Raw genomic sequence first — 67,384 nt, 5'->3', positions numbered from 1 at the left:
ACAGATGATCCCTTATAATTTAGATTACTTTTATATAAAATTGAATAAACTGCTTTTATTTGAAAAAACATTGATTCTATATATTTCATTAATGTAAAAACATGGTTTGTAATTACAATAACACCAAACAATTTTTTCTGAAGTCATTATGATGATGTGTCTGTACTGTTCTTTACATTGTTGATAAGTAAAAACTTATCTGAAGAGGACAGAGTAGGGGGCTTTCCCGGTGGCTCAGTGGTAAAGGATCCACCTGCCAATGCTGAAGACACGAGTTTGATCCCTGGTCCGGGAGGATCCCACATGCCTTGGAGCAACTTCACTACCCTGCGCCACAACTGCTCATCCTGCGCTCTTGAGCCGGGAACTCATGAGCCCCCAGGCTGCAACTACTGAGGCCCGCTCACTCTGGAGCCCGTGCTCTGCCACAGGAGAAGCCACTGCAATGAGAATCTTGCTCACTGCAAGGAAGAGTAGCCTCTGCTTGCTGCAACTAGACAAAAGCCTGCACAGCAACGAAGACATGGCACAACCCAAAATAAATTTTAAAAAGACACAATAGAAAATAGACAAGTGTTCATAATTCATCCACATACTGCTAAAGTTAAATGCAACTGTTACAGTATGAAATAAAATGGTTTGCACGCGTACTAGTCCACAAACAAGAAAATGATCTCAACAAAACTAACATGGTATATTTGTGCCTTAACCCATGGAAACATTAGTACCAAGGACAACAGAAAGCAATCTGTTGGTCTAACAAACTGCTATCACTACTCATGAGCTCACGTAGCTACCACACTGGCCTAATGATGCAATCTCTTAAGTAAATTTTCCTTTAAAATTTTTACAGGAAGTGGATTTTTCCTACAAGTATACTATTACTTTTTTTTAAACTGCTTTCCAAAATTCAGTACCAGCTATTTACCACATATAGGAGAGATGGTATATAGGGTTAGAGTCTGGAGTTCAAACTCTGATGCATAATTAGCAGGGTGACCCTGACCAAAGTTCTTAATCTTTCTAAACCTGTCTTTTCTTCTCATTTAATCAGGGGTAGTATTTACCTCCAAGAGTTGTTGAAGGAATCAATGAGAGAACTCAAGCAAAATTCTTAGCCCTGGGCCTGGCACATGCTCAGTGCTGGTAAATGCTAGCTATTATCCTCACACAAGCATATAATTAAGCTCATTGCCCTATATTTGTAATACTGAGAAAATGGTTCATAATCGGCCCCAACTGGGACTGTTTGAGTTCTGCATCAAGATAGTATTATATGCAATTACATGAATATTTTAAAAAACTGCACTAACATTTCTTTTACCACCACTACGTGCCAGGCACAGTTCCAGGCAACAAAGGAAGCTAAAAGAAATAAGGCCCAGACCTGGAATAGCTTTAGAGTTAACTGAAAGGAGACAAACCACTACCAAGTAACTACTTTCAAAATAGTATGGCCATACTTCCTTGTTTGTCAGTGTACTTCTCGACCTGGCTTAAAAGTTATTTGTGCGCACTCTCATTCTCAAGATGTCCAGATTTGAATGCCAAGTATGTATAAATTGCTTGGGCTACAGAGAAGGAACCATAAGTTTCATGTAAAGCTGAAGAGGCTTTAGCTCCTTGAAATGAACATCCAACTTGGAGAAGTGGATCAAAGGAGGGAGAAAAGGCAGAGGGAAGATTTCATTTGTACTGTTCTGAGTCAAAACTACAAAGCGTTTCCATACTTGTTAACAGACTTAGGAAATCCCTTTGACCAATGTTCTATGACTTAGCTTGAGGATCTCGTATTTTTTTCCTGAAGATACATCATGGACACTCCACAACACGAACTACACAACTGGTATTCATTTATTTACACAACAAATATCTGTTGAGCATCTACTAAGTATATGTGATCTGTCTTTGGTGTGATAGAGGATACCAAAAAGATGTACAAGACAGAGTCAAGCAATGTAAAATCTAGTTGTCAACACCACATTCCTTAACTAATTCGTCAACAAGATAATGGGACACAGCACACAAAGTGTGGTTTGGGAAGACTGAGGAAAATCATGAAGCACCCGGAACTTACTGAGAAAGGAGAATATGCCTCAAAGGAGGACCACAGGTCATGGCCCTTCTGTGACTGGAGCAACCAGGTAGGAGAGGAACCTAAGTCAGACTCCCGCTTTACAGTCTTACCCAGAGTTGACCCTTGCTGCTCATCAAACCACAAATATCCTTTGAATGCCTGCTGTTTGCCAGGTAGCATACCAAATGCTGTGGGAAAACTTAGTATAAAGTGTGGTCTTTGTCCTCAATGAAATGTCACACAGCAACATTTGAATAATTAGATAGCATAGTAGCTGAGGGGATCGCTGAGGTCTGTATCGGTTTCTTAGAGGGAGAGGAATTTGATGTGGGTCTCTGAGAGGAAGAAAGTCCAGGTCTGTGTTTTCTAAACTGTGGTTGTACATCTTTTGGTGGTGTGGGAGATGACTTTAGGTAGCACACTTAAGAGGGGTGGGGGTGAGAAGAAGAGGGGAAGTAGCCTGGGATACATGCAGCTCACAGAGCTTCAATATGTAGCCTGTAATATAGTTTACATTGTAGCTCCTTAGCTTAAAACACAACAAAAACAAGCAGAAAGAGAGCTAGGAATTGTAACAGAAATGTCTTCTGGGGACAACCAGAGAGGAAGAATGGAACCTTTTGAGAATCACTCTGCTATGTCAGGTGAGAGACCTCAAGTAATGAAGAATTTCTTTTTTTGTTTCTCTTTTATAGTTAACTCCTATATATAGCAGGTAATTCAGATTTTCCACATGTGATAGCGATCAAAGTTTCTTCTATATGTTTGTTAAGGTTAAAAATATGAATCAGCTAAAAGAAATCTCTCAAGTCAACAACAGAGGCAATAAAGAGAAAGGGGATGTGGCACTTTAGGGAATACAAAGCTTGGCGAGCCAAGGTTCCGTAATTGGCATGTTAAAGGTGTGTTCCCAGGGAGAGCAGGAGCCATATTGAATCTTGAGCTGAGTACTGGCATACAAGCATGGGGAAAGCAAGAGTTCAAAATTCGGGTAACCTAGAGGGGGTGAAGTCTGCTACAGGCCAGGGGAGTGCTCCTTCTGCACCTGGAGGAAGCTCCTTGGCCCAGAGGAACTAGCAGAACTGGCCCCCAGAACCTGTTGGGAAGCCATTCAGCAGACACCAGGGGGACTCCCATCTCTGTGTTTTATCAGGGCTTCAGCAAAATGGGACATGGAGGCTCCACATACCTCAAAGTGCCTGCACACTCCTGCCCTTAAAACAGGCAGGACAGACATGTTACACCTCCCCCTAGCACAGAGAGCTACGTGTGTTTTCATAAAGAAAGGTGGTGATGAGTAAAATTTGGTGGTACAGTTGAAAGAAGTAGAAGGTGGCCAAGTCAGGAACTTTCACATCGCATCCTCCACGTCTCCTCCAGTGAGTGTTACTGCCTAATAGTGTTTCAGCTCTTGCTTCTGGCCCTGTGATTAGCTAAGCTAAGCAGCTGGGAGGACTCTCTGCTTGCTTTCTGTCATTACCTCTGTAGTAGGGTGCATGCACTGTATATCCCCGGCACTGTACTAGGCAGTTGGCTGAAAACACATCACCTGCTCCACCCTCAATATCCCATTCCCTAAATTTTGGAACCTGTAAGCAGATTGAGATATCATTCCCACAATTATGTTATGTCACACCTCATACTCAGTGATGTCTGACTCTCTGTGATCCACCCCATGGACTGCGTGGCCTTCCAGGTTCTTGTGTCCACGGAATTTTCCAGGCAAGAATACTAGAGTGGGTTGCCGTTTCCTTCTCCAGGGGATCTTCACAACCCAGGGATTAAACCTGTGTCTCTTGCATCTCCTGCATTGGCAGGCGGATTCCTTACCACTGCACCACCTGGGAGTTACCTCACAGTTGACCTTAAAGTAAGACCATCCGGGTGGGCCTGATCCCATATCCTGAGCCCTTAAAAGCAAAGAGTTTTCCATGGCTGGTTGCAGAAAAAGAAGCCAGAGAGATTCAAAGCATGAAACAGGTTCAATTTGCCATTGCTGGCATGAAGACAGGAATGTGGCACACGAAAAGGAATACTTTTCCTTTCCAGGCTTCTAGAAGCAGAGTGTGGCCCCTGACTGGTGGCCAGCAAGGAAACAGGGACCTCTGAGTCCTGTACCTATAAGAAAATGAATTCTGTCAACAACAAAAATGTGCTTTGAAACAGATTTCCTCCCCGGCTCAAGTCTCCGGATGAGAACTCCGACTGGCAGGCACCTTGACTTCAGCTGTGTGATACTGTGAGCAGAAAATTCAGCAACACCATACCATGCTGGACTTCTGACCTACAGATAATATGAGCTAATAAATGGGTGTTGTTTTAAGCCACCGATGGTAATTTGTTACACAGCAATAGAAAACTAACATAATGCCTGTCACTGAATTAACCCTTCTCTAGACAGGCTCCAGCCTCAAGACTGTAGGAACTGCCACTCGTTAATCCATAGACAAATGGATCAACTCTCAGGCATTAGTAAATAAGCCTGTGTCACTTATGAATATGCGAGGAGGGGAATTAAGGAAAAAGACTGGAATTCCTGATAACTTGGCTTGAGTGGATTGCCATTTCCTTCTTCAGGGGATCTTCCTGACCCAGGGATCAAACCTGTGTCTCCTGCATTGGCAGGTGGATTTTTTTCACCACTGGCCACCCTTTTCACAATGTCTTTTGCAATGTTTCTAGTTATTATGGCATAAACGCAATTAATGCCATCCTACAGAAATATAATGCATGCCACACTTGTACTTTAAAACTCTCTAGTAGTCACATGAAGAAAAAAGTAAAAATATGAAACTAATACCACATCTCAATTCAGTACAGCCATGTTTCAAGTGTTCAATAGCAACATGTAGCCAGTGGCTATAGTACTTGGACGGCTCAGTACTAGACCTCTAAATAAATATTTCAATTAGTTATCTTCTACTCTTTGGAATAATCTAAAATAAACATAAATAGGTGACTGATAGGTAATTACAGAGGTATGAGAACATATATGCACACACATTATACTCTGGCACATACCAAACCCAGATGATTTGGGTTTTCGTCATTGTTGTTTTACCATCAGTTCTTAGCTGCAGTGAGTCATATTTCAATCAGGGGAGTAGGGTATCAGTGGTACATGGGTTTCTAATTTTAAATTCCAAAACATACCACAAATCAGAGCTACATAGTCAAAGTAATACCGGGCAACCATGAGAGCTGGGTTAAAACAAAAACCTATCTCACATAAGAGAATACTTGTTGATTTTCAAAGTAACTCTAATAAAAGATTATATATTTATTTCCTTTGCTTTTTCTCTGAAGACAATGGTATAGACTTTTGGATTCTACAGAAGCTTTTTTTTTTTTTTTTTTTTGCCTTTCTAAGTCATTATCTCTGTTATGTGGGAATGAGGACTAAAGCAAATCAGAACTATAGAAAACAGCAGGCACTGCACAGCAACCACGGAAGGACTTGCAAAAAATCTGTGACACTTCTATGAGGATCTTCAAAGATGATCCAGACAGTGATCTTGCTCCTAGAGTAGATACACAGAAAAAAATAGGACATATCCAAACACATATAATACAAGGTATAACACGCAAAGAAAATGAGAGTTACCCAAAAAACACACAAGTACTGGTAAAAACAGAATCTTTCTCGGTGGGGATTAGGAAAAGTTTCCTAGCAAAGTATCCTTTGTGAGCGGTTTTAAAGAATGGTCTTTAAAGGATGGTTAATTCAACAGGGCTCAATTCAACAGATACTTGTTGCCAACCTACTGTGTGGCAGGCACCATTGTAGGCCGGGGGGATCTATTGATGCAAGTCTGCGTTTAAGCTGGATGGGAGTGAAGAATGGGGCAGGACAAGTCAAACCAGCAATACAGCACTGCTCTGGATTCCAATCACTTTCTCCATCTCACATTACCCCTGACGTCCCTCTGCCTCTGATGTCTTCCAAGGCTCTGCCTCTTGAACCTACAAACAACTTCTTATCTCGTCTCTGTTTCTGACCTTTCATCTAGAATAAGATGTGGGATTCCAGAAAAAGAGGTGTTTCATTCTCTGACCCCTCACCATGCAATCACACAGACTCTGCTCACCCCCAGCTCCGGCTCTAGCTCTAGTCAGGAAGCTACAGAATCAAGAAGCTGCCACCACAGCTTCCGGCTCCAGCATTACCCTGGTGTGAAGAGGAAGTTGGGCACACTTTGCTAAGTATTATCACAGACATAGTTCTAGTGGAGGACATTTGACTCAGCCTGTGATGATACGAAAACGATTCCAAAAAGAGCAGATGCTTGAGAAGAATTATCCACGAATGAAAGGAAGGATGAGTTTTTTTTTTTTTTTTGGCATAGAAAAACAACCTGATTGAAATCAGGGTGAGATGAGAGTATGATGCCCTTAGGGAACCAGAGAATGAGAGCAGTTCAGAGAAGGGTTACTGTGGGCACAGAGAGGAAATGATTCTGGACCTGTCGAAAGAGGCTAGAGCATGTGAAGGAGTTTGGATTTATTTAGAAGATGATAAAAAGTAGAGCAGAAAGACAAAATGTACCAAAGATGCTGCTTTAAAAGAATAAAGTTTACATATATGGACATATCATAAGTGTATCATATATAACCTTTGAACTTCAAAATATTCTTGTTTTGATAACTTACTTGACAAGCTGCATGTAGCATTTACTTATAAAGGGCAGTACATGAAAACCTGAAATGGAATTATAGTACCGACATGATTATTTCATGCATATCTGTTTTGCTTTTAAAAAAGCGTGTGAAGGTTGATTTCTTCCTAATTTCCCATTAATCTGAACAGTTTTTATTATTAACTAAAGTTTGTCTCCTTATGAACAATAATTGTACATACCTGAAATTCAGGGGTCAATGTCAATTCCATGAGTTACTTTGCTATTCATGTATTGTCTCCTAGACATATGTTTTTCTTTTTTCATTTTTCTCTTCTATCATGGTATAAATTGCATACTCTATTAAAAATAGGTTATATACAAATAGAAATAAAAAGAGACTCTCTGAAAAGAGAATGGTATCTTAGAAAGAAAATTAACTTATTTGCGGGATGATATTAACATCTTAGCCATTTGACAAATTCATGGGAATTTCCTCAATTGGGGAAAATGAAAGTTTGTTTTCTTTTTTTAAATAGTTATCTTTAATAAAAAGAATGGTTTCCATAGTGATTTCTTGGTTTAGAAAAGTGAAAGAGACTCAAAGATGTTAATTACATCTTCCTGCTCCAGGCAAGATCTGCCCAACATATTCTTTTGCTCATCAAAAATTACTCAGTTCTACTTTTATATTCCATTAACTGATACATTTTAAATCAATAAGAAAGAGATACACACACAAAAAAAGAAAGAGATACAAAATATTAAAAGTCACTGTTAAGAATTCTGATAAGCAGCTATGTTTATTCATTATTTTTTTCTTTGTTTTATGCATCCCTATATAGTCTTTAAAAGTGATGCTGGGAGGGATTGGAGGCAGGAGGAGAAGGGGACGACAGAGGATGAGATGGCTGGATGGCATCACTGACTCGATGGACGTGAGTCTGAGTGAACTCCGGGAGTTGGTGATGGACAGGGAGGCCTGGCGAGCTGCGGTTCATGGGGTCGCAAAGAGTCGGACACGACTGAGCGACTGATCTGATCTGATCTGTTATAGTCTTTAAAAGTGCATTTCTAAAATTAACAGAGCTTTTTTTTTTTTTTTTGTATTTTTAGGTCTACAGAAGCACTGACTGAAAAGTAGAGCGTTCCCATGTAGTTCTCATCCTCCACCCCAGCTTCCCCTGTTATTAACACCTTGCATTAGCGTGGTGTAATTGTTACGAATTATATTTTTCTCAACAAAGTTTTAAATTTTTCTTTAAGAGTTCTTGGATATCTTCTGTTAGTTTTACTCCTTAGGGCTTCCCTGGTGGCTCAACAGTAAAGAATCTGCCTGCAATGCAGATGAGGCTTTGATCCCTGGGGTCGGAAAGATCCCCTGGAGTAAGAAATGGCAATCCATGCCAGTATTCTTGCCTGGAAAATTTCAAGGACAGAGGAGCCTGGTGGGCAACATTCCATGGGGTAGCAAAGAGTCGGCCACGTGTGTGTGTGTGTGCGCGCGCGCGCGCACACACACACACACTTGATACTCTCTAATATTACTATTAGAAGTTTCTTTTCTTTATGTTTCTAGTTGTTTACTACTAGTAGTATATAGGAATGCAACTCATTTTTACATAAAACATCTTGTTAATTTTAGATTATTTTAGGTTGTCTACATAAACAATCATATCAACGGCATATCAACTGACCACTTAATTTCTTCCTTGCCAATTCTTATGCCTCCACACTGCTTAGGGCTACCAGTCTAAGGTTTAACAGAAAAAAACATTTTTTTTTACCTGTTTTTAAAGGGAATATTTCTAATATTTTTCCACTTGGACTGATGCTTGCTTTAGATCATCTATAGTACTCTTAATCAAGTTAAGGAAGATAAGAGAGTAGACCCAACATATATATAATTGGCATCCTCACAAATTAAAAACCCTTCCCCCACAAATGACCATCCTAAGTTTTTAAAGACATAAATCAAGAACACTTTTTCTCCAAATAAAAGGTATTTTGACTGTTATGGATCAAATAATATGAGACATATTCCTAGCAAAAAATTATTGAGAATCAAAGATAAAGAAAGAAAACCTTAGTTTGCCAGACAAAAGTTTAAGGTACAATAACAGTCTCAGATTTCTCCTGATTAAAGTCAGTAAAATAACGTCCTCAAGAACTCAAAGTCCTTATGGAAAGAAAGTGTGACTCAAGAATTTTATGCCCAGTAAATTGCTTTTCAGGTATAAAAGCAAGAGAAGTACAACTGCTTTTAAACTGCTTTTTTAGTTGGGACAGGAAGGAAAAAGGTAAAGACTCAAGTAATATGTTTAAGAAAATTCATCTGGCATTGGGAATTTTTAAAATGTGTCCAGGTGATTCTAATAGGCAGCTAGATTTAGGAACCACTATGAACTATGGGAATAATGATATTTACTCTCCTTTTCAAGCCTCAATTGTACATGGTAAGTACATCAAACACTATTGTTTCTACTGTCTCTGGGTGGTTGAACAAGGAGATACCAATGTGTAACAATCCATATATAAAATCTTGTATGAGAAAACCAAATGTTTTTTCCTCCTTTGTATGAGATATTATTTTAGTATACAATCTTGGCAAGAACAAGCTGTTCTTGATTATGAATCTGGACAATTTTATAGAAGTAAAATTGTAACCAATAAGAGTTACAATAAATAAATCCAATCAGTCCCATCACTTCATGGGAAATAGATGGGAAAACAGTGGAAACAGTGTCAGACTTTATTTTTGGGGGCTCCAAAATCACTGCAGATGGTGACTGCAGCCATGAAATTAAAAGACGTTTACTCCTTGGAAGAAAAGTTATGACCAACCTAGATAGCATATTGAAAAGCAGAGACATCACTTGGCCAACAAAGGTCCGTCTAGTCAAGGCTATGGTTTTTCCAGTGGTCATGTATGGATGTGAGAGCTGGACTGTGAAGAAAGCTGAGCACCGAAGAACTGATGCTTTTGAACTGTGGTATTGGAGAAGATTCTTGAGAGTCCCTTGGACTGCAAGGAGATCCAACCAACCAGTCCATTCTAAAAGAGATCAGTCCTGGGTATTCTTTGGAAGGAATGATGCTAAAGCTGAAACTCCAGTACTTTGGCCACCTCATGCAAAGAGTTGACTCATTGGAAAAGACTCTGATGCTGGGAGGGATTGGGGGCAGGAGGAGAAGGGGACTACAGAGGATGAGATGGCTGGATGGCATCACCGACTCGATGGACGTGAGTTTGAGTGAACTCTGGGAGTTGGTGATGGACAGGGAGGCCTGGCATGCTGTGATTCATGGGGTCACAAAGAGTCAGACACGACTGAGCGACTGAAGTGAACTGAACTGATGGCCTGTGTCTGGAACATCCATATCAATCATGGAGACTGATTAAAAAAAAAAAAAAAAAAACACAGTTAGCATAGATAGGACCAAAAATCAAATAAATTAGAAAACAAACAAAAACACAGAGGTAATCATCTGTAAGCTCTGGTATCCATCAAATTTCAAATTTAAGAATGTTTTTGAGGTCTCCTCTTGGAAGAAGAGGAGTTGTGGACTAACTTAATCCTTGTCCTTTCTTTCTTATTCCCATAATTTTCTTACTGTTTTGGGTCTTCCCATCAGCTTACTTGCTTGTCTGTGGATGTGCTCCACAGAAGCAACAAAATCCATTCCAGCTATCTGTATCAACCTATTCGGCTGGCTCAAGTTGGAGTCATCAATAGTCAATTTTTTTTCTTTCTTTCTCTCTTTTTTTGTGTATTACAGGAATAACTTTGATTGTCCCTTATGAAGTCATGGTATACTTCCTAGTGAACGGGGCCTGGACTTTTTATCATTAAGCAGTGTATCTCTATCTCTAGTAGTACTTTTTGTTTTAAAGCCTGATATTAAAGCTACATCAGCTTTCATTTGGTTAGTATTTGTATGATCTAACTTTTGCCATTCTTTTGCTTTCAACTTTAAGATCTCTGTTCAAAACAATGGGAGTTTATTGAATTCTAATTTAATAGCTATTGGGAACACTACATAAACTCTATCATTTCATTGTTTGCTGACTTCTGTTGTTCTTGGGATCTAACGGTGGCTCCTTTAAAGGCTAAACACTGCAGGTGTAAACTTGGGCAGCAGACAATTCAGAACAACTGTTCATAGATAAAAAAATGTATTTTCTTATGGGCTGAAGTTATAATAAGCCTGCTGAGCTAAACCAGAAAAACAAATATGGTAGAAATGACTAAGTTGTGAGGTCAGAATTGCTTACATAATTTGTGCAGCCTTCTGCAAAATGAAAATGCATGACTTTTTGTTAAAAAATTAAGAATATCAAGACAGTGACAGCAGAACATTAAACCAAGTTTAGCGTCCTTCCGAACACGGGGCCTATGTGACTGCACAGGATGCATACTCTGAGATTGGCCCTGAGTGAGATGGACGCTGCTTGCTGAGCTGATCTATTCCCTTTCTGTATAAACGGAGCTATTTGTTCCATTAGGAATTGAGTGAAATTCAAAGAAGAAAGCTGATACTAAAAAATGTGTCATAAAACTCTTTAGAAAGCAATTGATAACCTTCTTGTAAACATACATGGACTTCTCTAGAAAGAATACACAAATGAATTCTCAGCTACTGACTTCAGAAGACAACTTACCCTAATTACAATAAATAAGCAGAAATGTTAAAGAGGTGAAGAGATTAATTTACTACAACTATTATCACTTAGTAGAAGGTGGAAGCAAAAAATATCTTGGAATTCAATTCTGTTTTTTTAAACATCTTCCCATAGCTACTACCCATTCTTTGGATTTCACTATGGAAATAACTTAAATGAAAACAAGTATATATCAGTGAATTAATAATGCATGAGTGCTGCTGCTGCTGCTAAGTCGCTTCAGTCATGTCCAACTCTGTACAACCAAGTCGCTTTAATTGTGTCCAACTCTTTGCAACCCTGTGAACTACAGCCCGCCAGGTTCCTCTGGCTATGGGATTCTCCAGGCAAAAACACTGGAGTGGGTTGCCATTCCCTTCTCCATGAGTTAATAATCTTCTGTGTATTTAACAGAAGAATATCAAGCTAAATTGTAATTTGGAGATCTAATAAGATATCACACTTTCATTAAACTGAACAAATGAAGAGCAATATTATTCACTCATTCAACAATTATTTACTGAGTGACCATTACGTGTCAAGGGTGTGCTCAGTCACTTCAGTCATGTCTGACTCTGTGTGACCCTATGGACTGTAGCCCACCAGGCTCCTCTGTTCATGGAATTCTCCAGGCAAGAATACTGGAGTGGGTTACCATTTCCTTCTCCAGGGGATCTTCCTGACCCAGGGATCAAACTGGAATCTCTTATGTCTCCTGCATTGGCAGGTGGGTTCTTTACCACTAGTGCCACCTGGGAAGCCCATATGTCAAGTAGTCGACAGTAAAAAATAAGATTTTGTATATATATATATATATGTATACACACATATATGGGGGCGTCCTTGATGGCTCAGTGGTAAAGAATCCACCTGCCAATGCAAGAGACTTGAGTTTGATCCCTGGGTCAGGAAGGTCCCCTGGAGAAGGAAATGGCTATGCACTCCAGTATTCTTGCCTGGGAAATCCCATGGACAGAGGAGCCTGGTGGGCTACAGTCCATGTGGCCGCAAAAGAGTTGGACATGACTTAGCAACAACACAACCACCACCACCACACATATATGTAGGTATGTAAATGTATGTATCAGATATTAGTATGATAAGAAAAACAAGCAGTTAAAAGGAATAGGAAGCAAAGAAGGATTAAAGGGGTGATAGTCAATGTAGGTTTTACTGAGAAGATGACATTTGAGGAAATGCTTGAAGTAGATGTAGGTACTATGAGAATTTTGAGTACGTTTGTGGATATGAAGAGATTGAAAGAAAAGATAAATCATGAAAGATGGTCTGCGAGGGGGTAAGGGCGTGGAACAAGGGACATATAGATTATGGATCTGGCCCTGTAAAGAGAAAGACAATTCATTTTCTGAGATCAGAGAAACCGACCTAAAAATGAATTCAGAATTAAAAGGGGAATTGTAAATTATTGACTTTCATACAGAGTTAAGGTGATATTGGCAACCTTAATCCTATGTGACCTAAGACAAAGGCCAAGGAAAGAAGGATGATATTAGTAGAGAAAAGAAAATGCATTAGGTAATAATATAAGAATATATAATTTGAGAGCTGAAGTTAGAATAGATCAGATCAGATCAGTCGCTCAGTCGTGTCCGACTCTTTGTGACCCCATGAATCGCAGCACGCCAGGCCTCCCTGTCCATCACCAACTCCCGGAGTTCACTGAGACTCACGTCCATGGAGTCAGTGATGCCATTCAGCCATCTCATCCTCTGTCGTCCCCTTCTTCTCTTGCCCCCAATCCCTCCCAGCATCAGAGTCTTTTCCAATGAGTCAACTCTTCACATGAGGTGGCCAAAGTCAAAAATGACAGAATGATCTCTGTTCATTTCCAAGGCAAACCATTCAATATCACAGTAATCCAAGTCTATGCCCCAACCAGTAACGCTGAAGAAGCTGAAGTTGAACGGTTCTATGAAGAACTACAAGACCTTTTAGAACTAACACCCAAAAAAGATGTCCTTTTCATTATAGGGGACTGGAATGCAAAAGTAGGAAGTCAAGAAACACCTGGGGTAACAGGCAAATTTGGCCTTGGAATATGGAATGAAGAAGGGCAAAGACTAAGAGAGTTTTGCCAAGAAAATACACTGGTCATAACAAACACTCTCTTCCAACAACACAAGAGAAGACTCTATATATGGACATCACCAGATGGTCAACACCGAAATCAGATTGATTATATTCTTTGCAGCCAAAGATGGAGAAGCTCTATACAGTCAGCAAAAACAAGACTAGGAGCTGACTGTGGCTCAGACCATGAACTCCTTATTGCCAAATTCAGACTTAAATTGAAGAAAGTAGGGGAAACCACTAGACCATTCAGGTATGACCTAAATCAAATCCCTTATGATTATACAGTGGACGTGAGAAATAGATTTAAGGGCCTAGATCTGATAGATAGACTGCCTGATGAACTATGGACAGAGGTTCATGACATTGTACAGGAGACAGGGATCAAGACCATCCCTATGGAAAAGAAATGCAAAAAAGCAAAATGGCTGGGTAGGCCTTACAAATAGCTGTGAAAAGAAGAGAAGCAAAAAGCAAAGGAGAAAAGGAAAGATATCAACATCTGAATGCAGAGTTCTAAAGAATGGCAAGAAGAGATAAGAAAGCCTTCTTCATCGATCAATGCAAAGAAATAGAGGAAAACAACAGAATGGGAAAGAAGTTAGAATAAGGAAAGGAAAAAGGAAAAATGAGCTTATTTAGAATAATAAAGGCAAAGACAGTGTTTAATGAGTTATTAGTACCACAGTTTATAAAAGAAACATCATGTAAAATCAGACCATAATTTTATAATCTTAAGAAAAACATATGGGGGAGGAAAGGATTGGGAGTCTGGGATTAGCAGATGCAAATGAGTATACACAGGATGGATAAACAACAAGATCCTACTGTACAGCACAGGAAACTAAGATAAACCATAATGGGAAAGAATATGAAAAAGAGGATATATATATATATATAAAACTGAACCATTTTGCTATATATCAGAAATCAACACAACATTGTAAATCAACTGTTTTTCAATAAAATTAAGTCAAAAAAAGAAAAACATAAAATATATGAAGGAAATTCAGGGGGTAGAAATTATCTAGCATGCAACAGAAATTTATTTATTGTCAATAAACACTGGTGTGGATTCCATGGTCCCTGGCAGTGAAGGCAAAAATTACATACATTATGGCATATATTATTCATTTTATGCTATAAGAATATATATAATATGATTGATATAAGTACATATTTTGTTAGAATTAACTGTAGGACAAATCTACCATAAGCCTTTTATGTTAAACGAGAATTAGATAACATAATAGATAATATTTTTACCATAATTTAATTAAAATTAGGGAATCGGTATATAAAATTTTATAAACCAGAGGACACAACATCAGATTTCAGGTAAACAAGGATCTAAGTCACATGTTTTGTGATGATCACACAATACAGGAAGGTTTACTCTTAGAGAATCTTCCTAAATTCTGAATAAGATCTAGCCAGAGTTACCCCTCAGTATATAAATGCACTTTCCTGCTAGCTTTTACAAAGTCCTGAAAAAAACGGTCAGTAAAAAGTATACATGCAGTTTGAGAGGTAACTAGGCAAAAATAAACACACAAAGGAATGTTAACAGTAGAAAAACATAATTCTGCTGTGTTTATGAATGAAAGGATAAAATTAAAAAGTAGTTTATTAATAGATTCTGAGCTAAGACAGGACATAATAAAAATTCATAACATGAATTTTGAAATTCAGAAAAAATGTTGTATAAAACAGAGAAATGCTTAAAATCTGTAATTAAGCCTATAACACAGAGAGAGAAATTTACAGATGCCAGAAATTAAAGATAACTCACTTATAGAGTGGGAAGTGTATTAAGTGATACTAAGGCAGATTACGGGATAAAAATGCTGACTCTAGTAACCAGAGACGGAGGTTTACTAATCATAGGAGACTCTAACAGCAACAGACGCCTTCACCTTTTCCAAGCAGAACTGTGAAACTGTTGCTTCCTATAAAAAAGCAATGACCTGTAGAAGGATTTCCTCTCTGAGTAGAAACACCGTCATATCAGAGAAGAGTGAAGGTAGCTTACTCTTAGTAGGACTCTGGGATAAAGATCCCATTCCCCAACTGAGAAAACAAAACGAAGCTAAGCTTCTCTCTCAGATATGGAATCTGAATTTATTCTACACCTGTAGTGTGGAAACTCCCTGCTGAGACATTAACACAGGAGCTGGACCCCAGTGAAAACCACTGAGGGGACCTGGCAGTAACAAACCCCAAATCATTCTACAGGGATGCTTCTGCAACAATGGTCACATGAAATTTGCACTCAACGTTCACAATAAAAAATGACAAAACATATGCAATTAGATTACAGTTCACAAAAACATAACAAACAGGAACACAAGCAACCTTATGAACTTAGTTATAGAAAAATATTTTGCAAAATTATTACCTTTCAAAATGTTTTAAAAGATATATAAAATTAATTTGTAAAGAATAATGAATCTTTAGAGAAAAAACATGAACCAATATTATAGGATAATACATATGAAAGAGAATGGGTAATTTTGATTTAAAAAATATGATTTCTAGAAATTAAAAACAGTCATTTGAATTGAAAAATGCAATACATTTACTATTACTGTTGTTAATAAATTACAGATTACACACAGCTGAAACAAAATAGCCAAATGGATGATGGAGTAGGGGCAATTTTCAAAATATGTTATGGAGTGATAAAGGATGGAAAGTAAGAATGTGAGATTAAGAGACATGAAGAATATACTGAAAGCCCCAATACAGTCTGAAAAGTGTTTTAGAGAGACTAGAATAAATACAGGAGAGGCTGTCTATAAAAACATAGTGGATGAGATTTTCCAGAAATGATGAAATATATAAATTTCAAAATCAGAGAAGACTGATGAAGAATAAATAAAAGTAAATCCATATCTAGATACATAACAGTGATACTACAAAATAGATAAATGATTACTACAAAATTTCTCAGATAAAAAGAAGAAACTGAAAGGCAATGGAAGAACAATGTCATTGACAAATGATGTATCCGTGGCCACTACAAAAACCAGAGAGCAGAACATAATAAATACTTTCAAAGTCTTGAAGATAAATGACTGTCAGAATACAAGTCTCTATCAAGTAAGATTATTCTTCTCAAGTGAAAGAGAAATAATGGCATTTTAGACAGGTGGGTTAAGGGAGTTTGCCTCTCACAGAGGCTCACAGAAAGAACCTTGTTAACAAAAAAGAAAACTGAATTAAGGAAGAGTAAGCTGTGAGAAGTAACAGTTATCAAAGGCCTGGAAACAGTTGACCAAAGAAAACAACAGAAATGACTAATTTGGATGTTTAAAATAAGGTGATTCCCCCTCCCTTACAAAAAAACAGGTGCTATTTTTTTGAGAAGTAGACAAACCTATTTGAAAGTTTATATGGAAAATAAGCCCAAAGAGTTGGTAAAAATATGCAGTAGAAGAACAGTGTGGGAACTCACTCTACAAGACATTCAAATATTGTTATAGAGATAACAGAATAATGTGATACAGACAAGTCAGTGGAGCAGATTAGAAAGCGCAGAAACTGTTGTATCATATGTTGGATTTCAGTATATGGCAAAGGTAGCACTTTAAGTCTTGTGGAAAAGCGAGATTAAACAGTCAGTGTACTAGAATAACTGTGAGCTATCAGGGAAAAATAAATTTAATCTCTATCTACCTGAAACTCCACAGCAAAATAAAATTTATGTTGATTAAAGAGTTCCATGTAAAAAAAAAAAAAACTATAAAAGTACTGTAAGAGGGACTTACCTGCAGTCTAGTGGTTAAGACTTCACACTTCCACCACAGGCGGTACAGGTTCAACCCCTGGTCAGGGAACTAAGAGCCCACATGCCTTGCAGTGCGACCAAACTGTAAAAAAAATCTTCAAGAAAATATGAGAGAATACTTATTAAAAACTCTGAAGTGGAGAAGACATTTTTAACTGGTAAAAAAAAAAAAACCTCAGAAACTAAAAGAAACGGATTTAAACAATACATAAAGAGACAAGTGACAAACAGGAAAAAATATTTGCAATTCATATAAACGAAAGAAAACCCAACAATCCTATAGAAAAATGGGCAATGGCCACAAGGCGTGAACTGACAGTTTACAGAGAAGGAAGTTCCAATGGTTGTCAACATATGTAACCATACAAAAAACTTTTAAATTATTTATTTATTTGGCTGCATCTGATCTGAGTTGCAGCAGGCGGCATCTTGAGTTGCAGCTTGCAGGATCTAGTTCCCTGACAAGGGATGGAACCGAGGCGTCCTGCATTGGCAGTGTGGAGTCTTAACCACTCAACCAGGGAAGTTCCCCAAAAGACTTCTGACTTGAGTTATAATAAAAGAAATGCAACTTGAAACTTATATGATGGATTGTTTGCCTATTTAATTCGTAATCCAGTCCCATCACTTCATGGGGAAATAGATGGGGAAACAGTGGAAACAGTGTCAGACTTTATTTTTTTGGGCTCCAAAATCACTGCAGATGGTGAGTGCAGCCATGAAATTAAAAGACGCTTACTCCTTGGAAGGAAAGTTATGACCAACCTAGATAGCATATTCAAAAGCAGAGACATTACTTTGCCAACAAAGGTCCGTCTAGTCAAGGCTATGGTTTTTCCAGTGGTCATGTATGGATGTGAGAGTTGGACTGTGAAGAAGGCTGAGCGCCGAAGAATTGATGCTTTTGAACTGTGGTGTTGGAGAAGACTCTTGAGAGTCCCTTGGACTGCAAGGAGATCCAACCAGTCCATTCTGAAGGAGATCAGCCCTGGGATTTCTTTGGAAGGAATGATGCTAAAGCTGAAACTCCAGGACTTTGGCCACCTCATGCGAAGAGCTGACTCCTTGGACAAGACTCTGATGCTGGGAGGGATTGGGGGCAGGAGGAGGAGGGGACGACAGCGGATGAGATGGCTGGATGGCATCACTGACTCGATGGACGTGAGTCTGAGTGAACTCCGGGAGTTGGTGATGGACAGGGAGGCCTGGCGTGCTGCGATTCATGGGGTCACAAAGAGTCAGACACGACTGAGCAACTGAACTGAACTGAACTGAACTGAACACATTGTTAACAAGGGAATAGGTAAATCTTTTTAAAATTTTTATTCTTTCATTCCTTGATTTCTGCTTGATAAACCTGAAAGTGACTTGATGGGGAAATGTTAATTGCTGCTTCAGATAGAATCCATAATTTTATTTTCTTACAAGAGAAGTATACTTCTTATACATGAAATAGTCCAGTGCAGGATTTCCTAGTGAGGGGAGCAAGGGAGGTATAGGAATGGAGGTCTGATCATCCATGAAGTCACTCAGGGACCTAAGTTGATAGTAATTCTGTTTCTTCAAAAAGTGGCTTTCCAAATTGCCTGGAGTAGTGACACCCAGCCAGAGAAAGCAGAAAGAACATGGAGAAGACTGCATGGGAAATGTCTTAGCCAGCTTGGGCTGCTCTAACAAAATACTATATGTTGGGTGACTTCGGCATCAAAATTTTTCTTCTCATAGCTCCAGAAGCTGCGAAGTCTGAGATCAAGAAGATGCCCACATGGCTGGGTTTTGAAAAGACCCTCTTCTGGATTCCAAATGGCTCACTTCTGGTATGGCAGAAAAAGAGGGAGCTACTTCTTAGGGCTCTTATAAGGGCATTAATCCTGTTTATGAGTGCTCCATCCTCATGATCTAGTCCCCTCCCCAAACCCCATCTCAAATACCACTGCACTGAGATTAGGCTTTCAACTTAACAAATCTTGAGTGTTTGCAAACATTCAGTTCACAATAGGACATTTTAATGGGGCACTGATAGGAAGACAATGAAATGCTTTTGGAGAAGAATTTATTGAACTCAAAAAAACACATGCCTGTCGATGCATGCCCTTTGAGGAATTTATACTACAGAAATATCATAGAATTTATACTATATTTATACATGTGCAAAACAAAGTCTATACAAATACATTCACTACAAAATTGTTTTCAGTAGCAAAAAACATTAAACAACCTAAATATCCAAAGTAGGGTGATTGGTTCAATATATTATGATACATGTATCTAATGGCTATTATAAGAATTACAAAGCCATTATACTGTATTTATATAATTAGTATAAAAATATATTTTTATATTATAAATAATAATTATATAAATCACTACAAGGAATGAGGGATCTGTATATGTACTGATGTGAAATAATTTCAAAGAAATATTTTTAGATAAAAAACAACATGCAGAACAGTGTGGGTAATATGCCATCATTTACATCAGAAAGAAAAATGTATATTGTAAAGTAAAAAAAATAAAAATAAAAATGTGTACACACCTTATATGCTTATATATGCATATATTGCTTCTGGATAGATATACAAGAAACTGATACTAATAATTGCCTAGGGAGGGGTCCTAGAAGGCAAGGGGCAGAGATGAGAATAAACTTTTCACTGTACAGCTTTTTGTAGCTTTAAAAAAAAAATGTTTTGGGGCTGCCCTGGTGGTCCAGTGGTTAAGAAGCCACCTGCCAGTGCAGGGGACATGGGTTCCTTCCTGGTCCAGGATCACAGCCTATGTGCCACAACTACTGAGCCTTCCCAGGAGCTGTAGCTACTGAAGCCCATGTGTCCAAGAGCCCATGCTCCTTAACTAGAGAGTAGCCCCCTGCGCAGCACAACTAGAGAAAGCCTGCATGCAGCAACAGAAGACCCAGCACAGCCAAAAATCAATTAAAAAATTTTCATTATGTACAGCCTAGTCAAAACGAAATACTTAAAAATATACCAAAATACCAGACAATAATAACATGAAAGATGGTGGGAGTTAAGCAGAAATGCAGTTATGAGAAAGAACCAAGAAGAGAGTAGAGACCTTTTTAAACCTGAAATAATTTAAAGACATGTATGCAGGATAAAATTCTAAGGCAATTGCTAAGAACAGATATAAAATGTACAATTTTAAAGTAGAAAATGAGTGAAAAAAAGTTAATTACTTCAGCAGAAGGCAAAAAGGAAGAACCAAATAAAAGGGACAGAATAGGATTGGTAGTAATAAAGTCAAATATATCAGATATCAAAATGAGTGTGAGCTGATGGAAAGTCACAAGCAGAAGACAAGGTAACTTCAAATAGGCTCTTTTTGATTGAGCAGGCTGCCAATCACCAGAGATGTAAGAAAAGTCACATTAAGATCGTTCAATCCCAGTCAAATTAGCCAAGACCAGAACAGACCATCCAGCTAACCCACAAATCAGAACGATAATATATGGTAAGCCATTATGTTTTGCAGTAGAAGTTATAGAGTTCAGACTTTAAAAATTATAATAAAATACTTGTGACAGTTTTGTGCTTGTACGTTTTAAAAATCTATAAAAAAGACAATTTGGGGGAAAATGATTAATTCCAGCCAGAAACAGATTCAAAAAGAAAATGAAACTATAAACAAATATAGGCTATTAATCTAAAAATATATCTTCATTCAAAACACTAGGTTTAGAGTTTACATTAGATTTTTTAAAAATCAAATGTCAGTAACAGTTACTTCCCAGAGAATTAAAAAATAGGGAAAAGGCACAACCGGGTATAACTGGTGTAGCTTTGTTATAAATTTACACAAGAAGAATATGGAGAAAGAAAACTTAAAGGTCAATTCTGCTGATAAACATGGATGCAAAAGTCCTAAACAAAATATTAGCAAATAAAATCTAGCATACGCACACACACATATATACATAAAACATATATATGTGTATTGTTTAGTCATTCAGTCATATCTAACTCTTGTGACCCAGTGGACTGTAGCCCACGAGGCTCCTCTGTCCATGGGATTTTTCAGGCAATAATACTGGAGTGGGTTGCCATTTCCTTCTCTGGGGATTTTCCCAACCCAGGAACCGAACCCTTGATATATGTGTATATATGTTTATACATCTATCATGACAAAGTTGATATTATAGCAAGAATGGAAAGCAGATTCAACAATGACAAATCTTCAACATAATTCATTATTGTCCTCATTAAAAGATTAAAAAAAAAGTCATTTTATCTCATTAGGTGCAGGAAAAGAAAACTGTTAGAAGACTATAAATAAATAGAAACTTTCCTAATCTGAATAAGGACATTGTACAGCTTTTTTCACTTTTAGCTGTTAGCTTCATTTCTGCTTCTCTATATCACAGGAGAGCTGGAAGACTGACGACTGTTATTTCCCGTGCACACTTGCTGTGGTTTGGTTAGATTCTGCCATTGGAGACAATGGTGAGGATTTAAAAGGGGACAAAGCGAGAGAAGCTATTTGTTTCCTTCTCCTGCTTCTGGCTTTAGCAGCAGGAGCAGCTGGAACAGCTGGGGCCCAGCTGCCCAGAAGCACAGCATTCCTGGGCTCTGAGTTAACAGCACTTTCACCTTTTTGCTCTTTAACCTTTCCAAAAATTCTATAATTAGTTCCCTGTGTTAACTTCCCTCTGAACATCCCTAACTAGTTTCTGTTTTTCAAATTGACTAATAACTGACACAGGTGTCCACCAGACTCTGCAACAAGCACCATTAGTGATTAGGGGGAGCACAGGGGCTCTCTGGGAGACTGAGCTGACAGGATCAAGGCCCTGCCCCAATAACTTCATTCAACCTCAGTTACTTCCTCAGAGGCCCTAAGTACGCCACACCAGGGGTTAGGGCATTAGTATGAATTTGAGGGGGACACAATCATATGAAGGATATGTGCCCTGAAAAGGGGCAAGGAGCTAGGCTGTTTGTGTTTGCACTCTATAACTAAAGAGTCTTTTATTACCTTTAGAGGCCAGTGTCCTTTACTGAAGGGAGCAGAGACCCTGAATAACTCAGATAAAGGATGTAAGTCTCACAGAAACCAAAGACCAAAGCCAAAATTCCAATGGATCTCATGGGAACTAGAGAGCCACCAGAAACCAGGGCTGCTCTACGTTTACAATCTATGGGGCAGCTTCTTTATACGGTGCTGTAGGTTGGGCAGACAATACAAGACACGTCTAACACTGTTACTAACCATGAAGTCGGTTATGAACTTCTAACAAATATTCCACTTGCCCACAGTTACTATAATATTAGTAAAACAGTGGCTGCTATTGTTAATTCTAAAGTTTCCTTTTCCAAACGTCTTTTTTTGTTGTTGTTTCTGAAAACAAGTTTTATTTAAATAAGGGTTTAAATACATTACATAACATTAAAACTGAAGAGGGGGGATAAAACCAAAAAACCAGTTTACTTCACAAGGCATTGGGCAGCTGTTGCTAGTAAGTTGCAAGCTCTACAGCTACGTGACTGATAACATTGGTTTGAAATTTGTTCCCTTGTCAAAAGTTTAACTGATAGAAGGTTGGCCTCACATTCTAGTTTGGACATCAATTAGCTAGGACATGTCTGGTCATGAAGACCTTGGTGGCAAGCCAGATGTCCTGTCACCTTGCTGGAGGGTGGCTGCTCTAAGCTCTGCCCACCCAGTCACGTTGGAGACGTCACGGGACCCTTCCCTAACCACCGAAGCACCCTCTAGCAGCACGGCTGCCGCACCCATCCTCCGCTCTCCGCTTCCTTGGGGACTGTTCAGGTGGTGACACTTTCTCAGGGCAGGGAACTTTGCAGAGGGACTGCTAAGGAGCTTCTGGCCAGACATAGCCATCTGTGATCTTGGGGCTCTGGACTTGGCTGAAACATCCCAGGCGCCTACTGCTTGACCTCTGTTTAAATGAGGGACTTCAAGACTAGACAGCATGGCTCTTTTCAGTTTATTGCATGAAGGAGTTCCACTAGTCCAAGTTAAAAGCAGACCCCAAATGGTTACATTATACAAGCTGTGAGGTTTTTAAACTTGTGACAAGGGACAGAAGGGAAATTCTACTCGTTGCAAGGAAATCTTCACTTAAGCTTCAGTGAGTCAAAAGCACTTAAAACCCATGAACCTTCAGCTGGTTGTCCTTAGCCAGTCCAATCTCTACCAGGAACTGGCATATGTTCTTGCGCTGGTCACCTTGTAGCTGAATTACTTCTCCATATTCTGGATGCTCAATTACAGTATCATTGCAGGCAAATTTCTTCTTAAACGCCTTCACTAGTTTCTTTTTATCGTAATCATCAGCGATCCCTTGGACAGTAGTAAAGGTCTTCCTGCCGTTTCTCTGTTGAATTCTTATATGGATATAATCCTCAGGGCCAGCAGGAAGCAGATCATCGCCCTTACTTGCATCAGCAAAGGGGTCGAAAGAGTGGAGGTTCTGGATAGCGGACGTACAATAGGATTCCTTTTCCTCGGTGGAAACGGCCTGCTGAAGGCGGCAGCGGGAGAAGGCGGGCAGGGGTGACGGAGCGTCGGGAAGCGAGGGGGCTCAAGGGGGAGGCTGCTGAGTCCTCCGCGGTGGCTCAGTGACTGGGCTTCCAAACTTCTTTGTACTACCTTTAATTCCAGGATTCTAGAAACTGGTGAACTATACCATGTTCGAAAGACAAGATTTTAATAATTCAAATAAACAGAATTTTTCACTTTTATACTTGGTGAGAAAGGTTGCTAATGGAGACAAATACAAAAGTACAAAATAAAATTCTATAAATTAATGTTCAGTTTTAGTTTTTATAAAGCAATGTATTCAACCTGATGATGAGTCATTAACTACAAAATATAGAAGTTACATTTCATAACTATAAAGTCCTACTTCTTTATAAGACCACATCTTGTAAAAGGATCTTTTCTAAAAATACCATGGGTATTACTGATGGTAATGGTGCCCCTTCTGAACGGCCAGTTCCTGAGCTGACTGATATTCTAAATATATGTAGCCAGAATAATGTTAGCATTCCAAGTCAGCTTTCAGGTGGTCTGAGTAATTGTATAAGTTAGGGTTTGTTCAGACAAGCAAACCAGTAAGTATCTATTTGGTAAGTAGAGGTGAGTTTGTGGGGATTTCCATTTGGCCTTTCCTACTACAACAGTCTTTATTCCAAGAGTACAGCAACCAAAGTGGGGCTTCTGTTAGCTCCTGAGTATGTCTATTCCAACGGTGCATGTCAGAACTGAAGAAATAACCGTAGGGTGAATTTAAGAGCCTACTGAGCTTGCAGTGAAGTGGACTAGGGACCCAGTTCCAATAAACATCTGACCTTCATAAGCCCCTACTCTGACTGATGGACCACAGTGGTGCTTTGGTTCTCTAAGAACTAGTGCCAGTTCAGAGCCAGTGAAAGTTTGGTTATTTCACCTTCCTCAATGCACATCACCCTGGTAAATGACTGTGGGTCCCTTTGGGTAAGTTTAGGAGCAAGATTTACAGTACATATTTTGGCTGTGTATTAGGGTTGTTCCCAGGGGAACCTGGTCTTCCATTTATTTAAGGGCCTCTGGGTCTGTGAATTGGCTCAGGTCTGGGGATTGCTTCAGGAGCCAAGATTCTGTATTAGGTGACTTTGACTCATCAGACCTAGAGTTTCCTGCTTATCCAAATCATATTAAATACAAATGACAGTAACTTACTGAAGGAAGATTTCAGTACACTGCTTACCTAATTCTGACCTAAGGACACCATGAGCAATTAGCCAACACCAAAGATCTCTATGGGGCATCCCAAGTGGTGCTGGAGGTAAAGAACCCGCCTGCCAATGCAGGAGACTCAGGTTCAACCCCTGAGTTAGGAAGATTCCCTGGAGGAGACATGGCAACCCACTCCAGTATTCTTGCCTGGAGAATCCTACCGACAGAGGAGCCTGGAGGGCTACAGTCCATAGGGTCGTAAAGAGTCAGACACGACTGAAGTGATTTAGCACACATGCATACAAAGGTCTCTAGGGATCGTCTCATTCTGATTATTGCTTTGGGCTTTGCTGCCATTACATTAACCACGTCCACCTTTTATATTAACCCTGCCCACCCTGTCTTTGGCAATGAAGCATTGTCATTTCATCCTATCATCCTTTGGTTCCAGGTTTTAGTGAACCAACGAGTCACCTATTGGAAAGCCACTCTTAGTTTCTTAGCTTAACAAATCAGATCCAGAATGTCTCCTTTGTACACCCAAATCAATAAATTTGACCTGATCCTTCTTTACATTCTTTAAACCCTGATCTAACACTTAGAATCCCAAACATATTCTACATTTTTATCAGTTGAAATTGGCAAAATCTTGCTATTGTTTTGGTGTTTTTGGTTTTCATGTTATAACTGATCTCATTTTATAGGTTATTTTATAAGTGACCTCCTGAGGTTTGCCAGGATTAAAGTCTAGATCTAGTTTGAGAAACAATGAGGGATAGGTGGGGATAAGTCCTAAGGAGGCTCTGCATCCTGCAAAACCACTCTCTCAGGTTCCTTGGGCAAGGGGAGACTGACCTTCTTGTGCAGAAAGAAGGGCTATTTCTACTGGAATAGAAGGCATGGCAGAATTTAAAGGTCACGGACTAAGTTTCATTCAAACCTGCCCATAAAGTCTCTTTAGCAATTTTGAAAGTCCCTCTTCTTCCCAATCAGTGCTCCAACTTGAACAAAAAAAGACCCTATGAGAGTGGTTAGGTTCAATTTGCCTTCTAACTTAATCACCCACAGGATTAGCCTTTTGTTTTTCAGAAAAAGTTCAGAAGCTTTTGCTTCTGCATGAGATAGAGTTTCTTTTAGCACAGTCATAAACAAGTTTGTAATTCTGAACTTCCCTAGAATTCCCTGGCTTGTGGAAACAAAGTTACCTTAATATGAAAAACCAAATTCCCCTAGTTTGAAGGCTCTCACACACACAACTGTAAACCCCTGGGCCTCTGCGGAGGTTCTCTCTTACAGACTGTCTCTGGGGTTTTGCAGGTCGTCGCCGTGTCACAAGGCACGCTTGGCCACTGTGTGTGGCGCTGCTTTCAGTTGGCTCTGGGCCGCCACGCCACACGCCCCGCACGCTGTGTCTGGAGCTGGCACCGCAGCCCTCCTCTGGAAGGGCGCTCCGAGCTCCCCCTAAGCCACTGATGCCACAGGGGCCAGTACTTCACATAATGTCTTGTCATAGCTGCTTCACCCAGATACCCACTGCCTCTTCCTTGGGCTGCCGTTCACGCTGGTGCAGCCGCCCTTTCCATGCCCAGCTGTGCTGCTTCTGCGTGCTCTGCTGCTCTGTCCTACTCCACCGCCGGGCCTCCGGCTTTGGCTCCTGCTTCTGCTGTGCTCACCCTGTGCTTTGCAGCCAATCAACATCCTTCACTGTCATCACCAATCTGCCTTACGCTGCTGGTACCCACCTTTTATAAAATGGGTAGAAAAACAGTTTCCTCTTGCCTGTGTTCTGTCCTCTTACAGAATCCGGCCTCAGAGCTGCTTGGGGCCTGAGGTGTGAAACAGTTTAAGGAGTCTTCGGTGTTATCTGCACACGTCCCAGTCTTTGTACGGTGGCATGGACAGGGTAATCGTGCTGGTTATTAGGACACCAAGAGAACTTGTGGGGAGTCTGTGTCAGAGGCACTGTGCTACAGCCAGAAATCCTCCTGAAATCACAGGTCTTGTTACTGAGTTTAGTTTAGTTTGGTTGACTCACTTCTTACTGAGCATAGTTTATTGTGCTAGGCTTCTTTCCTTTAAGACTGTGCCAGATTTCTTAACAGGAGCTGCATAACCTACTTCTCTTTTACCCCATTTTCTACTCACTTTGAATTCCTGTCATGAACACAGTTCAAATGCTTGTCCTCGAAGATGCCAGTGTATACAAACAGACCCAGTGCTGTGCGAGGGCCTCACTCCACTCTAGAATACGGACAGTCACTTCTCTGTGGGATCTGAAACTCTCATTCAGCTTTATCAGAGGGAAGTGACTTTATTTTATATGTATGTGTGTGTATGTCTATCTGTGTGTATATCAACAACTATTTGTCAAATACATGGATGGTGACAGATGCTCCAAGTATATCTACAGCAAAACAAAGATCTTTGTTTGATCTTACTAGCTCTTTATGTAAAAAGAGCTTACATTTAGTGGGAAGACAGACAATAAATGACAAATACAATAAATAAGCCCTTCAATGAAAGGACTGATGCTGAAGCTGAAGCTCCAATACTTTGGCCACCTGATGGAAACAGCCGACTATTGGAAAAGACCCTGATGCTGGGAATGATTGAAGGCAAAAAGAGAAGAGGGTGGCAGAGGATGAGACTGGTTAGACAGCATCACCAACTCAGCGGACATGAACTTGGGCAAACTCCAGGAGATGGTGAGGAACAGGGAAGCCTGGCACACTGCAGTCCGTGGGGTCATAAAAGTTGGACACAACGGAGCGACTAAACAACAATAAATAAGTAGAGTATGTATTCGTAGCTGATGGATGCAGAAAAAAATGTTAACAGCAGAATAGGGTAGGGATAATCAGAGGTGTCAGTGTTGTGTGTACACGTGTATGAGTGTGTGCCTGCATGCACAGGCAGAGCTGTAGTAGTAAACCACCTGGTTAGGGCAAGTCTCACTGAGAGGATTCCCTCACTGAGGGAAGACAAGAAGGAAAAGAGAAAGTTAGTTAAGAAGACCATTTCCGGGAGAGGGCACGGCCGGAGCAGTCATTCCCCAAGAGTGTACGTGTGGAGTAACAGAGGGACAGCAAGAGAGCTGGTGAACAGGGGTGAAGCAGAGAGGAAGGCAGAGTAGAAGGAAATGTGGTCAGCGAGATAACAGGATGCCAGCTTTAGCTGGACCTTGAACCTGTTATCAAGGTTTTCACTTTTACTCTGACTAAAATGGGAAGTTTTAGAGGGCTTTGAGCAGGCAAATTATACAATCTGTCTTACATTTTTTAAAGCTCTGGCTTCTAACTACGAGGTTTACAGGTTATAGGAAGAGAGATAGTGAAGAAGTTATGAGATTAGTCCAAATGACAGAGGATCATGGCTCAGACCAAGGGAGTAACCAAAGAGCTGATGACTACTCAGATTCTGATAACATTTGAAGGGACAGTCACATAGGTTTTCCCAACAACCTGGACATAAGAGACAGGAGTCAAAGCTAACTCTAAGGTTTTTACCTGAGCAGATGGAAGGAAGGAGCCATCATGAACTTTCAAGTTTCCAAGACTGGGAACGCTGCAGGTAGGCCAAGTTTAAAGAGTAAAATCTGGAGTTCTGTTGGAGACCTGTAAAGTATGAGATGCCTCTTAGATATTCAGGCAGATGTTAAACAGGCAGTTGGATATTTAACTCAGGAGGGAGAACTGGGCTGAAGAGAGGGATCTGGGAGTTGTCAGATAAGAGGTGGCATTTACAGCCCAGAGAGCAGATGAGATCATGAAGGTAGTGAGCTTGGATAAAGAAGGGCCCAACAACTGAGCCTGGGGCACTCCAACACTACAAGATTAGAGAGAAGACATCAACTTGGGTAGAGACTGAGAAGAAATAGCCAGGAAGGTAGGAGGAACACTGAGACTGTGGTATTCTGGAGGCCAAAAGAAACTACTTCAAAGAGAAGAGAGTGATCAATGCCATAAAATGCTGCTGGTCAGGAAAGATGAGGACTGATAATTGACCACTGGAATGATCAATATGAGGTCACTTGATGGCCTTGAGAAGAACAATTTTGGTGGAGTAGTGTAGGCAGAAACTTCACAAGAGTTGGTTCAATACAGAGTGTAAAGGGGAAAATTAGAGGGAATCTACAAATGGCTATTGAGGAGTTTAACTGTAAAGAAATTGGGCAGGAATTGGACAGGTGGAAGGAAAAGTAGGTCAAAGGTTTTTTGTTCATTTTATTGAAGACAGTAAAAATATTAGCACCCTTGTAGGCTTATGGGAATGGCTTAGTGGAGAGTGAAAACGTGGTAACAGGGCCTTGGGAACAGAAACTATTAGCATGATATCTTTTATTGGGTGAGAGGGAATAAGACCTAGTGCATAAGCTGAGGGAATAGACTCAAACAGAGCATGAATAATTCATCTATGGTAATAAGTTACTGGGGAGGACATTTTTCTTTATGTGGAAAATTGTATTTTTAAAATATGGTTTATACTACTGGTCGTAAGAAAGCAGAGTGTTTGTCAGATCAACGGAAAGTCAGCTTTCCAAGTTGGCAGCTGTGCCCCTATACACCCTCCCCCAGCACTCACCCTGCACACACATGCCCAGTTCCAGGAGGGGAGGTCGAGGCCCCAGGCACACTTAGGGAAGGCCAAAGAGAGGGGTCTTTACGGTGGACACTGACATTCACTTCTGGTTTGAAGATGGTCCTGAGCTGATTAAAACATCAGGTGGAAATGAGGAAAGAAACACTTAAGTTTTACAGTCAACTGAGTTCCATTTAGGACTAGAAAGGAAGAAGAAAGAAACAATTTTCTATTTTAAGTAAATAGACAGGGTGATGATGAGTCAATAAATTAGCTAAGAAACACTGCTAGGAAGGAAAGAAAATAACCTGCTATTTTGAGAAAAGGGATGGGGCGACAATGACTTCATCACATTAGCTAAGAAACCAGTCAGCGCTTATTGTACCTTTCAGGGGGAGAGGCCTGAAGACTTGACTCTTGGACAAATCTAGAAGCTTGGTGGCAAGCAGAGTAAGAAGCCAAGGCTGGATAAGCAGTAGGATGAAAGTAAACAATGACACTGCAATCTGTATTTGTCTTTGTGAGGGAAACGCTGGGAACGGTACTGAGAAGCGAAGGGTGCTGCGCCCCACACTCACGTCCTCCCCTCTTTCATGCCGGTCACTGTCCCTCTGTTAAAGAAGCCTGATGAAGTACAAGATCTGGACAAGAAGCACACAGTATGTCATCTGACACCAAACGGGATCACAGGGTACTCATCTGCAACAGACAAAGAGTAGAAATGCAAATACAAGGGCAGTGATGTGTGAGTCTTCACCTGCATTCACTTTGTTTAAAATTTCATTTGGCAATAGCTCTGTTCTCTTTGATTAACTGTCATTATCAAATAATGCAAATAATAGCTAACATATTAAGAACAGCACCAGGCACTGCTCTAAGTAGTTAAAATGTATTTAATTAATTCCAAGTAGGACCATTATTCTCCTTTATAGATGAGGAAGCTGAGGAACAGAGAGGTTAGATAACCAGACACTGCACACAGAGCTACTGGGTAAGCTGGGAGTAGTCCATGCAGTCTAGTGACAAAAGCCAGTGATCCCATCTACTCTGGAATATTCTATCTCAGGACTCAGGGACTTCTGGATTGCTAGGAACTTCTTACTACTTTGTGGGTTTGTGAAAAATCTGTTTTATCTTTGTATTATGAGATTCCACTTCAATACTGAAATTTGACTAAGTGGAAATTTCTTGTCTTCACAGAGATTTTAAAGTAGAAAAACTTAGCTACGGTTTCTTATGAGTCCAAACAATTTTCTGGGAGTGTTAACCATTGTGGGCCTTATGTAATGATGAGTCAGAACTGCTTGAAAGGTTTGGGGTGACACATTATTTATATTGCTAATTATCACACTAAACTTACAACGTGGTACAACATTCATTGTGAATAATGCTTCAGGTGCAGTTTAACTATTCAAACTATTTCTGACTTTATGTATACATGTGAATCAATGCTAACTTGCCATGTTTTTTCAATTACCAGTATTTAACAATTAATAAAATATGAAAATTCACACAATTCACCTATGGAAAACAACTGATGGCAAGTGGGGGAAAAAGAGGGCTACAAATAGAGAAAAAAATGAGAAAGAAAAGCTCATTTTCTGCAAGTAAGTAAACATATTTTCCTATCTTATAAACCGTAGAGGTGGAAAAATGAAACAAAGAAGTCAGAGGCTATTCTGCTGGGCATGAAGCTCCTCCGGCCTGTAACACAAGCAGTTATGAAAGGGTCACTTTCTGGGGAAACTGTGGGTATTCTGGGCCTTGTTGCTGTTTTTTCCACTGATGGTGCGCTCACACAAAGGTGTACTGCATTGTAAATTCTGAGGGTAAGGTTTACATTTCTCACTTCATGCGTATGTTGCAATAGTATCTGGTACTTTGCATAGGAGAGGGTGTAGTTAATAAATGCTGAGTTGGCTGGGTGTGATGATTAATTTCATGGGTCAACCTGATTGGCTAAAGGATGTCCAGATAGTTGGTAAGACCCTATTTCTGGGTATTTCTGTGAGGGTGTCTCCAGAAGAGACTAGCATTTGTCAGCAGCGTGAATAAAGATGGTCTTCCTTACCAATGAGGTAGGCGCAAACAGAACAAGAGGTAGAAGAAGGACGAATCTGCTCTCTGTTGGAACTGAGATATCCATCTTCTCCCGCCCTCAGACACAGACATCCTGGTCCTGGTCAGACTCCAATCTGGACTGACACCACATGGTTCTCCCACCCCTGTTCTTAGGCCTTTGGACTGGGACTGAATCCATATCACTGGCTTTCCTGGATCTCCAGCTTGGAGATGGCAGATCATGGGACTTGGCCTCCATAACTGGCATGAGCCAATTCCTATAATCAGATCAGATCAGATCAGTCACTCAGTTGTGTCTGACTCTTTGCAACCCCATGAATCACAGCACGCCAGGCCTCCCTGTCCATCACCAACTCCCGGAGTTCACTGAGACTCACGTCCATGGAGTCAGTGATGCCATCCAGCCATCTCATCCTCTGTCGTCCCCTTCTCCTCTTGCCCCCAATCCCTCCCAGCATCAGAGTCTTTTCCAATGAGTTAACTCTTCACATGAGGTGGCCAAAGTCCTGGAGTTTCAGCTTTAGCAGCATTCCTTCCAAAGAAATCCCAGGGCTGATCTCCTTCAGAATGGACTGGTTGGATCTCCTTGCAGTCCAAGGGACTCTCAAGAGTCTTTTCCAACACCACAGTTCAAAAGCATCAATTCTTCGGCGTCTTCACAGTCCAACTCTCACATCCATACATGACCACAGGAAAAACCATAGCCTTGACTAGACGAACCTTTGATGGCAAAGTAATGTCTTTGCTTTTGAAAATGCTATCTAGATTGGTCATAACTTTCCTTCCAAGGAGCAAGCGTCTTCTAATTTCATGGCTGCAGTCACCATCTGCAGTAAGCATTTAGACGTACCACTCTATTTCTCTACAAAACCCTGACTAATTTACACTGGATCACAGATTGGATGAGCAAAACACTTAAGTCTCAAGTGAGGCACTCCTGGAAATACTTCTGCCTTGGAGACACACAAAGTGTGTATAACTTGAAGATTAAAGTCAAATACACATGGGCACGGATAACGTAGACTTGTGCTCAAGTGATCAGGCATAGCACATGTTTCACAAACTACCACCTTGAGAATGGCTTGTCCTGAAAAAACTACCAACAACAGAGTTCTGCCCTAATTTACTTTGTTATCTTAAATGATTTATTATCTCCTACCATTATACCCCATTTTCTATATCTATAATTAGATGTTCTATACAGGTGCTTTAAAGTCACATTAGCTAAATGTGCCACTGCAGATGAAGTGTTACGTGCTGCTTGCTTGGAAACACTTTCTGAGAAAAAAAGTCAAAAGTATTTTTTAAGTTGGGTTATTCCTAAAACAAATGACATCATTAAGTGCAAGTGATCAGAGCATGGTGTACCAATAGGTTTTGTTTACAGAAATTCAGTACTTCTAATTAATTCCTGTACCAAACACTACTCAGCCATACTGATATAAAATACAGATGAATTAGAGTAATCATGAGCAGAATTAATCAAGATCTTATTCCAGGAGACACCAACATCATAGATGCTGTGGCCACCCAGAGCTTTTCTTTTCCTGCACTGTGTATCAGAGCCATAACACAATGTGTTTGCAAATGGTGTTTATAGCAGTTTACGTCCTGAATACAAGTGTTACTGACCCATCTCACCAAATTCTTATTTTTCAGCCTTACTGGTTCGCTATTATGGAGGGAAGTAATAAATCTCTACAGTTTCTGGAAAAATGGCCAGACCTTATGTTTTAATGTAAAAGGTCAGAATTTCATGCTTCAGAAAGGGGATACCGAGATACATTCAGAATTAGAAACAAATGTGGGCTTATATATAAGCTGCTATCAATCAGGGAACTTCCTGGTGCCAGACTTAGTTGAATGGTAATTGATTATTTTGAAATACAGCAGGATTATGAGTTGACCACTTACTGGTATAATGTACATCATTATTTTGTCACCATTATTAATAACAACAATTTCTTTTGTTTTTAAACTACCTCACGATCAAGTCACTATGCCAAGATCATAGGGACTTACAATGTAACATACTTGTGCTTTTTTTTTTTTTTTTTAAAATAAAAACTTTCATTGGCCAAGATGGTGGAGTAGGAAGACCATGAGTTCACCACCTCTCATGGGCACACCAAAATGACAACTATTCACAGAGCAGCTGTGAATGAGATCAGTCTCATGTTCTCATCAATATGAGAAAGACTGGAATCTAGTAGAAAAGACACTTTACAATTAAAGTTATAAAGGAACCTCAATAAGATGTGCAGGGGAGGGGCAGAGATGCAGAATAGTCGATAGCCATTCCCTGAGCAGGTGACCCACAAATGGGAGGATGATGACAATTGCAGAGATTTCCTTCAAGGAGTGAGTGGTCCAAGCCCCACACTGGGCTCCCCATTCCAGAGGTCCTGCACCGGGAAGATGAATCCCCAGGACGTTTGACTTTGAAGGCCAGTGGGGCTTACATTCAGGACACTCAGAGGGCTGTAGGAAATAACAGTCTTTTTTCTTAAAGGATGCACACAAAATCTCACATGCTCAGGGAGCTAGGGCAGAAGCAGTTATTTGAAAGGAGCCTGGGTCAGACCCACCTGCTGATCTTGGAGAGTCTCCCAGAGAGACATGGAGGCAACTGGAGTCACCCTGGGGACACAGATTCTGGTAGCAGCCATTTTGGGGAGCTTGTTCAACCACGTGGACACTGGTTCTGGCAAGAACCACTTTAGAATCCTCCCTCTAGCTTAAGCTATAGGATCTGACCCTGCTCTGCCTACCAGCAAGGTGGCAGTAACCCTGGGATTAGGACCCTCATGCCTCAGTCTGATCCAGCAGTGGGCCCTGAAGCCAGAGAGCCTGGGACCCAGCTCCACCCACCACTGGCAGGCACCAGGTCCAGGATTTCCTGGGCTCAGGTCCCACCCAGCAGGCAGACACTGATTCCAGGACCACTACAGCCCCATAGCCTTCTGCGAAAGGACCCAGCCCACCCTTCAGGAGGCCAACACCAGCTCTGAGACACCTTGGAGTCCTCACCCAGCTGCCCCAGGACCTGGCCTCATTCACTAGTGGGCTGACACAAGCTCCGGGACACCAGGACTCTGCAGCCAGCTGTGTCAGGAACTTGCCCAGCCCCCCAGTGGACCAGCAGCAGCTCCAGGACCCCTGGGACCCTGAAGCCAGAGATCCAGGGGCCTGGGTCTGCCCACCAGTGAGCCAGCCTCAAAACTCCATGGGCCTTTTCGTGTCTCATGCATTTCTGCTTGTTTATGTTGTGTGCAGTTATTAAGAGGGAAGTTTATCATAGTGACACAAGCCTATCTCAGGAAAACAAGGAAAATTTCAAATAAACTAACATTATATCTACAGAAACTAGAAGAACAGGAAACAAAATCCAAAGTTAGAGAAGGAAAGAAATAATAAAGATCAGAGCATAAACAAATGAAATAGAGACTAAAAAAAAAAGAAAGAAAGAAAAGATGAATGAAATTAAAAGCAGATTCTTTGAAAAGATAAACAAAATTGATAAACCTTTAGCCTGGCTCATCAAGAAAAGAAGAAGGCCCAAATCAATAGAATCAGAAATGAAAAAAAGTTACAACTGGTGCCACAGAAATACAAAGGATCATGAGACATTAGTAAGAACAACTATATACCAATAAAACTGACAACCTAGGAGAAATGGACAAATTCCTAGAAAATGTACAATCTTGTAAGATTGAACCAAGAAGAAACAGAAAATCCGACCAGACCAATTACCAATAGTGAAATTCAATCAGTAATTGAAAAACTCCCAACAAACAAAAGTCCAGGACCAGAAGGCTTCACAGGTTAAGGCTTTACAGGTCTGGCTTCACTACCAAACATTCAGTGTTAACACCTATCTTTCTCAAGCTATTCCAAAAAACTGCGGAGGAAAGAACACTTCCAAACTCATTCTACGAGGCCAGCATCACCTTCATATCAAAATCAGACAAATATATCACAAAGAGAAAATTATAAGCCACTGAGTAACTATAAAACTACAGTAATCCAAACAGAATGGTACTGGCACAAAAACAGAAATTCAGACCAGTGGAACGGGATAGAAATAAATAAACAAACCCACACACTTATGACCAATTCTTCTACAGCAAAGATGAGAATATACAGTGAAGACAAGACAGGCTCTTTAATAAGAAGTTCTGGGAAAATATGTAGCATAATGAAATTAGGACATTTTCTTACACCATATACAAAAATAAACTCAAAATGGATTAAACACCTATATATAAGATCAAGACCCATAAAACTCCTAGAAAAAAGATAGGTGGAACACTGACATAAATTGTAGCCATATTTTTTTTTGGGTATGTCTCCTAAAGTAAAAGAAAATAAAAGCAAAAGCAAACCAACAGGACGTAATAAAATTTAGAAGTTTTTGCACAGCAAAGGAAACCATCAACAAAATGGAAAGACAGTCTACTGAATGGGAAAGAATATTTGCAAATGATATGCTGCTGCTGCTGCTAAGTCACTTCAGTCGTGTCTGACTCTGTGCGACCCCATAGACAGCAGCCCACCAGGCTCCTCCGTCCCTGGGATTCTCCAGGCAAGAACCCTGGAGTGGGTTGCCATTTCCTTCGCCAATGCATGAAGGTGAAAAGTGAAAGTGAAGTTGCTATGACCAATACCCAAATATCCAAAATGTAGAAACAGCTCAAAGAGCTCGACATCAAAAAACCAAATGAAATAAAAATGCGCAGAAGTTCAGAAGAGATTTTTTTTTTTTCAAACAAGACAGACAAATGGCCAATAGGCACATGAAAAAATGCTTGACATAATTAATCATCAAAATGATGATTAATCACTTTGCAAATCAAAACCACATTGAGATACCACTTCACACTTGTCAGAATGGCTATCACCAACACGACAAGTAAATGTTGGCATGGACATGGAGATAAGGGAACCCTTAAAAACTTTTAGTAGGGTGTAAATTGATACAGCAGCCATGAAAACCAGTAGAGAGAGATTCCTCAAAAAAACTGAAATCTAGGGATGATATATGACTTATTCAAAGGCTCAATTTTCACTGACAAGAGCTATTATCAGAACTTAGTTTCCTGTTTACTCTTTAGTAGGCTTATCTCCAGATGATGTTAGATAATTTATTAAATGAATAATGACATTAATTCACGTCGAATCTCAACTCATAATTAGCTCTTTTTTTTTAATGGGCTTGCCATCTTCTTTTGGTCTGAATAGGTACTAAACTATCCCTGGGATATTTATTTCTCAGAAGAGAAACACCGAGCTTTAGAATTTTGCCTCTCTTGCTCAAGCAGTTTGAGCTAATTATGGAAAAGCCTTATTTGGTATAGTGGATTCTGTGCATGGCCCAGATGTCCCCTTCAGAAGGAGGCATTCTTTTCCCTAGTTCTGGGGCTGTTAACAGCTACTGTTCTTTCTAGGAGTTGTCCCATTGAAGGAAACTGCCTTACTCAGGTTTTTTCTTTTCCCTGGGGTTGCCCCACCTTCAATGACTATTGGTACTAAGGAATAATAGCCCAGTCCTTAGTTCAGAACAAGTCTAACAGCCACTTTAGTTCCAGGCCTGTAGTGTAGCTGCATTGCAGAATTCAACAACTCCCTCTGCCCAGTCTTGCTACTCTCACTCTCTTACAGAAGTTATTCCTGACAGTACTCTCTAATTTAAACCTCCTGCATGCATATCTCTGTCTCGACGTCTGTTTCTCTGGAAATCTTACCTAAAACAGTACGCTTTTCACTCTGTTGCCAGAGTAAAAGATACAAGGGAAAAAGAAAAAAAGGTACAAAAGACGTTCGTGGCAGAAAGCTTAAGGTTCCCTCAAACTTCTGCCTGCCTCACAAAATCTATTTTTTTCATTCCAATTTATATATTTTAAATGGTGTTAGGTATGAGTTATTTTATGTTTACTTCTTTAAGAGATTAAAAGCACACTATCTTGTATATTTTGCAAACCATTAATACATTTATATTCTTAAAATTTTATTTCCTGCGTAGCATTAATTACACTATAATTGCCTACCTTCTGAGAGTCCTTCCTGCTAAACTACCTTCTCTTTGAATCTCTAGCACCTATATCACAGTCCACAGCTCCATACAGGATCCTCAGTGAATTAGCAACTGCTCTTCAAGACAGACATATGATCAAAAACTATAAAATACACGAGGAAAGACTGTGTCATGAACAAAGAGGAGTACTGACAACCTAATACTTGACACAACAGCATGTTCTGAAAGAGTGTGAAATTATCTGTAAATGATGAAAGATGTAAAAGATATAAGGAACATATTACTGTGAAAAAGGAACAACGCATTTGATATAAAAAGCAGACACAGTGCCTACAAATGAAAAATAAAGTTACAGAAATTAAAAGAGAAATACATGGGGTGGACAAACACCAGATAAGACAGCTGCAGCTGAAGAAAGCGGTAGTGAACCAGAACAGACAGAAAACCAGTGAAAGTAAGCAAAATGACCAGAGGGAAGCACAGCACGAGAGGCCTCACAGCAGCTCCCGTAAGAGGAAAGAGAGGGTGCTTGTGAGGCGATACTTGAATATATTGCGGCAAGAAATTTGCATAATGGATACACATCAATCTTCAGAAAGATGAAGTACACCAAGTGTTGAGCAGGATAAATGAAAAGAAACTCGCTGCCTAAACTACCAAAGACAAGGCAAAAATCTTTAATGCAATCATTAAAAAAGGGCAAACTAGCCAAAACGAGCTGCGATTAGATTGCCGATAGACTTCTCAGCAGTAAAATAAGAGGTTAAAAGACAATGCAACAGTATCTGTGAAGTGCTAAGGGAAATAATGGTGCCATGGAATTCTGTACTTAATGAAACTATTATCCAAGAGAAAGGGTGAAAATACATGTTTTCACACAGAGATTCACTGAAAGAACTATTAACAACATATAGACTATAAAATGTATATATTAGTACAGAAAGAGAGTATATAAGTTTACCCCTGAGCTCTCTCTTCTGGTCAACTGCTTAACCATTCTTTAGTTCTTTCACCAATACTACACTTAAAAAAAAAAATCATTACACCTTTGTAGTACTTTTTAAACAGCTTTATTATGACTGAAATAGTTAACTGTACATATTAAAAATGTACATACAACCATGAAACCATCACCACAATCAAAATAATAAAAATATCCATCACCCTTTGAAATTTCCTCATGCACCTTTTCAATCCCTCCCTCCACCCATCTCCCTGCTCTTTCTCTGGCAACTACTGATTGACTTTCAGTGATTATGAATTAATTCTCATTTTCTAGAACTTTACATAAATGGAATCATAAAATATGTACTTGTTTTTGTCTGGTTTCTTTCACTCAGGGTAAGTATTTTGAGATTCATCTATTTTTTTGTTTGTAGCAATAGTTCCAAAATCACTGCAGATGGTGATTGCAGCCATGAAATTAAAAGACGCTTGGCAGAAAGTGAAGAGGAACTAAAAAGCCTCTTGATGAAGGTGAAAGAGGAGAGTGAAAAAGTTGGCTTAAAACTCAACATTCAGAAAACGAAGATCATGGCATCTGGTCCCATAACTTCATGGGAAATAGATGGGGAAACAGTGGAAACAGTGTCAGACTTTGTTTTTTTGGGCTCCAAAATCACTGCAGGTGGTGACTGCAGCCATGAAATTAAAAGACGCTTACTCCTTGGAAGGAAAGTTATGACCAACCTAGACAGCATATTGAAAAGCAGAGACATTACTTTGCCAACAAAGGTCCGTCTAGTCAAGGCTATGGGAGAAGGCAATGGCACCCCACTCCAATACTCTCCTGCCTGGAAAATCCCATGGACAGAGGAGCCTGGTGGGCTGCAGTCCATGGGGTCGAGAAGAGTCAGACACGACTGAGCGACTTCACTTTCACTTTTCACTTTCATGCACTGGAGAAGGAAATGGCAATCCACTCCAGTGTTCTTGCCTGGAGAATCCCAGGAACAGGGGAGCCTGGTGGGCTGCCGTCTATGGGGTCGCACAGAGTCAGACATGACTGCAGCAACTTAGCAGCAGCAGCAGCAGTCAAGGCTATGGTTTTTCCAGTGGTCATGTATGGATGTGAGAGTTGGACTGTAAAGAAGGCTGAGCACTGAAGAATTGATGCTTTTGAACTGTGGTGTTGGAGAAGACTCTTGAGGGTCTCTTGGACTGCAAGGAGATCCAACCAGTCCATTCTGAAGGAGATCAGCCCTGGGATTTCTTTGGAAGGAATGATGCTAAAGCTGAAACTCCAGTACTTTGGCCACCTCATGTGAAGAGTTGACTCATTGGAAAAGACTCTGATGCTGGGAGGGATTGGGGGCAGGAGGAGAAGGGGATGACAGAGGATAAGATGGCTGGATGGCATCACTGACTTGATGGACATGAGTCTGAGCGAACTCCGGGAGTTGGTGATAGACAGGGAGGCCTGGCGTGCTGCAATTCACTGGGTCGCAAAGAGTCGGACACGACTGAGCGACTGAACTGAACTGCTCCTTGGAAGGAAAGTTATGACCAACCTAGATAGCATATTCAAAAGCAGAGACATTATTTTGCCAACAAAGGTCCATCTAGTTAAGGTTATGGTTTTTCCAGTGGTCATATATGGATGTGAGGTTTGGACTATTAAAGAAAGCTGAGTGCCAAAGAATTGATGCTTTTGAACTGTGGTGTTGGAGAAGACTCTTGAGAGTCCCTTGGACTCCAGGGAGATTCAACCAGTCCATCCTAAAGGAGATCAGCCCTGGGTGTTCATTGGTAGGACTGATGTTGAAGCTGCAACTCCAATACTTTGGCCAGGTGATGTGAAGAACTGACTCATTGGAAAAGACCCTGATACTGGGAAGATTGAGAGTAGGAGGAGAAGGGGATGACAGAGGATGAGATGGTTGGATGGCATCACTGACTCAATGGACATGGGTTTGGGTGGACAGGGATAGGTGATGGATAGGGAGGCCTGGCATGCTGCAGTTCATGGGGTTGCAAAGAGTTGGACATGACTGAGTGACTGAACTGACCTGAACTGAGTAATAATTCATTTGTTTTTATTTGTGAGAAGTATTCCAGTGTATAGATATACTAATTTGTTTATTTCTTCATCTGCTGATGGATATTTGTTTTGTTTCCAGTTTGGTGCCATTACAAATAAAGCTGCTATAAGTAAGTCTTTTTTTTAAAATTGAGATATAATTGACATTCAACATTATACTAATATTAGGCACACAATATGATTCAGTGTTTGCACATATTGTCAAACGATCACCACATTAAGTCCATGCATAGCTGCAGGTCTTTTTTTCTTGTGATGAAAACTTTTAAGACATACCCTTAGCAACTTTCAAATATACGATATCATTCGCTGTAGTCACCATGCTGTACATTACAAACCCATGGTTTATTTTATAACTGTGTAAGTTTGTATCTTTTGATTCTCTTCAACCATTTCTCCCACTCCTCAAACCAAGAACCCATTACTATGAGTTTGAGTTTTTTGTTTTCTTCTTAGATTTCACATATAAGTAAGCACATCTGATATCTGTCTTTCTCCATTTGACTCAGCAGACAGGGTCCACCCAAGTTGTCATAAATGGCAAGCTTTCTTTCTTTTTAATGGCTGAATCATAGTCCATTGTCTATATGCATACACACATGTACATATATACACATATATGCATTTTCTTCATCCAGTCATTCATTAAAAGACACTTACGTTGCTTCAATGTCTTGGCTATAATAAATAATGCTGCAACGAACATGGGGGTGAGTATATTTTTTTCCAGCTAGCATTTTCACTTCCTTCAGATAAACATCCAGAAATAGAACTTCTGGATCATATGGTAGGCCTATTTTTTTAAAAAGGTATATACACTTCAAGAGTATAGCATTATACTTCAACATCTGTATAACTACAAAGTGAGCACCACCACAAATTTTGTTACCATTCATCACCATACAGTTGGCCTCCTTTCCCTCTGGTAACCACTAATCTGATCTCTGTATCTAGGAGTTTGTTTTTACTTTTTAAGATTCCACATACTAGTGAAATCATAAGCATTTTGCCTTTCTCCAACTTACTTAACATAATACCTTCAAGGTCCATCCATGTTGTTGCAAATAGCAGGATTTCATTCTTTTGTATATGTAAGTCACATCTTTATCCATTCACCCACTGATACACACACACACACACACACATGCTGTTTCAATATCTTGACTATTATAATGGTACAATAAACACAGGGGTGAATGTATCTTTTCAAATTAGTGTTTCCATGTTCTTCAGATAAATACCCAGAAATGTAGCAGTTGGGCCATACAGGCGTACTAATTTTTTGAGAAGCCTCCATACTGTCTTCCATAGTGGCTGCACCAAGTTACGTTCCCACTAACAGCGCACAGGAGCGCCCTTTTCTCCACACCCTTGCCACGTACTTGCTATTTCTTATCTTTTTGTTAACAGCTATTCTAACAGGTGTGAGATGATAGTTCACTGTGGTTTTGGTTTGCATCACCCTGATGATTAGTGATATGGGATATCTTTTCAGAAATTCCCTCGTGGTCCAGTGGTTAGGAGTCCATACTTTCACTGCTGAGAGCCTAGGTTCAATCCTGGTTGGGGAATGAAGATCCCTCAAGCCACATAGCTCGGCAAAAAAAAAACAAAAAAAACCCCCAAAATCATCTTTTCATGTACCTGTTATCCATCTGAATGTCTTCTTTGGAAAAACATCCATTCAGATCCACTGCCCATTTTAAAATTACTTTTTTTTTTGCTATTTGGTTGTATGAGTTCTTTATATTATAACCTCTTATCAATATATTATTTGTAAACATTTTCCTCATTATGGAAGTTGCCTTTTTATTTAGTTGATGGTTTCCTTTGCAGTGTAATATAAACATTTAAATCTTCATGCTTTCACTTCTCTTAGGTAAGTATCTAGGAGTGAGAGGTTTCAGTCATAAAGGAAGTGAACATTAAACTTTATAAGAAATGGCTGAATATTTTTCCAAAGTTGTTCTGCCACTTTATATTTCTCCCAGTAATGTATGACGATTCTGGTTCTTTTACATCTTTGCGAAGACTTGGTATGTTCAGTCATTCTAATTTTAGCTCTTCTAATAAGTACGTAGTAGTATCTCATTATGATTTTAATTTGTAATGACAAATGATGTTGAGATCTTTTTATGTGCTTTCCATTTATATATTTTCTGATGAAGTAGCTACTTAAATATTTATCTATTTAAATTTTTTTATTATCTTATGATTAAAAGTTCTTTATATTTTCTGGATAAAAGTTTTATTAGTTTATGATTTGTAAATATTTTCTCCCAGTCTGTGGCTTTTCCTCTCATTCTCTTAACAGTTATCTTTTACAGAGCAAAGTTTTTTTTAATTTTGACAAAATCCAATTCATTTTTATGTATTGTGCTTTCGGTGTCATAGCTCAGAAATCTTGGCCTAAACAAAGTCACAAAGATTTTCTCCTGTTAATTCAGTAAGTTTTACAGTTTGAAATTTTATATTTAGATCTATGATTGATTTTGAGATTATTTTGTATATGGTGCCAAGCGTGGACCAGAGCTCCACTTTTTTGAATATGCATTCCCACTTTTACTCTTTTGTCACAGCTGATTTAGCTGATTAAGAACCTTTATTATTCCTCATAAAGTTGAGTAAATTTACCAGTTCTTTACAAAAATGCTACTACAATTTTAACTGTGACTACAATAAGTTTAGAGACCTGGGAATAATGAACAAGAGTATGTTTCTCCAATTATTTCACTGATACTATCCTGCTGAAGTCACCAAAGTCAGCTCCATGTTGGTTTTTCTAATGGAATTTTAATCATGATCACAATGCAGTCACTCCCTCTCAATGAAACACTGTTTTGACTTGACTTCCAAGATTCTATACACCAGAGGCCAACAAACTTTTTCTGTAAGGGAGCCAGATAGCAATTTTGGGCTTTGGGGATCATAGTTTCTGTTGAAATGACTCAACTATGCCACTGTAGTATGAAAACAGCCAAAGAGAAGATGTAAATGAGTTAAGTTTGGTAGTATTCCAATAAAAGTTTATTTACAAAAAAAGACAGGGGGTCAGATCTGGCCCCTGTGAGCCATAGTTTGATAACTTTTGCTCTACATTCTCTTTGTTTTCATCCTACCTTATTGGAAACTTCTTTGTCTCTTATGCTTGTTGTTTCTTATCTCTTTAACTTTTAACATCCGAGTGCCCCAAAAGACTCAATCATTGACTTTTCTTCTCCTATACATGCGTGCTCAGTTGCTCAGTCAGGTCTGACTCTTTGCAACCCCACGGACTATAGCCTGCCAGGCTCCTCTGTCCGTAAGATTTCCCAGGCAAGAATACTCGAGTGAGTAGCCATTTCCTTCTCCATTTCTTCTTCTATATATATAATCAATTTCTTGGTGATTTTATCCAATATCATGATTATAAATATTTTATCTATATTAATGGCTCCCAAATTTGTATCTCCAGCCCAGACCACTTTCTGAACTACAGATCTTAATCCAAGTCTTATTAACATCTACACCTGGATCATCTTTCAGCTATTTCAATGAATAATGATATGTACGTGCTCAGTAGTGTCGGACACTGCAATCCCATGGACTGTGGCCCACCAGGCTCCTCTGTCCATGGAATTTTCCAGGCAAGAATACTGGAGTGGGTTGCCATTTCTTACTTCAGACCTTCCTGACCCAGTTAACACATGCCCAAAACGAAACACGTCATCTTTTTTTTCACAAATCTTGTTTTTTTTTCAACATTACAATTGATGGCAACAATATCCTTTCACCTGCTCAGGCCAAAACCCTTGGGATTCATGCCTGACTCCTTTCTTTCGCCTCATTTCAATCCATCAGTAAATCTAAGAGCTCTATTAAAATATGCCCAGAATTCTGCCACTTCTCACCACCATTACCACTGCCACTCTGGTATAAGCCACTATCATCTCTTACCCAGAATAATATGCGAGAAACTTTTAGCTGGAATCCCTGCATTCATCTTTGCCACCATGATCTATTCTCAGCACAACAGCCAGAATGATGTCTTTAAAACTTAAAATCAGATCATATCGCTCCTCTTCCCAAAACCATCTAATGGCTCTGCATTTTATTCAGAGCAAAAACCAGTCCTTAAAAACGGCCTATATAATCTGGCATCTACGCTCCTCTGCCGTATCATTTCTATGACTTTGTCTCCTACTACTCCCCACTTATCATCACTTTGCTCCTGGCTCCTAAAACACAGCAGATGAGAACCTGTCTCAGCAACATTGTATTAGCAGTTTCCTCTGCTTGGAAAGCTCGTCCCTTAGATATCTGCAGGGCTCGATTCTCAGATCTTTCATCTTGGTTCAACTATCACTTCCTTAGTTGGACTTTCCCTGATCTCAGGACTTAAAATTGCAACACTGTTCTTCTAGCTTTCCTCTCTCCCTTTTCTGCCTTATCTTTCTCCATGTTACTTATCACCTTCTAATTTATTTTAAAATTGTGTTTATTATATGTCTCTCACCTACAGAAAGTTAAGTTCTCCCAGGAAGTGAATTAGTGACAGTCTCAAAAGGAAATAATGATGTACTTTTATATATGTTTGTGGAAGATTTATTCATAAAGGGACTGTTTACAAAACTGTATGTGTAAAGGAACTCATATGGATAGTAGCAGATAAGATGTTGCTACCCCAGATCTGAAGATGAGAGGGAAGCTCTTATCCAAACAGGAAGGAAAGAACTGTACAGAGGTCGGCCTGAGAGAAACTTTGAGGGACACGCCGTGAGGCAATCTCTCAGGGACAGAGCCAGGCAAAGAAATACCTGCCGTTGCTCTCTTCCCTCCTCCTGATTTCTGGTCAGGGTCCCCCACTGGCTGAACCAACCATAGGTCAGAGGATACAGGAGCCATTTCAGGTGGTTCATACAGGTTATTCTTCCCAGAGAAGGCTGAAAGCAGCATCAAGAAGGGCTGAGTGTATGTAAAATTATAAACAGATGACGAGGTAGGTATATATTTTTTTTTTTTTTTTGCTTTGGTTCATGGCTGTATCCCACTTGTGGTTAAGTCTACAATAAATGTGTGTCTAGGTCTTTGCTCAAGAGAGAGGGAATGATCAATTAATGCCAGTTGCTGATGATAGAATGAATAAAACAAGAATTGAGAAGTGACCTTTAGACTTTCCAAGCAGAGATCAACAGTAACTGGGACAAGAAGGGTTTTAGTGGAGTGGTTGGGATTAAATTCTGACTGAGGTCTGATAAGAGAGAATGGGTATGGCGAAGAGACAGTAAAGATAGAAACTTCTTAGGACAAGGAAGAGCAGAATAGTGGTACTGAAGCTTGAGGGTGGGGTTCAAGAAAACAATTTTTTAAGATGGGAAATATTTTATAATGTTGAATGCTGTTGAGAACAATCCAGTGGACAGAGGGGAAAAAATATTTGGCAAAGGACAGAGGAGAATTGTAGGAGCAAAGTCCCTGAATAGCTAAGAGTGTTAGACTGAGTCCAATAGTAACTTGGGATATGATCAAAGTAGTTTTACATGGTAACAGAAAAAAAAAAGGGGCTATTCAATAAATGATGGTGAAGCAAACTGTCACATTAAAAAAAAAAATATATATATATATATATCCTGCTCATATCATAAACAAAAATAAATTCTAGATGGAAGAAAGGCCCAAACATAAAAAGCAAAACATGAGTATTCAGAGGAAAGTGTATACTAGAACATTTTTATGACTTTGGAGTAGAAAAGAATTTCTTAAAAAGCTATAAATGCAAAATTAATAAAGCAAAAGATTTATTTAAAGGAATACACTAAAAATAAAACCCCAAACTACAGGCTTATCATAGAATTCAAATACAAATTACATACTGGAAAAAGGCAGTTGCATCACAGATAACCAACACAGGAAAATAGCAAGAGTATTTAAGGAAGCAGTAAGAAAAGCCAGGTAGCCCAACAGAGCAAGGTGAGCAAAGGATACGAGTTCACATTCATAATGGAAAACTGTAATGACCATAAACATGGCAGGACAATCCACCTCATCAGTAATCCAGAAATGCAAATTAAAACAATGTGATACCTTTTCATATTCATCAGTTTGGCAAAAGTGAGAAAAGTCATACATAACAACAGTGGGGATATGGAGAAAAGGAATCTTACACATGTTATTGGAGTATCAATTGGTAAAGTTACTAAATTCCTAGAAGACTAAAATATGTACATACACTATGCCTAACCGTTCTGCTTCTTGGTATATATTCAGATAAAGTTTTACATTGGTGCAAGAATCCATGTGCCAGCATTTTCAGCAAATTTGTTTGCAATATCAAAAAAAAATGAAACAATGCCATTGCTTATCAAGAGACATGGATAAATAAACTAGCTTATTGTTACAACAGAATAAGACATAAAACTGAAATACCTAGATACTTATCCAACAATATAGATAAATCTCAAAACTTAATGTGTGGTAAAAAGTAAGCTGCAGAATATATGAGGCATAACACTATTCATTTGCATTTTAAAGCCACAGAACAAAAATCCATATTGTTCTGAATACACACACATTTAATAAAAGTATAAAATAAGTATGGGAATGATATCCACCAACTATAAATTATCCCATCTAGGAATACAGAGTTTGTCTTTCATTTTTTAGTTCTATATATATTTTTAAATTTGCTTTTTTTTTTTTTTAAATTTTATTTTATTTTTAAACTTTACATAATTGTATTAGTTTTGCCAAATTTCAAAATGAATCCGCCACAGGTATACATATGTTCCCCACCCTGAACCCTCATCCCTCCTCCCTCCCCATACCATCCCTCTGGGTCGTCCCAGTGCACTAGCCCCAAGCATCCAGTATCGTGCATCAAACCTGGACTGGCAACTCGTTTCATACATGATATTTTACATGTTTCAATGCCATTCTCCCAAATCTTCCCAACCCTCTCCCTCTCCCACAGAGTCCATAAGACTGTTCTATACATCAGTGTCTCTTTTCCTGTCTCGTACACAGGGTTATTGTTACCATCTTTCTAAATTCCATATATATGCGTTAGTATACTGTATTGGTGTTTTTCTTTCTGGCTTACTTCACTGTTTGCTATTATAAACAGGATCTTTTTTCCATTTCACTTCTCATAGGTTACTCCTGATATATAGTAAAGTTAAATTAATTTTGTATTTATCTACTTTCACTTTAGAAAATTCTGCTTAAGAATTGGAATTTTCATTTCTTTGTTGACCTATGGCTTTGTGCTTACAGGGAAATGATTGCTATTCTACCTATTCTTATTACTTTGCATTTTTTTGGACATTGTACTAATGCTAAAATGTGCAACTGCAGGCAAAACGAGGACCAAGTTAAACACAATTAGACTCAAGTCTTTATTTCAATGTTCTGAACCAAATGTTATGCAAGCTCTCTCTCGTATTTCCCTTAGCTTCAAATCTTTAGTGAAGGATTCTTCCTCACACATGCCTGCCAAATCTGATTCTCCTGCCATACACCCTTTCTAACTTCTGCCAAAAGATTGTTTTACAAAGTCCTGCTGGGCCTCTGAGCCTAGATATCTGCAATTAAGAGTTTGTACCATCTTCTTTCAATAGGTTTCAACAGTCAAAGTGAAATGTTAGATGTGGGTAATTCCCTTTGGAAACACAGGAAGTTTTTTTTAACCTAACTAAAAGAGATTTAATTCAATTTGACATCGTACCTGAGAAGTGAGGCACTAAGATATTCATCATTCTCAAAATTTACTCTCTAGAGTACTGAAAATCTTTGTTTCACAATAGGCCAAAATCTCATAAATTGTTTTAACTGATCTAATAAAACTATTAAATAATGTTAAAATTCATTTGAAATATAAATACATGCTATTTAAGGATAGGGTACCAAATCTAAACATTTTATTATGACAGTGAAACCTATAGTTGATATCTTAGTATATTACAAATGAAATTTATGGCAGAGTCTTAAGGCACAAAGACATAATGCACACACACGCACACGTACATATATACACATACACACATATGTAATACATATACATATAAATGATGAATATATTATATACACATGTCTTAAAATGTCTAAGCTACTAGCTTTAATAAACATTTGAATGATCACTTTATTTTACCTGTTAATTATTAATCTCTATTGTTCCTAATGATAACTACATTGCAAAAATAAAGAACTACTTTTTGATGAGATATTTAAATTAACATGAGTGAAGAACAGAACAAGGGAATTCAGATTAAAGAAAAAAGCTAGATAGAAACTTCTAAAAATGTTAAATAATACTGAAACAATTAAAATATATATCAAACTTCTTCAACTTTCCTCAATATATAAAATACAGACGTTTAGAGAAATAATAACAGTAATAATAATAATAGTAAGTCAGAGAATTTACCAGTGATTGTATTATGAAGACTTTCAGCATCTTCTTAAAAGGGCAAATTTCAAATGTGAAGCAACTTTTACTTTTATGTAGGTTTAATTTCCATACACACAATAAGAAATATGTATGAGAGAGAAAAAATTATGTAATGAATCTTCTATATAATTCATTTCATATACTAACTAATCTTCAAATTATTAGGTAACATAAAGGGTAGTCTCTGGTTTACTGTTAAGTATACTATGTCAAAATAATTTCAACAATTTACTTACTAAAATGAAATACTTTTTAAAATATGACATTTATATTCAGTATGACTATACCAATATGTTTTTGCCAACAAACAAAGCATTTTGCATTGAGAATCTTGTAAAAATTAAAAACCCTGTGTCATCAAATGGGAGAACTGACCAGTGAATGAAGAGAACACACTGTTCACTGAACAAACGGAATGGTAGAGATGTACAGATAAAAGAGAAACAAGAAGAATATTAAATACAATTCTGTAGTTCCTACCATTAGATGGTAGAATGCCAAGCTGTTTTGGGATACTGTCAGTCTTGTCAGGAAAGAAACACGTTGAAGAAAAAAAGCCATTTAGATCTTACTGATTATAATGAAGAGGATGCAGCCACATATTATATTTTCACAATAAGGTCTAGCTGTGGTCTAAGTGCAGCTGATGCTACTAAGCCTATATTATATAGTTTGATCAAGGGCCACTATTTCCTTAAGAAATTAGGATTTCTTTATTCCTTTTATCATACATGATTTTGACGTTTCATTCATCTATCTTCAGAAGACTGATTCAAAGTTTTCTTTTAGGAACACAGAGATATACTCTGTCTCTAAAATGAAACTGTATTATTATTTCTTAGCTACTGAAATAATTTCAGTCTTTTAGGAAACAAAGGCCACCTTCTATGGAGTGTTGGCACAACTGTGACTTTTAGACTCATTTAATCTTTTGGGAGACTAAACATTCATTTAATCTAGTAATTTTAATCTAATAGTTTCCGTTCACATGGGAAAAAAGCCACCAACCTGCCAAAACACTTCATTCTCAAATAGCTATGATAAAACCAAAATACTCATCAAGGTCAAAGAGAAGTGAATATAACTTCCTAGCCATATATTTCACTTTATGCTGTTTGATTTTCAATGAAAATGAAACATCTTCTTACCTAATGTTCTTTAGAAATACTTAACTATGTTCCACAGTTTTCAGCAATGTCTTTTCAACATGAAAGCTAGTTATGAAACTATAATTCACTCATTTTCAATATGCCATTTTAGAGAAAAATATCTGCATTTCCAGGAGTTTGGTTAGAGTTGTATATTTTAAAATTAAAAATTGACAAAGACTTAATTTTATTTTTTTAGTAAAAGTCATTGCTTTTGAGTTGGTGCATCACAATATGGCACATTTTCTATAAGAAGGTCTTTCCTAGGGACCAATTCTGAAAGAAAAACAGAGAGAGTATTTAATATCATTAAAATTCAATTCAAATAAACTCTTTTCCCCCTAAAATTTGTAACAGTAAAATATCTACTTTTAAGATAAATCTTCCCAGTGATATTTTATTTCAGTTACCTTCTAAAGTGGTGTTCTTTATTTTAAATGGATAGTTTAATAGGATTCTCATTTCAGGTTATACAAAAACATACATGACCAAATTAACACTTTATCATTATTAAATATAATTAAATAACAACATTAGCCTTCAGTTAAATAAATTTTAAATAAAAAAATAACAACAAAACACCTTGTCAGTAGCAGATTGCAGGTTAATGATAATTAAAACTATTAACTGGAAAATTAGTTTATAGCACCAACGATATAAAAAGCAAGACGACGTTTCTAATTTAAAGATTTCAGGGAATCCCCTGCCAGCCCAGGGGTTAGCACTCTGCACTTTCACTGCAGGGTGCCACTTCCCTGCCTGGTGGAACTAAGATCCCACAGGCAACTGCAAATTTGACAGAACTGTGGCTGTCACCTGGAGGTGTTCTGCGTGGTCATAGTAACAGAAGAGTGCTACTGGAATTTAGCGGGGAGGAGCGAGATATGTGCGGGACAGGCTGTGGAGTGAAGGACTCGCTGTTCAAAATGACAGTAGGGCCTGACTGGGAAACACTGTTCAACAACAACGACGATGATGACAACAAATGCTGAGCCCTAGGTAAGACATCCTGCTGAAGTCAACTGAGGAAAAGCTCGTAAGATACAAAACTTTTAGGAGAAGAACTGAATTAAGTGGAATCAAGTGAACTGTTACAATCAAAGATGCTCACACCAAATTCTATGAAGTAACCTGCTTATATTCTTCAAAAACAACAAGGTCATGAAAGACAAAGACAGACGAAGGAACTGTTCCAGATGAAAGGAAGACTAAAAAACATGATGATTAAATGCCATTTGTGTGATCCTCAACTGGATCTTAGAGCAGAGATCTAGCCAATCCATTTTTTTTTTCTTCTGCTATCAAGGACACTGTTAGGACAAACAGAAAAATTTGAATAAAAGAACTGAATCAACATTAACATACTGACCTTGATAATTATACAGTTGTTATGTAAGAGAACGTCTTTGCAAATTTAGGAAATACACAAAAAAGTATTTTAAAGAAATATACACTTAAGTATTTCTCCAGCTCTAAACTCAAGCAGGCTGTTATGATCTGAAAAATGCTCATCTGGGGGAAAAAAACCCACATTATGTCTGCAATTTACCTTCAGAAACTTCAGGAAAAAAATGAGGGAGAGATGATAAAGCTAATGTGGTAAACTGCTAGAATTTGTAGAATCTGGATAAAGGGAATTAACATATTCTTCAACTTTTCTTGTATCTTTTCTATAAATTTGAATCATTAAAAAACTCTTATAATAAATTCAATTCAAAAGGAAAACTGAAATTCTTATAAAAAGGAGAAGTGAGCTGACTAAAGAAAATACTTTTATGAGCCACATGGTAAATCTGGCTTACTGAAATGAGAACTCATTAAATAACTATTATTTAACCATTTTTTATATCTCACTTGCTGCTTCCAAATCTTTGCAGGTTTCATCAGAGAGCATATTACAGTTTAGGTTTTAACTTATTAATAACGACAGTAAATTGTTTCACTTATCAAACATATAGGTGCTTATTTTTTCCTGGGTATTACATCAAGAAAGGAAGATACAGAGATGAATATATAATAGTCACCTCAGTACAGCACAGTGACTGCAGTTAATAACATTATATTGCATATTTGAAAGTTGCTTAAGAGAGTCTTAAAAGTCCTCACCATGAGAAAAAAAAAATGTGTTAGTATGTATGGGGACAGATTAACTCAATTTACTGTGGTGATCATTTCAAAATATATATAAATATAGAATCATTATGTTGTTTGCCTGAAACTAATGTAATGTTACATGTTAACTATATACCTCAATTAAAAAGAAAAAGGCCTCCTCAGCTTCAAATAGTTCACAAGCTAGTGGAAAAGACAGATTAACCAAAAGTCCAACAAAAAATGGTTTAAGTAAGTAAGAGATTTAATTTTCTCACATATCAGGAAATACAGATTAAGGCGACCCTAGGCTAAGGCAGGGCCTTACTACCGCCTCCAAGGACCCAGGCTCTCTGCCTTGTCTTCATGTGTGGTGTCTGTCATCAACGCTGCTGCCACATCACCTCTGCATTCCAGGCAGGAAGGGGGAAGGGGGCAAAAAGCGGAGTGCCGGCTTGGCCTATGCCTTTTTAACGGAAAAACAATAGCTTTATTGGAAGCAACATTCAGCAGACAGCTGCTTGCACTGGCCAGAAAGGTGTTACATGGTCTAAAAAATCATCCCTACCCCCACTGCTCCCTGCCTGTCACACTCTACTCTGAACATAGTTTTTCAGTTAGTAAGAAAGACTAGATACTGGAGCGGCAACAAGCCTACCACCATTTTGGCTGCACAACATGAATATACACCCTTCTTCCCATACACAGAAAGCTACATCTGTTTGCTATCTGACCCCTAAGGTCTCATTCATGTTCAAAACCAGGATCTCCAGATGCTGTGCTATAGCCTTTCCATTAGGTCCAGCTGTGGGTCACACGGTAGCTGTCTACTGGACCACAGTAAAGAACAAACAGGATACAGCAATAGAAACCTGGGATGGAAAACACATGGCAGTTACTGCTCCACAGCAAATCCTAAATCCTTCTGGACAGGAAGAGCAAGAGCTCCTTGCTCATGGCAAAGCAATAAACTCTGGTCAGCCAAACTGCCAATAGCTCATCCTGTTTTCTGGGAGACCCAAAGACCCTCTATTATCCACTGTCCTTCAAGGCTCCTGGTCTGTCCTCTAGGGGATCCAGATGTGGGGATATTAGGGAAAATGCTCTTCTTTGACACTTGGAAGTTTTTACAGTTTACGTCCTGTTGATATGAGTTAAGGGACTGGGATGGCCTTTAAGAGCTGAAGAGACCTAGCTATGCTTGGGGTTTCTGGCAATACAATTTATTCAAAAATTTTATAAGCTACACATCTATTTTCTCCCAGTCATTTCCATGTACAAGTAGCCACAGGCAAACATCCTGACAATTACTAAGCATGAATATTTTCATCCTTTGGCAATGGTCTCTATGTTGTCCCAAACCTCCCTACCCCTTAGTTTAATGGACACGTCTTAACACAATGAAAATCTACAGGCTCAGGTGAATAAATGCACCCTATATCTGATCTTTGTCTGGCAAATGAGAAAGATTAGGGATACTGATCTTATTTCATATTAGAGCTAAGAGGTCCCTTGCTTGTACTGGCTTTAGTTTTAGTGGATAGTAGCAGCTGGCATTTTTTCAGGTCTGCAAGGCTCTAAATTATAGGACCCTCAATCAGTTAGAGTTCAGGATGTGGCGAGAAAGGTCCCTTAGCAAAGCTGTACTTCTTTCCATCTTTGCTTCACAGACTGACTCGCTTAATCTGCATTAATCCTCTTTTTCAATATTTTGCTGAAAGTAACAAGAAATAACGAGCACATACTGACATTCTGATAACACCCCTATTGCTGTAGCTGCACGCCTAAGAAACAGGAAGTGGCATGTTCACCACTACATAACAAGGGCCACCAGCTTAAGGCCTGGGATGGTCAGGTCCATGCTAACAACACTCTCCCCAACCCCTGCTTTCATTTCATATTTTATGTTGTGTAATCTCAGGTATCTCGCTTCTTGGCAACAACTTCTATTGTTCTTAGTTAAAAGTAACAAAAGCTGACTGGCTAATTAGGCAGAAAAGGCATCATTAACAGTTTATTGGTCTAACTCAAGGGGCTTAATTAATTACTGTGAGGGCTTAAGAATCAGGCAGGCTTGAGGCTAAGCTTTCAGGAACACTGTCCAAAGCAATACCATGAACTGGCCTGATGATGAAAACTGCTACTGCCCACAGGGCACTAGAAAAAACGACCACCATTTCTATGCTCATGGAGCACGATACACTATATTTAGGATGTTGGCAGAAACTCAACTTTAATACATCTGCTCCTGCTACGCCAATGACACTTCTGGAACAGTAACTTGACTCTGCAGCCACTGACGCTAACTCTTGCCAGAAAAATGGGTTCTGTGCCAAGCCTCTTTTCTCAAGCTCATTTAGGAATACGGGTAATATAGTGTGCTACATATCCATGCCTGAGCTGCAAAGGAAACTAAGGAAATGAATATTCTAGATTCTGTTCTGGGAATTTATAACTCATAGAGACGGAAATCCCTGAAATACAACAAGGTTATTTAAAAACTGGTAAATATCCAAAATACAATATATTAAAAGGATCGTACACCATGATCAAAAGGGATTTACTACAGAGAGGCATGGATTTTTCAATACCCACAAATAAATCAATGTGATACACCACATTAATAAAATGAAGAATAAAAATCATATGATCATGTCCATAGATGCCAAAAAAGCATTTGACAAAATCCAACATCCATTTATGACAAAAACCTCTCAGCAGAGTGAGTAAAGAGGGAATAAACCTCAACATAATAAAGGCCATATATGACAAGCTAACATCATACTCAATGGTGAAAACCCAAAAGCTTTCCCTCCAAAATCCGGAACGAAACAAGGATGCCTACTCACCACTTTCATTCAATACAATTTTGCAAGTCCTAGCCAGAGTAAACAGGCAAGAAAAAGAAGGAAAGGCAACCAAACTGGAAACAAGTAAAACTGTCACTAGTTGAAGATGACATGACATAATATCATAATCCTAAATATTCCACCAAAAAACCGTTAGAAGTAATAAATTTGGTAAAGTTGTGAGATAACAAAAACAATACCAAAAAAACCTGTTGCGTTTCTATATACTAATAATGAACAGAATAAATATCAGAAAGGGAAATTAAGAAAAACATTCTATTTACATACATATGGATAAAATATCTAGGAATAAATTTAACCAAGGAGGCGAAAGACTATTAACCTGAAAACTATAAGGCACTGATGAAACAAACTGAACACAAATAAATGGAAAGACACTGTGTTTTCATGGATTGGAAGAATTAATATTGTTATTAAAATGTCCACACTACCAAAACCAATCTACATATTTTATGCCATTCCTATCAAAATTTCAATGGCATTTTCCAGAGAAACAGAACAAACAATCCTAAAATCTGAGACACAAAGACTCTAAATAGCCAAAACAAATCTTTAGAAAGAAGAACAAGACTGGTGACATCACACTTCTTGTTTCAGACTTTACTACAAATCAATCACAATCAAAACAGTATGGTATTGGCATAAAAACAGACATATAGATCAATGGAGCAGAACAGAGGGTCTAGCAATAAATCCACACATATGCGGTCAGTTCATTTACACCAGAGGAGTAAGGAATATGCAACGGGGAAAGAGGAGTCTCTTCAGTGCACAGGGCTGGGGGAGCTGGACAGTCACATGCAGAAGCATGAAACCAGTCACTTCCCCTCGTTCATCTTTATACCACTTCAGAATGCGTTCTTCACTCAGAACTTCAGCTTCATAAAAAAGCACCACTGTTTTCTTGAAGGCGTTCATGACATGAATGTTGTCATAGCTAGAGTAACTTTTTAAAACAGAGATTAAAGAATCAAATTTGTTCTATCTTGAACCCATAGGCATAAAGTAGAAAAAAGAGATCCATATATAACTTAACAGAAAGGAGGCCATTATTAAGGCAATATAGCATTATATCCTATAATCATGTAAGAGTCAAAAGTTTTCAATCCTGGGGGAAAATTAAATATACAGAAAGCCAAAAGAAAAAAAAAATTTAAACTAATATTATCATACTTAATACTAGGCTTCTGAAATATAGTTATCAAATTTAGTTATCTGAAATTATCTAAAATTTTATTCATATATAAAGATAACATTTTGCTATAATTGTTCTAGTACACAGAAACTCTAAAGATTACTATTAAGATTAAAGCTAATGACTATAAATTTTCAATGTAGGATTAACCATGTTTATTGTCCTTAGAAACATTACTTAGATCAAATAATTTCTGATGATGCTCATAAACTAAAAATAACTTTGAAAGCTGTATAGGAATTAAGAGTACTAGACATTCAGATTTACTGTTGCTGTTTAGTTGTTAAGTTGTATCCAAATCTTTTGTGACTCTATGGACTGTAGCCCTCCAGGCTCCTCTGACCATGGGATTTCTCAGGCAATAATACTGGAGTAGGCTGCCATTTCCTTCTCCAAAGAATCTTCCTAACCCAGGGATCAAACATCTGCACTGGCAGACGGATTCTTTACCACTGAACTACCAGGGAAGCCCATTCAGATTTATTTATAAAGCTGTAGTAATCAAGACATTATGGTAGCGATACAAGGACAGAAAAGCAAACTAACTCAAGAAATTATGAAGTCAGGGAACAGATGCACAAATATGTATTATTTGATTTTATGTTAAAGGTGACCCTATAGTGCAGGGGGGGGAAGAGTGGTCTTTTCAATAAATAATGCTGGATCAACTGAATATTCAGATATTAAAAAAATACATCTTGGGTCCTATCTTATTCCATATAAAAAAATCAACTGTAGTTGATACAACCAATGAAAAATATCAAACGATAAAGCTTTTGGAAGAAAGCTGATCACTTCGTGACCTTGCTTGAGATGGAAGAAAGCACAGGATGAACACTTCATGACCTTTCTTAGATGGACAAAATTTTCTGAAACAAGACTCAGAAAAGTATTAACCATAAAAGAAGAAAGAGATTAAACTGGACTACATTAAAATTAAGAACTTCTCATCAAAAGATAAAAACAGCAAAACAAGGGACTCCCCTGGCGGTCAGTGTTAAAAGCTTTGTGCTGCCAGAGCAGGGCATGCAGGTTCTATCCCTGGTCTGGGAGTTAAGATCCCACGTGCCATGTGGTGTGGCCAAAAGATAAAAAACAGAAAACAAAAATGAAAAATAATTACAAAATGAAAAAGCTAAAAGTAGATTCTTGTAGTATATATATATATACACCCAACAAAGGATTTATATTCAGAACATATAAAGAATTCCTTCAAATCAATAATAAAGAGGCTGGTAACCTCTTAGAAAAATGAACAAAAGACCTCAACAGCCACTACATAAAAGAGAATATCCAAATGACACCTGAACACCTGAAAAAGTGCTAGTACTTCGTTAATTACCAGAGAAATGCTAATTAAAGCCACAATGTGGTACCATTATACTCCATCAGAAATGCTAAAATTAAGAGATGCCTAGTATCAAGAGCTGGTGAGGATATAAAGCAACTTGAGTTCTCAGACACGGCTCCTGGAAATGTAAATTAGTCTAATTACTTTGGAAAGCTGGTCAGCAGTACCTATTAAAGCTGAATAAACATATACCATATGACACGGACATTTCACTCATATAATATTCATAGAAATGCTGCTATATCCAATAATAAAGATGAATGGCACAAAGAGAGAAAAAGAAGCCAGAGAATAGAGAAATCCTATATGATTCCAATTTATTATATTGGGTTAAAAACCAATACTGTTGAAAGTCAAGACCGTGGTTATACTTGCGGGGAAGGGCTGACTGGAGGGGCATGAGGGGTCTTTGGGGATAGCAGTAGCATTATATAACTTGATGCGGAGATTGGTTACATAGGTATTTTAGTTTGTGAAAATTCACTGAGCTGAACTATTATAAACTGTGTACTTTTCTGTTTTAATGTTGTTTGTATCTTTGTTATTGTCCCCTCAAATACTTCAAGGAATGAAAACCAAGTATTATATAAAATGAGATTCTACTGAAGCCCCACCAGGAGTCGGAGGTATAATAGAGGATCCTCAACTATACTCCCATTTTGTGTAATCCCAATTCTCCTAAATTAAAATAACTTGAATCACATAAGAAAAGATAAAGAAACAGATTTAGTCTAGGTAGGTGACAAATTATACTATGAAAATTAAGAATGCCAAATAAATTATTACAAAAACAGTCCTACAGGCAAACCTCTTATATATTGCAAGTTTGGTACCAGACCACTACAAATAAACTATCTTAATAAAGCAAATCACACAAATTTTTTGGTTTCCTGAACCATGTAAGAGTTATGCTTATACTATACTAATAGTCTACTGAATGTCTGATAGCATTATGTCTAAATACCTTAATTTAAAAAGACTTTATTATACTAACCATATTCTGAGTCTTCAGCAAGTTGTATTAGTAAGATCAAAGAGCACTGATCATGGATCACTATAGCAAATACAGTTAATAAGGAAAAAGTTTGAAATACTCCAAGAATTCCCGAAATGTTACACCAGGACACAAGTGAACAAATGTTGTTGGAAAAATGGCACCAGTAGACTTGCATGACTTGCCTGCCTGACAGTTTGTAATAATGCATTCTCTGGGAAGTACAATAAATTGAAGTATGCTTGTACTGTCTTTGTAACTGAAGTTTTGCAATACAACCAGTGGTTAAGATTAAAAAGAAAAAACAACAAAAGAAAAAGAAAAATGTCTAGTAAAGCAAAGTTTCATAATTCAGCACTTACAGCCTTACAAATGTGTACAATATATACCACACTGGCAAAATCAGTTTTACTAATTAGAATTAAAAGCACTGTAATTGCTCAGTAGTTTAAAATACATTGCAAGCAACATTCTTTTTTAATATTACTTACTCAGCGTATTGTGGTCTGTGTGAATACCTTGTATAACAGATGTTCTGAGTATCAATTCAACATCAGAACCTATTTTTATTAGCTGTTAAGAAAACAAACAAAAAGAATAAGTCCTTTGCGTACTTTTTCAATGGTTCACATTAATGTACTGTTTTTGAAAACTTACTACTACAATTTCTTTTTAGGTGATACTTGCTTTTAACCTTTTTTTTTTTTTTTTTTTTTGGCTATGCTTTGCAGCTTGTGAAATCTTAGTTCCCCATCAGGGATCAAACTCACATCCCCAAAAGTGGAAGTGTGGAGCCTAACCATCGGACTGACGGGGAATTTTCTTGCCTTTAACTTTCTGTAACCATTCCAAGCTTATAGAAAGCTTAGACATGCATATACTTTTACCTTTTATCTATCTATTACATATTTTGATCCAGAACAGATTTGGAATATTTTTTGTTGTAACATATATTTTAAAATATGTTTAAAATGTGCAGTTTTCTTGTTATCTTTTGAGTGCATCTGAATCTTTCTTATACTATAGAGTTGAACGTTCTGAACACTAGTAAAAGCATTGCATTAGGAGTCAGAATACTTGGACTCCAACTCTGGCTCTGTCATTGAGTGTGAGTGTGTGGCCGTGGGTTAATATCTACTCTCTTTAAGTTTCAGACCTCATCATCACAAAATGAAGAACCTGGACTAAAACAGTTATTCTCAGAGCCGTGTATCCTTGGGAGGATCTTGAGACTCTTTCAGGGGAGTCATAAAGTCAAAATTATTTTCATAATACTAGAGCCATTTGTATTGTTTGAGCTGTGAGCAGTAGAGCTTTTTCTTTGGAAAACCATTTCTACTTGAATGAACCATTGACAGACAAACTCTGATTATTCAGATTTGGGTAACTGGCAGATGTTTCTTTGAAGATGAGTGATATGAGTACCTTACTTGAAGAAAACAACTGACAGTCATTTGCTGACAATGACAAAATTTGAGCTTTTAAGCAAAAATCACAATTCTGGAGAACTTGTATCTGTCATTTGAAGCCTGACAAATTCCCAATACTTCAAGATTTTTCTGATGAGAGGGATGTTAACAGATGCAATTTAAAAATATTACATACTGAACTATGTCAGTATTTGGAAGGTCCGCATTACTTGGTAAACCTATGTTTTTCAAATCATTAGCGCATGACATTACAAAGCCATGCATGGGTAAAAGATCCACTCAACGGGAAAAATGTTAAAATCTGTTGGTCTACTAAATGAAGACATGAGGGCGTATGAAAGAATATCCTAGAAAGAAGCAACAGCATAAGTGGCCTCAGACAAGAAAGTTCTTGGTAAATTAAAGCACCCTCAAAGAAGGCACTAAGCTGGACGAGTAAGAAGTGCATGGTGAGTTGAGGTGGGAAGTTAACAGGAGTCAGATGATGCAGTGCTAAAGGTCATGGCAGGCAGAGACTTTAGATTTTACTTTGAATGGAATGAGGAGCCATGGGAATTGTGAACAGAATAGCCATGGGATATGCCTTTTTAAAAGGCTCATTGTCTTTAAATTATCGAGACTAGGCTGCAGGGAGTTAGAGCAGAAGCAACCACAGCTGCTAGGAGGCTGTTGTAAAAATCCAGTGAGAAATAATGGTGGCTTGAACTAGGAAATAATAATGGGAAGATAAGAAATGGTCAAATTCTGGGTATGTTTTGAAATCAATAGGATTTGCTGTCAGATTGGAGGTAGATGTGAGAGAAGGAAAGTAGTCACAAAAGAGAACACCAAGGTTTTTGGTCTGAACATAAAAAGGAGGGAGCTGCCATTCACTGACATGGAGAATGCTCTAGGGGGCAAAGCCTCACCTCCGGACAGACCTGAGAAGGGGCTTAGTGTAGAGAAAGAAAAACAATGAGCCTTCTCACTTACTGGAGGTGCATAAACTGAGCTGAGGTTTAGGTTTAAGGCTGGAAACAAAGCTAGATGAGAAACAAGGGATTAGGGGAGAAGACAGGGGATAAACAGGATGTGGTTATGTATGAGACCTCGAACTGCCGCCCCCTGCCCCCACCCCAAGGAAGTAAACACACACACCCACCATTGGTCTAACAGATAACAGTTTCACACTGCAACTAACCTTTAAAGAAATTTACCACTTGGTTAGGTATGGTATCAAAGAATATTCACAACTATTTGAAAAGGATAATATATACACCTACCATCTTCCAACTATGTACCTATATAAGGCTGAATTTTCTTTGTATAATTCAATCTAAAAAACACATTGCACCAGGTTGAATAAGGAAGCAGATATGAGAATTTAGCTGACCCCTATTAAGCCAGACATTACAGAGATTTGCAAAAACATAAAATAATGCCTTAGAAAGCATCACTATGAACAAAGCTAGTGGAGGTGATGGAATTCCAGTTGAGCTATTTCAAATCCTAGAAGATGATGCTGTGAAAGTGCTGCACTCAATATGCCAGCAAATCAGGAAAACTCAGCAGTGGCCACAGGACTGGAAAAGGCCCGTTTTCATTCCAATCCCAAAGAAAGGCAATGCCAAAGAATACTCAAACTACCGCACAATTGCACTCATCTCATGCGCAAGTAATGCTCAAAATTCTCCAAGCCAGGCTTCAGCAATATGTGAACCGTGAACTTCCAGATGTTCAAGCTGGTTTTAGAAAAGGCAGAGGAACCAGAGATCAAATTGTCAACATCCGCTGGATCATGGAAAAAGCAAGAAAGTTCCAGAAAAACATCTATTTCTGCTTTATTGACTATGCCAAAGCCTTTGACTGTGTGGATCACAATAAACTGTGGAAAATTCTGAAAGAGATGGGAATACCAGACCACCCGACCTGCCTCTTGAGAAACTTATATGCAAGCCAGGAAGCAACAGTTAGAACTGGATGCGGAACAACAGACTAGTTCCAAATAGGAAAAGGAGTACATCAAGGCTGTATATTGTCACCCTGCTTATTTAACTTCTATGCAGAGTACATCATGAGAAACGCTGGGCTGGAAGAAGCACAAGCTGGAATCAAGATTGCCGGGAGAAAGATCAATAACCTCAGATATGCAGATGACACCACCCTTATGGCAGAAAGTGAAGAGGAACTAAAAAGCCTCTTAATGAAAGTGAAAGAGGAGAGTGAAAAAGTTGGCTTAAAGTCCAACATTCAGAAAACTAAGACCATGGCATCTGGTCCTATCACTTCATGGGAAATAGATGGGGAAACAGTGGAAACAGTGTCAGACTTTATTTTTTTGGGCTCCAAAATCACTGCAGATGGTGACTGCAGCCATGAAGTTAAAAGACGTCTACTCCTTGGAAGAAAAGTTATGACCAACCTAGAGAGCATATTCAAAAGCAGAGACATTACTTTGCCAACAAAGGTCCATCTAGTCAAGGCTATGGTTTTTCCAGTGGTCATGTATGGATATGAGAGTTGGACTGTGGAGAAAGCTGAGCACCGAAGAATTGATGCTTTTGAACTCTGGTGTTGGAGAAGACTCTTGAGAGTCCCTTGAACTGCAAGGAGATCCAACCAATCCATTCTAAAGGAGATCAGTCCTGGGTATTCTTTGGAAGGACTGATGCTAAAGCTGAAACTCCAATATTTTGGCCACCTCACGCAAAGAGTTGACTCATTGGAAAAGACTCTGATGCTAGGAGGGATTGGGGGCAGGAGGAGAAGGGGACAACAGAGGACGAGATGGCTGGATGGCATCACCGACTCGATGGACAAGAGTTTGGGTGAACTCCAGGAGTTGGTGATGGACAGGGAGTCCTGGCGTGCTGTGATTCATGGGGTAGCAAAGAGTCGGACACGACTGATCGACTGAACTGAACTGAAAATAATGCCATTCTTCTCATTATATTTTTCTGAAAATAGTTATTTTTCATGAAGACTGTATATGTTAGCATGTAATAAACTTATCAAAATTGATTTAATTATTTAATTAATATATTTAAAAAATTTGTGTTTTAAATTCTATTATGGTAAATATTGATAGGTAAAACATACATACAACACTTTTTGGAGTATTCAGTTTTTTAGAAGGTAAAGTGGTCTTGAGACCACAATGTCTAAGAACTGCTGGTGGAGAGGCCACCTAGGATTCCTTTCGGTGCTAAGACTTCATCACAATATATGACAATGTAATTAATTATCTACAAATTACAAATTAATATGTGAAAGTACAAAATATATACATATATGTACACATATATGTGTGTGTGTGTATATATATATATACACACATATAACAAGTATCTAATTTCAGGAGTGTTTAATGTTAGTGCTGTATATGTGAAATTAATCTGGAGATTATAGTTCACTTTTCCAGTTTAGTTGATATAAACAGACTGCAATTAAATATTTTGAAAATCATGATTTCAAAATTGAGAAACACAGGCATATCTCAAGAGATATTGTGGGTTCAGTTCCAGACCACCACAATAAAACAAATATCACAATAATGTGAGTCACATGAATTTTCTGGTTTCCAACTGTCTATAAAAGTTATATTTACAATATACACTAGTCTATTAAGTGTGCAACAGCATTATGTGTAAAAGATAATCATGGGGACTTCCCTGGTGGTCCAGTGGTTAAGAATCCACCCTCCAGGGCAGGGGATGTGGGTTCAGTCCCTAGGGAACTAGGATCACACGTGCCCTGGGGCAACTGAGCCTGCGCTCTGCATCAGAAGATCCCACAAATAAAACCTGACGCAGCTAAATAAACAATTTGTATAAAACACAGACTCTGTGAAGTGCAATAGAGCAAAGCACAATAAAATGAGGTACACATGTACTATATTGTTAATAATCAGTTTTCTGAATAGCAAAATAGTACAAACCTTGGCATCCATCTTTAAACTTCTTTTCAAGTCATGACTTGATTATAACGCCATTTTAGCTGCTTCCATAGATAAAATTCCATAGTCCCTATTTGTCCTATCATAAGATTAGGTTAAATCTCTCCTGTTTTATGTTGAAGGGAAAGAAATCCTTAGGCTATCTCATTTTGTCTAATTATTGTATTACAGATATTTACTACTTCCAAAATAGCATTTTCTCTACTAAGTATAAAAGTATTTGCATAAAATTTTTTGTTTCAATATGTGGAAATTCTATTAAACATAGAAGAATTTCTCTAAATTGTACTTTCCTCTTTACTAAATCAATTCTTAGAATCTTAATTAACCCAGTAAATAATTTTTCATTTTCTTCCTAAGGGTCCTTTCCGCTACATTTATACAAAGTTAGGTCCAGGAACACTTAGGAAGCAGTGTTCCTTCCTAAGACAGAGAAAATGTATGTATGCATTTGACTTTATACAGGAAAAGAATCAGTGTGCACTTTTTCAATGAACAAGCATTGGGAACACTAGGGAGCTCATAGAATAGTGTTAGTGGACTATCTTCCACTAGGGAAGTGACTAAAATGCAAATACAGAAGGTAAAGCAAGAACAGTTCATAAACTCTGGCTATTCAACTTCCACAGCCAAGATATGATTAAAAAAAATTCTGTCCAGCTGAGCTAAGTGAGAAGTTTTCTCTGTGTAACTTAAGAGAGAGTTATCATACTCACTCTCCTTAGTCTGTCACTTGCCTTAGACAAAGAGAGCATCTCTGTGAGTTTCTAGGTTGGTTCAGCTGTTCTTTCTTTGATCATGGTTACACTTATGTTCCTTTCATTAGGCAACTTGCTATCTTATAGATGTAGGCACATGACCCTTGAGGAGGTGAGCCATACCAAACAAGTGAAGGTCACTTAGTTGTGATGGCTTTAACTATCAACTAATGGTTTGTATTTCATAAAGTCTCTCAATTTTTATCATTTCCTCTAGTTGCTAAAATTTGAGTTTTATTGTAATTGAAACATTTAATACTGTACCTCTTCTATTTTCTTAGGAGAAGTTTCAGTTTTATTACATTTGAATTCTTCATTTATCTTTATTCGGGCTGCTAGAAAAAGGAAAAAATATGCATATAGTTATCTGCTTTTCTAATTTATAATTTCTGTCCCAATAATTTACATCATATCAGATCAGTTGCTCAGTCGTGTCCGACTCTTTGCGACCCCATGAATCGCAGCACGCCAGGCCTCCCTGTCCCTCACCAACTCCCGGAGTTCACTCAGACTCACATCCATCGAGTCAGTGATGCCATCCAGCCATCTCATCCTCTGTCGTCCCCTTCTCCTCCTGCCCCCAATCCCTCCCAGCATCAGAGTTTTTTCCAATGAGTCAACTCTTCGCATGAGGTGGCCAAAGTACTGGAGTTTCAGCTTTAGCATCATTCCCTCCAAAGAAATCCCAGGGCTGATCTCCTTCAGAATGGACTGGTTGGATCTCCTTGCAGTCCAAGGGACTCTCAAGAGTCTTCTCCAACACCACAGTTCAAAAGCATCAATTCTTTGGTGCTCAGCCTTCTTCACAGTCCAACTCTCACATGCATACATGACCACAGGAAAAACCATAGCCTTGACTAGACGAACCTTTGTTGGCAAAGTAATGTCTCTGCTTTTCGATATGCTATCTAGGTTGGTCATAACTTTCCTTCCAAGGAGTAAGCGTCTTTTAATTTCATGGCTGCAGTCACCATCTGTAGTGATTTTGGAGCCCAGAAAAATAAAGTCTGACACTGTTTCCACTGTTTCCCCATCTATTTCCCATGAAGTGGTGGGACCGGATGCCATGATCTTCGTTTTCTGAATGTTGAGCTTTAAGCCAATTTTATCACTCTCCACTTTCACTTTCATCAAGAGGCTTTTGAGTTCCTCTTCACTTTCTTCCGTAAGGGTGGTGTCATCTGCATATCTGAGGTTATTGATATTTCTCCCGGCAATCTTGATTCCAGCTTGTGTTTCTTCCAGCCCAGCGTTTCTCATGATGTACTCTGCACAGAAGTTAAATAAACATGGTGACAATATACAGCCTTGATGTACTCCTTTTCCTATTTGGAACCAGTCTGTTGTTCCATGGCCAGTTCTAACTGTTGCTTCCTGACCTGCATACAGATTTTTCAAGAGGCAGGTCGGGTGGTCTGGTATTCCCATCTCTTTCAGAATTTTCCACAGTTTATTGTGATCCACACAGTCAAAGGCTTTGGCATAGTCAATAAAGCAGAAATAGATGTTTTTCTGGAACTCTCTTGCTTTTTCTATGATCCAGCGGATGTTGGCAATTTGATCTCTGGTTCTTCTGCCTTTTCTAAAACCAGCTTGAACATCAGGAAGTTCACGGTTCACATATTGCTGAAGCCTGGCTTGGAGAATTTTGAGCATTACTTTACTAGCGTGTGAGATGAGTGCAATTGTGCGGTAGTTTGAGTATTCTTTGGCATTGCCTTTCTTTGGGATTGGAATGAAAACTGACCTTTTCCAGTCCTGTGGCCACTGCTGAGTTTTCCAAATTTGCTGACATATTGAGTGCAGCACTTTCACAGCATCATCTTTCAGGATTTGAAATAGCTCAACTGGAATTCCATCACCTCCTCTAGCTTTGTTCATAGTGATGCTTTCTAAGGCCCACTTGACTTCACATTCCAGGATGTCTGGCTCTAGGTCAGTGATCACACCATCATGATTATCTGGGTCGTGAAGATCCTTTTTGTACAGTTCTTCTGTGTATTCTTGCCATCTCTTCTTAATATCTTTTGCTTCTGTTAGGTCCATACCATTTCTGTCCTTTATCGAGCTCATCTTTGCATGAAATGTTCCTTTGGTATCTCTGATTTTCTTGAAGAGATCCCTAGTCTTTCCCATTCTGTTGTTTTCCTCTATTTCTTTGCATTGATAGCTGAAGAAGACTTTCTTATGTCTTCTTGCTATTCTTTGGAACTCTGCATTCAGATGTTTATATCTTTCCTTTTCTCCTTTGCTTTTCGCTTCTCTTCTTTTCACAGCTATTTGTAAGGCCTCCCCAGACAGCCATTTCGCTTTTTTGCATTTCTTTTCTCTGGGAATGGTCTTGATCCCTGTCTCCTGTACAATGTCAAGAACCTCATTCCATAGTTCATCAGGCACTCTATCTATCAGATCTAGGCCCTTAAATCTATTTCTCAAGTCCACTGTATAATCATAAGGGATTTGATTTAGGTCATACCTGAATGGTCTAGTGGTTTTCCCTACTTTCTTCAATTTAAGTC

At 38.6% G+C, this 67,384-nt stretch overlaps 2 protein-coding genes across 4 annotated transcripts in view; both read right to left on the bottom strand.

Moving 5' to 3' along the window:
* Nucleotides 1–22,586: 22,586 nt before the first annotated feature.
* LOC102400405 (eukaryotic translation initiation factor 1-like) lies at nt 22,587–23,799 on the bottom strand (the record flags this gene model as incomplete). The annotated part of the gene is made up of 1 exon (XM_044947852.1): nt 22,587–23,799. A coding segment is annotated over one exon (438 nt), but the record flags the coding sequence as incomplete, so codon positions are not given.
* A 26,580-nt stretch (nt 23,800–50,379) lies between these two features.
* Nucleotides 50,380–67,384, bottom strand: part of LYRM7 (LYR motif containing 7) — a 24,529-nt gene continuing 7,524 nt past the window's right edge. Inside the window, exons 3-5 of one of the 3 annotated variants that reach the window (XM_006072653.3) lie at nt 65,130–65,200; nt 59,235–59,316; nt 50,380–50,518 (exon numbers count right to left, since the gene is read on the bottom strand). In XM_006072653.3, the coding sequence (XP_006072715.2) occupies nt 50,448–50,518; nt 59,235–59,316; nt 65,130–65,200 (224 nt within the window). In that variant the 3' untranslated portion in view covers nt 50,380–50,447. Of the gene's footprint in view, nt 50,519–55,788; nt 56,150–59,234; nt 59,317–65,129; nt 65,201–67,384 lie in introns of those variants that run through there. The other 2 variants (XM_006072654.3, XM_044947851.2) reach the window with 2 other exon arrangements.

This window comes from Bubalus bubalis, chromosome 9 (genome assembly GCF_019923935.1).
Source record: "Bubalus bubalis isolate 160015118507 breed Murrah chromosome 9, NDDB_SH_1, whole genome shotgun sequence".
Taxonomy (NCBI): domain Eukaryota; kingdom Metazoa; phylum Chordata; class Mammalia; order Artiodactyla; family Bovidae; genus Bubalus; species Bubalus bubalis.
Note: the sequence above shows the minus strand (reverse complement) of the source record. Positions and strands in the feature narration are given on the sequence as shown.